This window comes from Globicephala melas, chromosome 9, assembly GCF_963455315.2.
Source record: "Globicephala melas chromosome 9, mGloMel1.2, whole genome shotgun sequence".
Taxonomy (NCBI): Eukaryota; Metazoa; Chordata; class Mammalia; order Artiodactyla; family Delphinidae; genus Globicephala; species Globicephala melas.
In genome coordinates, this window is record NC_083322.1 from 59,718,308 (window position 1) to 59,789,410 (window position 71,103).

Consider the following 71,103-nt stretch of genomic DNA (forward strand, 5'->3'; position numbering starts at 1 on the left):
ATCCTGGTTTGGCCAACGGTTACCTATTACTCGGAAACAATCTTGTAGCTAAAAACATAGTAGTTAGAGACCCACGACTCAGTTAAACACTGTTAAGTTTTAAAATATTGCCGGGTGGGTTTTCTTTTTTTCAAGTTTAAAGTACCAGCTGAAATCTTAAATACAATTCGTCGCTGTATTTGAAAAGCCTTTATATTACTGAAAATTTTCTAAACGCCGGGATCTGACTTTGGAAAAAAAATTAAAGTTAGAATTCAATAAAAGTTATTTAATTGTTAAAACGTAGTGGTGGTCTCACGAGCTTTATAGTTTCTGTCAGGACATTGCTAATGTTTTTATATGTATTCTAGTGGTTTGGATTTTTTAAGGAAGTTTTCATTTTTAAAATGTCATATTTTGGGCATGATCCCTTAAGTTACTATTAATATATGATCTTTTTAATCTAGCAAAGAATCTAAATTTTAAGGAAGGGAAGCACAGGCTTCAGTCTCTCTCTGTTTCATGTCCTTTAAAGGCGCTGTGCACTAACTCTTTTGACTTGTATTTGCCAACTTAGAAACAAAACTTCAAAGGTAGGTTTAGAAAATTAACTTGAAAGAAAGAGGGTGACTTTTATCTATTGAGGGAAAGGAAGGTGTTTAAATCAGCTAAGATCTACAGGGTAATTAAATTACATAGTGTCCTAAAATATATAACACAGGGAGAGGGCTTTAAAACCTATCCCATCTAACAATACATATATGCAAACTAGTAAGAAGTCCATAACGCAGCCAGGATTGCCTGCAAATTATATTCAATTGAAACTCTGCTAAGAGTTTATCCTCCACTGTAGTTTGGAATTGTGTGAAGGCAGGTATGTACGGGATCTATGTATATATAATTCTTATACTTTATATATATTTAGACATACGTTCTTTTAAAATGTTTATGTGGTTAGTCACTTTAAGAGCATCAAAATAAATTGTACGTTGGCTTACACCATCTCCCAGGTATTCCCAAACACTGATGAACAAAAATCTGTATATCGGAAATGAAGAGCTACCCATTTAAAGGAAAGAATGGAAAGGGGAACTCGATTTATTCTCATTTGTTTATCGCTAGACGTTCCCCCCTCTCTGCAAATTCATTTGAATAGCTTTCAAGCCGGAAAATGGAAATGTGTCTCCTGCCCTCTATTTCAGCGGCAGCAGCAGCGTCCTGGCAACAGCGCAATTTTCTATCATCAAGGATAAATGGCATCGAACAGAACATTCTGATAAAAAAAAAAAAAAGAAAGAAAGAAAGAAAGAAAAAAAAAGCTTCAGCCCAAGGAGCCCATGATTGCTGGCCTTCCTGTCTGTCATCCCTTTACAAAATCCTCTCCGCAAACCTGAGCGGCATGCTGTCAGAGCTAATAACGTCTTCTGAAGGGGCTTGCTGGGGGGGGGGGGGGAGGACATAGTCTTCCGTGCACAATGTTCCCATTTATTAAATCGAGTGCTTATTTTTAAATTGCAAATATCTTTGTTTGGTTCACTGCAAATTAAAACCAAGATGTAGGAAGTTACATGATGCAACAATTATTCGTGTCATATCAGAGAATCAAACCCCTCTCTCGCCCTTCTCTTGGTTAAGGTCGGATGAGGGGGAAGGGGGAACCTAGGGGAATCCAGGGCAGGAGGTTTTTTGGTGGAAAAATACAAATCCGTTCGCCCTGCAGGTAAGCTGAGAGTAATTGAAAGCCAAAGGAGCGATACCAGGGAGAATGAGCCGACCGAGACTCCGGGAGCGCGTGTGGGCGCTGTCCTCGCCGCGACGCCGCACGCGGGTCAAGCAGAGCTCCCAGCAGAGAGAGCCACGGAGCTTTCCCGCGGGAGACTTTGAACGTAATGGTGGCTATTTCTCGCCTACTGCGATTTCTTTCCAGAAAAGGCTATTCTGCTCTAAGGAGATGGATCCCTGGGGTCCCAGTGCCCGCATGGGGGGCCCTGGAGAGGTTCGGAGGACACCCTGGAGGAGTTCCCCGAGTTGTATGCTTCTGCAGCGAGGCGGGGGCTCAGAGCCGAAGAGCAGCCCCCACACATACAGGCGGGCTTCCAAATGCTGTCCTTGGTTTTTCTCAGCGGCCTGATGCCTGGGGGTGGACGGTCGGGCTTGACTGGTGACGGGCTCTAGCGCCTACCGAGTTCCAGGGCCATCCACGCTCCTGCGCTTTGGACTGAAACCCCCACGGCCCGGGGGCGGGGGTGGGGGGCTCAAAGCCAGTGCAATGGGGAGCAGCGGTGTTGACCCTCTCGTCCTCTCAGAGCGATCGCTAGGGAAATTTTTACCTCGTTGAGAGGGAGAGATGAGGGAAGGGATCTAAGGGAGAATCTGATATTAATATCCTTTAAAGCAGGTCAAAAGAAAAAGAATAATGGAGAGGTATGTAAAGCACCCCAAAATGCAAAGATCCTAAAAAGTAAGAGCCGTGGACCGGAGTTGGGATCGGCAGAGATAAGGTGGGGGTGAGGGCGGGGCGGCGAGTAATCAGCTTATTTTGTAAGGAGCTCCGCGGATGAGAATGGTGGGAGGAGGGCAATGATGGGGAAACCTTTGCTTAATGAGGAAACCTAATTATTGCGCATCTGGAAGCCTTGGTCCCAACTACGAGCTGAAGGCGGGTACCCCCCAGGGAAGCAGTGCGCATGCCCCAGTCGTCGGATTTGCATGATAAGGTGCACACGTGAGCCAAGTATGGCGGAGGCCGGGGCGGCGTTGGCGGCCAATAGAACGCTGCTCTTACTGCGTCTCCGGGTCACATTGACATCGCGGTCCCCCCACAATAGGCCTTTGAAACCCACTTTAAAAATAAAAGGAGTGTTTTAGTATTGATTCTCGCCTTGGCACGCTGGATTCCTGTGGAAAATAGACATATTTTCTAACTACACATACATTTACTACAAGCAAGGGTTAAAGTAGTCAGAATTTAAGAAGGAGAGAGGAGTCTGTTCAAAGAGCAATGACAGGAAGTCAAGGAATCCTGAGGACTGCTGCCTTTAGAGCCCTGAGATTTGTGTCAATGTTTTATCTCCCGAGCCTGATCTGTCACATGAAAATCACTCCTACCTCATTGACCAAATGAGTCTCAGAAGCAGAAACATTACATGTACAGGCCTGGCTTGAGAAAAAACCCAAACTGACTCTTTCTCCACCCCCATCCCCGGACATCATTGTTACTGGGCAGGCAGAACACCTGTGGCTCCACCCCTCTCCCTTTCCCAGACACCAAAGTGGCCTGTGTGGCAAGATCCATGGGTTAGCACCCACATCTGTGAAATGGGGCTAATTATAGAAGGGCAGAAGGAGCTAGAAACGTAGAGACATGACATGGATCTCCAGACCCGCTGGGCCTCTTCCACCTCCAGGCAAGCTCTGAGGTTGGAAAGGATGAGATTGATTCTCTAGGGCTGCAGAAAGGGTGGGCCAGCTGGGAAATATTACCTATCCTGCCCCGTCTGCACACAGCACTGCTGCCTGCCCTCACTGCAGCACCGTCCTGACAGTTACCAACCACCCTGTACTCTTCCCGCCATATATCGTTGCCAGAATTACTGCCCACAAATGGCCCTTTAACACCCCTTAGAGTGCTTCTGTCTGTGACAGGAAAACTGCTTGTTCATGTCACTGAAATAAAACAGGTGGGGATTATTATTTGCAGCTCCTCGCCCCTTTTGTGTAATTCACAAGCCTCCAATGTAGGATTAGGCTTCAAATGCATTTGGTCAGGTACATACTTTTTAGTGCTCATTTCAAACAATGTGATGCTTAAAACCATCCCAGCAGTGCCTCTGTTTGTCTTAGGTCTTTCTCATCCTCCAGACCCTTCCATTATAACATAGCCTTTTTCTTTCTTTCTTTCTTTTTTTTGGAAGGTGTGAACCAGAGTTCCACCCCAGCCCTCCAAAGTGCAAGCTACTAAAGGGTGACTTCAAGGTCTTATCTGTTAATCTAAGGTCAGTAGTATTTTACCAATAAGTATTAAGTTGACATACTGTTAAACATTTAGCTGCCAACATCCATGTCTATTTGTGAAGGAGATACCCACTGAACCTTCAGAAGTGCTGGTTGGTAGCCTCTGAATAGAGAAAAAGAGGTTATCACAATTGTGTTTTGGGGTTGCCTTTGCAGAAATCAGGCTTTCTCCTAAACTGGCCCAATAAAATCAAAAGAGCCTTCAAGATGAAATAGCCATGTTGTTTAAAATACTTCTTGAACACTGAATTTGGGGTTTTCTTAAACTGACTTATCTTTGTGCTTTAGGAAAATAATGGTGTATTTGAAAGAAAATATAAACCTGAAAAAAAGTCCATCAGCCAATCAGTAATTTTCACCGCCCCCAGTTGAAGCAAAATCCCTGTCTTGGGAGTGGCTGTGATAAGTGAAGGGGGTTTGGGGTAGAATTGAACTAACATAAGTCTCAAATTCATGTCCCAGAACTTTGATGACAACTCGCTGTCATCTTTGAGAAAAGACAAGACTAGCAGATGGGAGTCAGGTGGGAAACACTGAGGTGCAGACAGGACAGTGACCTGGAGCCCAGCCTCCATCACAGCTTCAGCCTCTGGAGCTGCTGTTTCCAGGGATCCTCTCAGCCTTAACCCAGACTGCCCTGCAGTCTCTTTGTCTCCCATCTGTGCTGACCTTAGGGTACTTTCTAGCTCCTGCCTATCCCAGCAGGTGAGGCTGGCCATTAGCTCTTTGTGCCGGCCGGAGTGTTGGAAAACCAGCTGAGCTGGGAGCACGTCCTTCCCATGTGGGGCTGTTCCCCTCTTACTTAAGTTGGGGCTTGTCAAGTTATAGGGAAATGGCAAAGGGGGGTAAAAAGGAAGATTATTGAGGACAACTACAAAAATGCAGTTGATAGTGCGAAGGCTTCTGGAAACCAATGCTACCTCCTCCATGAGAACCCTGAGAGCTATGCCCACAAATCAGCTGGGGCAGAGAAACTTCCTACTCCTTCGTATTTTGGGTCTTCAGGAACCGAGGTAGTTAGAGGGGTGGGGGAGATTCCCTTTCCTCTAGTGCAGGTCAGCCACGGAGCGAGAAGGTGGCTAGGGAGCTCGGGACTCTCAGTCCCACTGAGACTTCTCCAGGCTCCCTGCCTCAACATCTGTCCCTGTCTGCTCTCCTGATTAAACTCCAGTGCCTGGGACCCTCTGACCATGCTGTAGGTGTTACTCTAAGGACATTAAAGGTGCTGCAGGAAGCTTTCTTCTATCTTCCCAAGACTAGGCAGCTAACCCAAGCCAGTCCTCAGGAGAGCAGGGCGATCCCACGTTGCCTCAGCTGGCGTTTTCAAACACCGCGGATTACAGGCTGCATCCTGAATATGAATTAGCCTTCTGCGCTGGTGTGACTTCGCTTTGAAACGCAACTTGTCAAAGTGTGGTTTTAATTAAACGTCTTCCGGCCACGAAAGAGTACATGTTTTGTAAAATATATCCTAGCATGAAATTTACTTCCACGATCTGAAATTAGGTACCTTGTAAATGTTTTCATAAAAAAAGAAATAGGAAGGGTATGTGTGAGAGAATGGAGCCGTTCATACTCGCTGCATTCATTTAAAACGTCCTGCCAGCCGGCCCCGGTGCCGGACAGGTCCCAGGTCGGCCTGCCAGTGGGCCGGGACAGAGGAGAGACAGCGCGCTTAGGACACGCGAGTGACCGAACCCGCCCCGGCAGGCGCGGCCCAGCAGCTTTGGCAGTTGGAGACAATTCAGCAGTCAGGCAAGTTAATCCTGAACTGATTTGTTTCTGATCCATCTGCAGGACGCCGGATACCGCTTTCGGCTGCCGCTGCAGACACCTGCCTCCCTCTCCACCCCCGGCCGCTGTGCCTGTCGCATGAAGTTGGAGAGAAGAGACGGTAGGGTGAAGAATGGCCCTCAGCAGAGTTCCAGACAGCACTTCACATCTCGACAGTTAAAGTTCTCCTCTAAGAATTCCTGGCTAATATTTAGAACATCAGCAATGTTGATCGATAGCTGTCCTAACAGACTGTCCAAAACTGTCCCAAACCAATCTCAAAGCTTCCTTGGACGGAGAAGGATCCCCATGAAGGCTCTTTGTCACCTACCTGGGGGCATCTAACACCCACGTAGCCCTCAGAGAAAAAGGACCCCATTTCCCTGCATGGGTGGGGGGGGGGGAAGAAGTCTGCTCACGTTGCGTCTTTCTATTCCATATAGAATTAAGAGCTGGGCCCTTGTGGGATTCTCTTTTCCTAACTACTCTCTGAGGATCCCGCCAATTCTGCCGGGATTTGCTGGGTTCCAGTAAAACTTGGCGCACGCGGAGTGGGCTGTGATGGGAGGAAAAGGGAGGGGGACGCATCTCCTTTCTTCCAGATAATTGGGACCCGCGAAACGAGGAGGGGGTAGCCCTGTAGGGAGAGTTATTTACCGTCCTCCACCTGAAATAAGCAAGACCAATAACGAGCCGCGCTTTTCTCCCTGTTTACTCCATCCCCATTCAGCGATTGGCAAAACAGACCCTGAAGGCAAAGGCAATAATTGCTCCGCGCTCTCCTGACTAGGGAAGTGTGTAGGCATTCGAAGTGTACTAAAAATAAACGGAGGAGCGAGAAAATGAAAAGGGGACAGAGTGACAATTTGCCGCAATTAAAGCGTCTGCGCATGTTGCCGGAGGAGCAGGGACCCACAGTGGTTTTTGTTTTCCCAGGTCTGATGATGTGACTAACTCGTTAGGGAATTTTCGTCTCAGGTTGTGTGTATACGCGTGTGTGATGCGCCGGCGTATATTCAGCAATCGAGGAGGCCACTGCAAGGGCCGGGTCCGTGGGTCAGCCTGGGACCATTTCTGAGCCCTTGAAAACCCGTTTGTCCTCGGGAAAGAGCCGGGTCCAGCTCCCTCAGCCCTCCCCCTGCCCCGCCAGCCGGTCTCAAGCGAGAGCCTCTCGGCTAGCCTCGGCCGCCACCTCTTCCAGGAACTTTGGGGCACGTTTTCAGCTCTAACTTTGGGGCACGTTTTCAGCTCTAAGGTGTCTAACCTTAAAGGGTAAAAACATAATAATGTTTTTATGTCACGCTTATGTCACCACCACCAGAAATGCAAAGGATAGGGAGTGAGGAGGGAGGGTAAGCGTGGCGGTTAGCCAAATCAAAGCTTGGGAGACATTTTGAAAGCCTGCTTGAAATATTACTCTTAATTTTTGGAAGGCTTTCAAGAAGAGAAAGGGGGTGGGGATGGAGAGGATCACAGCTTTCTCCTGTCTGTCACTGGAGCGTCCAAACAGAGAGGGCTCCAACCTCCCCGCACGCGAGAACACACAGTGGGAAATGGCTTCAAGATACAGTAGGGCTCTCTTTCCCTAAACCCTACCTGAGCCGTAAACTTCGCGAAAAGGGAGGGAAGGGGGAGTCCTGGTGTCAAAAATCTGCATTTCCTCGAACCCGGAGATCTGAAGGGTAATCCCAGGCCCTGCGCCTCTGCCTGGGCCTGGCTCAGGCCGCCCAGCCTCGCGCCCAAACTGGCGCCCCAAGTTGATCAGTCCCCTCCCCCTCCCCTCCCCCCACCCTTTTCTAGGGCCACGGAAGAGGGTGGGGACGACACTGTGCAGCCACCGTCCAAGTCCAGCTTGGGCTGGCTTCAATGAAACCTGGCAAGCCCGGCGAGTCTCGCAGAAATTTTCTTCGACCCTAATTCAATTTTAAAGCGGATTTTTACTATTAAAATCGCTGCCGAGCAGCACATTGAATTAATCTGACTGTACGGTTTTAATTACAGTGAGGCTTTCTCTACAAATCTGTACAAGACAGTGGCTGGCTCTGGGAGGATCTCTGCCTCCTGAATTCCATTATCCGGCCCCACGTTCCCCGCAGACAGCGGCGCGTGGGAGCCAGATGCGGGCGCGGGCGTTCCTGTCGCCTTCTGCTTCTGCCCGCCCTCCGGCTCCTGTCCTCCCCCGTCCCTTCTTTCACCCCAGCCCCGAGGGGAGCCCTGGACGCCCGCCTGTCTGTTGGCTGCCCTGAAATCCCCAATCGCTGTACTCGCTTTTAAACTCTTGGGCCCAAGACCTTTGTGCCTCCAGAGCCTCCTTCTTAAAATGACTCGTTTGTCCAGGGAGGGTGACCGCTTTTGTAACTTTTTAAAGGGTCCTCCAGCTTCGACTTGGCAACGCGATCTAGGTGTTTGAAGGGAAAGCAGGCTAAGGGACAGGGGGCAGAGGGGAGAAAGTGGTAAAGAAAACTAGTGGGAGGGCCACTAGGTTTGGGGTCTAGCAATCCCCCTAGGCCCCCAAGTAAATACAGGTGCAGCAGGCCCGCTGGCAAACAGGGCTGCTTCTATCAGCCTTAGTTCTGTTTGTTCGCTGAACAACTAACACTGTGGGGCAGTGGTCCCTAATGAACACGATGGAAAGAAAACTTGAAGAGAGGTAATCTCAAAATGAAGCAGATTCACACCCATTCTCTCTCCTGTTCACTCTAATTTTTCTTCTCTGTCAAACTCCCTTTCTTTCTACATCCTCTGCTTTTCCACTCTCTCTGTTTCGCCTCCACCCAGAATGTGGGAAGAAAGATGGTGAGCCCAAATAGGAACCCAGATGTGTGTCCAAATGGACACAACTCTCAGTGTGTAGAGAAGCAAAGACTTGGAGCTCTGAGGGAGGGGACTCGCTTGACAGACAGAGAGGGAGAATTTTTGCTCTCTGCACAAAATTAGTGAAACCTACAGAAAAATACTATTTCATTCCCCTGGGTGGGATGGGGAGGGCTTTCTTTCTCCTAGAGTTATATAAAAGGGATTTTATTGTGAACAAAAGAAAAGAGAAAGGGCATAGTTAGGGGAATGAGTTTGTTTTAACAACCCTCACTTCTAAGGGCTCTCAAACTAGTTGCCCTCTAAGGAAAGTGTTGCTAAAACCTAATAAATTACCTTTCCACTTATTGGGATGTTAGAAAATAAAGGGAATAAGAAGTGCCTATGTACAGGCATGAGCATGAAAATCACCAGAGCATTGACATCTCAAGGGTAGTCAGGTACAGAACAACTCTGTAATGAAAAATGGTTTTCATTTCTTTTTCTGTTGTAACTAGAGAACCATCTAAGAATTCACATGATAGCAAGAGGATGTGCTCCATCCCAGGTTTTCTGAAGAGTTGTCCCAAACCTGGCTCTCCTTTAATGTTCAGGCATTTGCTGTGACTTTGTTGTTGTTACTGCTGATGAAGGGATGCAGGAATTAAAACAGAGGATGCTTCGAGGCATTTAGGAAGATGCTTGGCCAGCTATATTAACTCCTTATTATGCCTAAAAATAGTCAGCCATTTCCTGTTGATGCTTGCTCCCTGCCACTCCGGGACTGCATTTATCCTCCAATGGTCAGGGGTCCTGGTTTCCAAAGACTGGCTTGATTAAAGCTGACTTCTAACACCTCTGCCTTCCACCTTCCCCAGCTACATTTCCCAGCAGGGCAAATACGGGGGGCTCAGCTTTGGTTTATCTGACAGATTAAAAAGACAAACAGCACCATTTATCTTGTTCTAATCTAAGTATTCAAACACTGTTGAGTTCTTTTTTTTCCTGGACAGAGAGAAAGAAGAGTATTTGTGTATTATTACAGAGTGGGGTCCTATGCTTGATAAAAGAGAGGAAGAAAGGGAGGGAAGGAGGGAGGCTCAGTATACAGCCTCAACCTCAGAACCGAGGAAAGCAGAAGTATGTGTTTTTCCACTCCCACCCCACCCCAATCCATTCTAGGCCCAGCACATTGGCTCTGTCTGTTAGGAGAGCTTTGGATGATCAGAGCCTGGAAATGGGGTCAGGGAGAGGCAAAAGGTGTTGAATTTGAAAATCTGGTTGGACTCCAGGTTCAAAAAGACCTGGAAGAGGAGCCTCTAAGTTGGAACATTCTTAGTTACTACTCTCCAAATTGGACAGTCTAGAAAAAGTCTGTGAAGCCCTCAGTAGGTACCACTGGCCCTTGTGGGCCCTTGCCATCCATGTTGGGGTTTCTAGCTGTCTGTTCTTGGGCCCAAGACTGGATAGATGAGAGAGGTGTTGTCCCCAGACTTCAGTGAGCCTCTTTCCGAGTGAGGAGTAAACAGGGACCACTTTTTAGTTGCATTTGGGGGAGCCTAGGAGGGGAGGGTGCTAATATGGCATTATAGTTTTGTCACTAGAGAAGACAATGCCGTAATATCAGTGCTTTCTTGAAGAGTCTGATACTTTTGACTACTCCTGAAGATGCCATCACTGGCCTGGGCTAAGAAAGGGACAGAGGCAGCTCTCGTGTTCCCCCCACGCTTTCCCAGGTGTGTGTGTTGGGGGAGGGGGAAAAGGTGCCTGGGTTTCCAGGATATCGAGCACGCTTTTCCTACACACATACACAAACAGCATTTTACGTTGAATGGGGTAAAGACTAGCAGGAATTTCTTTTTTTCCACCAATGCCTCCCGTTGAGAAGGGGGTTCTTAGCATGGCCATGTAAATCAATACCGAGTTATTTCTTTGAATTCAAAGGCTATTTATCCAGGTCTAATTTCTTTAGAATTAACGTGATAACTGAGCCTAACTTAGCAACCAAACCCAGCCAGGCCCTGCCTGGCCTGAATGTATTTCTACAGCCCGAGGAGGCTGCAAACCCTCCACCTCTCCACCGGCACCCAATCTACCCCCTGACCTATGCGCGCTGCAAACACTAGTCCATAGATAGAACGGCTGGGGACTTTCCACCCAAAGAGACTGCTCCTCCCACGGTGGCCCTGGGTGCGTTGACCCACGCACAGGGTCTAGCGTTGGCAATCAGTTGGTATTTCTCTCTAAATAACACTGACGGCCGGAATACAAGCCCCAACACCTCAACGTCTTAAAAAGCAAAAGGCAGTTTAGGCCTCAAACCCTGCCTCTTAAAACTTTTTAGTGAATATGACCCTCACCTACTATAGGCCCTAAAAGAGACTTAGGTCTCCAGATTGCCGGCTTTACTTCTGTTTTGAATGATAAAAACTTCTTAGGCCTCACCTGCCCTCCTCCTCCAACCCCCAGGGCTGGCTCGGGTTCCCCAGCCAGCAAGACAAAGAGGTTGGAGCCAGGACCGGGCTGGCGGCTGGCGACCAGCAGGGCGCAGGGGCCTGGAGCCCCTGAAGTGTGAGTCTTCGCTTCGAAGCCCTGAAGAATCCGGGAGTTCTTGACTCTCAATGATGGGCTGGAGGTGCCGGCTGGACGAGAACAAACCAGGGGCGACTTGCCTTAGCTCATTACCGCCGCCCATGACACTGGGCGAAGGACTTGGCAGCCCAGATGCCAGTTCATTTGGAGAGAAGAGGCCGAGGGCAGCGGGCCCCCTGCCTCAAGCAGCCACTGAGCGCCGAACTCCTCGCACCGAGGTTGGTGGCAGAGGCCACACGTGGCAGCCACTCGCCGCGGGCCACCTTGGCGCACTGTGTGGGACCACACTAGGTCTCTCGCTAGCTATTCCCAGGACTAGCTGGAAAGCTGGACGCTCAAGCCTGCAGTTTGGATTCTACCCTGCAAGCGCGCACAGAGACCTCTATCAAGCTGGGAAGAACCCCTCGCCCTCGTTCGCTCCACTCCCCAACCCCTGGCTGTCTGAGCCCATTCTGGGTCGCTCAGCAGGTCTTTACCTTATGCAAAAACTGCTGCCTCGGTGCAGCTGCATGCTTGCTCCCCTGGAACACAGTCCTGGGATTTTATCCTCTATCTAATGGGGGAGGGATGAGAGCCCTGTAACTACTACTCGGACGATTCCCGCCCTCCGGGCTTCCTTGGGTATTAAGCAAACAAGAAAAAAAGAAAAAAAAAAAAAAAAAAACAACTTTGCAAAGAGAGGCTGCTACGCCCTGGATCTGGTGCTCAGTGCAGGGACCTTCCCGGGCCCGGCCACAACTCGCCCCGCTCGGGGTGAGGCCAGAGTCGGGGAAGTCGACGAGGAAAGCAGTGCACCTGCGAGCAGAAAGAAACACACATGTACGGAGGCGGGGGCGAGGGGGGCCTTCACCGTGTTAACAGCAAGCTGCAGGGGATAAAGCAATAAAACTGCCACGTCTACCTGCTGGCTCTGAGGACATTACAAACAAACTCGGCGCGCAGCCCGGGTGCACCGAGAGCACGCCAGCGGAGGGGGGAACCTTCTCTTTTCCTGACTCTCCCTTCTCCACCCCCACCCCACCCCCAGATACACACCCTACACACATCTCCCCCTTACCCAGCCCACCTTTCATTTTCCTTGAAGCCTTTTTTGTTGTTGTTTTAATTCACTGCCGATTTGTAAACGCATGGATCGGGTTACTGGTTCGCGTGTTAAAGTGCACCTCTTGTTAAAAGGAGAGGAACAAGGCACACCACTTAAAAATGAATTCAGAGTTACTGAACCGGCTCCCGAGGCTCAAAAAGTTAAGCGCGGCAGGCTAGGAAAGGGAGGGGGAGAGGAGAGTAAACGCTGCTGCCCGGGGAACCCTGGAGAAAACCCACGGGCAGCGAGTTTCAGGTCATCTGATAAAATGGAGGAAGGAAGGAAGGAAAGAAAGAAAAAGAAAAAGGCAAACTAGTCTAGCCACGCTTTGAGACCCGGGGCTGGGAGCTGGGAAAATCAATTAGCATAAGCTGCTATCGCTCCGCGTAACTTGTAAATAGAGTCCGAGCTGCCTATCCGCAGTCACCTTTTCTGAAGTTACGGGGGCAAGCGGCACCACTAAATTCTCCATTTCTCGGCTTCCTTGGGTCACACATCCTATGGAGTCCAAGCAAATAGGGTGCAAAGAAGGCCCCCGTAGTTTTCCCAGAGGAGACCCACACTCGTCCCCGCAACCTCTAGACACTTTGGCCCGGAGTTGTTAGATTGTACATTTCTCGGTGTGGCCAAAGGCTCGCGGCTTGGATCTATTCGCAGACTGAAAGCTGGCGCCGAGCCCATGGGGGTCTGCATACCTTGCCCCCCAGTCCTGGTCCATTGGCAGTGCCGAATCCCGGAGCATCCCCGCAGTCCCAGGTCGGGGACCCGGGCGCGGCCCGGCCAGCCCTCCTCGGCTCCAGGTCCCCAGTCCAGCTCTCCTACCTGGTGGCTGGGCCTGAGCGGCACGCTGGGGCTCCTCTGTCTCTGCTCGGCTGCCTCGACCTGAGTGGGTCTGGAGACTAGAGGGAGAAAGGCTAGATCCGCAGCCCTGGGCGGCTCCGAACTTAATGTCTTTCCCCAGTCCATCTTTGAAAGAGAAGTGGTTCTACCACCTGGATGTGCGGATATAAATCCCCTTGCAAATAATAAATGGATTAATAATAACAAGGTATGAAGTTCTTTTTATAGAAAAAAAAGGAGAGAATTGAAACTAAATGCGGCAGTTAGACAACCATTTTGATAAGAGGATAATTGAGGCGACACTGGTGTATAATTAGAGGATAATTTATGCTATATCCACTTTTATTCCACCTCCCAAAATAAACCCAGTCCATAATCATTACAGGCAAATTGTTCTGAATTTTATAGCAGCAATTTGAACAAAGTACTGCAGTTAATCATGGGAGATTTTTGTGTATTCCTGATTAGAACTCTAATTGCCTCCTTCCAGAAAGTAAAAATAACTGTAAAACGACTCTATTTTTATCATTAACAATGTTGACAATAAAATAAAATCAATTGGAATTGTAATCGAGAGACAAATTTAGGACGAAGGCACTTTTACTTGGGTAGTTTATATTGTAATCAAGATTTGCCAGACCACTAACCGCATGTATCATTTGCATATATTTGAAAGCATTACAGTAGCTTCTGTTTTCAATAGGAAAAAATGCATTACTGTCAGTCCTCCAACGATTTGCTTTTAGAACAAGCTGCGCGTTCTGGGGAAAAAAAGATTTCTCCCCCCCTTTTTTTGTTCACTATATAAGAAATAACGACCTGAAACGACAGGAACCTCGCCAGAATAGGGTCTGATTTTTCTTTTTCTTTACTACCCCCCCATGGGGTGGGGCCCAGGTGTGGGGGGCTCTTCTTCCCTCTGTGGTTTCAATAAAGTACGTCTAGAAAAATCCACGGTGACAGGGGGCTCCCACGGGACTGCAGTGGGACTGGGGGCGGGGGGAGGAGGTCAAGGGAGGGGGCCCTGCTTTAAATGCGGAGGACACTGCTTCTGAGCACAGGCAGCCTGCTAGGGTGCAAGGGGACTGAGAGAGAGCAGCCCTCTGCCAGGCTGTTCCAGGGCTGCGGTATAGGGAACTGAGGCTCCGGGTTTGGGGGCTCGAGCTGCGGCGGGAGGCGTCGGCGACAGGCCGGGCGGAGGCACCTCCCTCCCTGGAGGCCCTGTGCGCGGAGCTGAGCGGCCCCCGGCTGCAGCTCGGGGCTGGGATTGGAGTTGCCGAAGGTAGGCGAAGAACTCGGCGAGCCGCGCACACACCAGTGGAAGCCGTGCGCCGGTGACGTCAGGGGGCGACTGACCAATGGGGAGGCGCTGCCCTTTGGAGACAAACCGTTCGACTCGTGGCGTCTGCATCAAGTCTGAAAGCAGACGCGCAACTTTCGCAGAATCCACCTTAAAATCTCTGCCTTAAACTGCACCAGCCCCCAAAAAATCCAAGGGGGGAAAAGAAGGGGGGGAGAGCAGATTCCCCCCTCCCCCTCTCCTCTCCCATCCCTCCCCCTTCCTCCTCCCTTTGAGTTAACAAGGCCCCGCTCACTATATCTCTTTATATTAAATATATATATATATTAGAGAAGAGCGAAGGAGAGGGAGAACCACCTCCGCCCCCTCTCTCTCTTTTTTAAATTTTTATTATCATTATTATTATTTTATTTTTATTTTTATTTTGCAAGGATCCCAAGAGCTAAGGTGGCTGCAGAGGGGAGAGCGGCGCGAGCCAAGTGGGGGAGGGTGGAGGAAACCCGGGAGAAGGCTTTCTCCAGCCCCCAAAGTTTTGATGATGACCATGACTACGATGGCTGACGGCTTGGAAGGCCAGGACTCGTCCAAATCCGCCTTCATGGAGTTCGGGCAACAACAGCAGCAGCAACAGCAGCAGCAGCAGCAGCAGCAGCAGCAACAGCAGCAGCCGCCACCGCCGCCGCCGCCGCCGCCGCCGCCGCCGCCGCCGCACTCGCAGCAGAGCTCCCCGGCCATGGCAGGCGCGCACTACCCTCTGCACTGCCTGCACTCGGCGGCGGCGGCGGCGGCGGCGGCGGCCGGCTCGCACCACCACCACCACCAGCACCACCACCACGGCTCGCCCTACGCATCGGGCGGCGGCAACTCCTACAACCACCGCTCGCTCGCCGCCTACCCCTACATGAGCCACTCGCAGCACAGCCCTTACCTCCAGTCCTACCACAACAGCAGCGCGGCCGCCCAGACGCGAGGGGACGACACAGGTGAGAGGCCGCTGGGGCAGCTCGCTTCTCCCGCCTCCCGGCTGCCCCCTACCCCGCCCGCCCCGTTTACTTCCTCAACGCCGGGGCCTCCGCCGGCCCCCTCCCCCAGGCGTCCCGGCGCGCCCCCGGCCAGGCCTCGTGCGCGCCCGCTCTCCTGGCGCCGGCCTGCCGGCCTCGCCCGGCCGGGCCCCTTCCCGCAGCCGCGGACCCTCGGCTTCCTCGAGGCTGGACCCGTCTCGCTCCCTCGTCTCTGGCGCGCCGCTCGGGCCGCGCCTCCGGCTCGGCGCGGGCTTCGCTCGACCTGTTGGTCCGCACTGCGCTCTCCAGCCCGCTGGGTCCGTGCGCCCTTTGCCTCTCTCCTCCCCTCCGGGTTGTGAACCGCGTTTGGCAGGACTGGGGACATTTCTGGGCCGGAACTGGGGAGCGTGTTTTGCTCTCCAGCCTAATCTGGGCGGCCAGTGGCCTACTTTGCGTGAGGCGCCCAGTGCGCTTCGGTGACCCGGGGAGAAGCTGGCCGTGGCCTCCGGCTCTGGTTAAGCTGGTGACAACTGGGCTCTTTCCCGCAGGCTTTGAGGTGTCTCCCACACCCACCCCTAACTGGGCCCCCTCCCTTGGGTTTTCGATACACTGTTGGCTGCTCCTTTGTTCGTGGAGGTGAAGCCCAGGGCTCAGCACCCTTGGGGGACAAAGTTGCCGCGTGAGGCTCAGCCTGCTCGGGTGCTGGTCTGAGCGGCTCGTTGTGTTTTGTTTAGGGTTTTGGTCCCTCTCAGCAGAATCATTTTTGAACACACCGAGGGATCTTGATGCACCGGGCTTGGAGCTAGTGACATCAAGCCAGCTGGCCGCAAAATCACTAGGGTGGCTCAAGCACACCTTAGGGCACTGTAAAGCCAGGCCGAGGGGCCCCGCTCCGCGGAGAGAGCAGTCGCCCAGCGGCGCCGCGCGCCCCAGAGAGCGGCTGGCGCCGCCTCCGCTGCGGCAGAGCTAGGCTGTTTGCCCTGGGGCCCAGGGCGCTCCCTCTGTACGGCCACCGCGCATTATGAGAGACAGAGTCAGGGTCGGAAAGAGGCTTTTGCAGCCGCTGGGAGCACCCGGGCACTGTGAACCCAGAGAGGTCAGGGTGGCGTGGGGACGCTTCGAGGAAACTCTTATTGGCTTTGGGAAGACTCGGCGCAGGCCAGGCCAAGCTCAGGGAGACTGCAGCAGTAGCCTCACGGGTGACCGCTCCTCTGTATCCTTTGTTTGCAGATCAACAAAAAACCACAGTGATTGAAAACGGGGAAATCAGGTTCAATGGAAAAGGGAAAAAGATTCGAAAACCTCGGACCATTTATTCCAGCCTGCAGCTCCAGGCTTTAAACCATCGCTTTCAGCAGACTCAGTACCTGGCCCTTCCCGAGAGAGCTGAACTGGCAGCTTCCTTAGGACTGACACAAACACAGGTAATTCCCGAGAAGCCCGAGTATTCCTGAAATGCTGACCCCACTTTCAGATTGGGCAGGGAGCACATCAGGAGGAACTCTTGGCCTAGTCAACCAAGGATGGAAGGAGCTTAATGACAAATGCCTTTGCTCCAGTTACGCATTTTCCCGGGACAACACAGTTTGGAATAAATGACCTGGTGTTGAATACTGGATTGGATTTGCACATCCTCCCAACCCTCGACGACCCCACCCCAGCCTAGTGTCCTTTGGCGACCAAACTGATAGTTTAATCGAGTCCTGTTCCAGAGTAGAACAACACAAAAGAGAACAAGCAGGAGAAAGAGAAAAAGATGTTCAGGTCAGGAGACAGAATAAGACCCATGTTTCTTAAGGATCTTTTTGTGGGCCCTGGGACTTAATAAGGATTTCAACTCATTGGCATTGAAAGAATTACGAAGTGAAAGGGGGGTGTGTTAGCCAGACAGGCATAGGTTCCAATAGGATTTAGTAAGGGGACCAAGGCGCAAACTCTTCATCCTAGGATGCGTGAGGTGAGTTTTTCTGAAAATTGCCATAAACTCAGTGGTTAAATCGTCCTGGTTGACTGGTTGATGCAGGCTAAGGTACCTCCCTGGATCACAGAACTTGGGAGCAATGGCAGAGCTGGAGATCAAAGAGAAACGTGCCCAAATTACAGCAGGTGAAGCCTCAGTTAAGTACAGTTGCTGAAGTTCTCCTGTCCTACTAATTTGAAAGACATATGGGGCACTTCAGACTTCACAGGAAGAGGTTTAGGCAGGTGTATTAGGACCCTGGTCATAAAGCCGGGCTGCAATCACCTGTGGTTTTTGTCCTTGTCGATTAACTTAGCTGCATGGGGTGGTAGGCCTCATCTGAAATGGGTGATCTTCAGCAAGGGGACTTCAGGTTTTATGAGACTCTTGCTGGGGAGTGATTCTGTGGTGCCTTAGAACAGATGCTCCTCAAGCTCTTCTTTTCAATTCAGCCTGCTTTCTCTTGCCATGTTGCCACTGGAGCCATGTCTAAAGGGATTCCTGCTACTCAGTAACTTGTATTCCTCTTGGAAAAGCAGACTCCTAGGGCTAAGTAATTTTAAAGGTAAAGGAAGCTGTACCATAGGATGTCCTTTTTCAAATACAGTAGATCTGGGATGTTAGCTTAGATATGCTCCCGTCTTAGATTCCTGGTTCGCATTTAACTTTCCGGAGCCCTTTGACTTTTAGTGACTGCACTGACAATCATGACCACAGTTTGACTGAGCAACATACAAAGTAGGGAACGAGTGAGGCACAGTCCCTAATCCCTGCAGGATTATGTCAGAAGGAAGATGCTCCATGTACAGTCTGTGGCCTATGCAGTATATGCATAGATATAGTCAAGGCATCTGGTTATAAATGGACAGGCTTTCATCTGTTCTTAGTCATTTGCACACAGTACACGCAGAGATGCCAGGCTATTTGAGGAAGTGCATTCAGTTGGCTTTCCGTTTAAAACTACTCCTTTAGACTTTGAACCCAGCTATTTCATTCGCCTTTATTCTTGTTTTATTCTTATTTATGCTGTTGTTTCAAACCTAGGCTTGCATCTAACTGAAGAGTTACAATGACTTTAGGTATCCGGACAAGATACCAAGTAAATGGTGGGGGTGGGGTGGGGTTGGGGAGAGGGGAGCGGCTAGAAAGAGGTGGAGGAAGGCGGGGTCTTGAGGGCTTGGCGTTCGCGGGTTTTTTTTTTTTTTTTTTCTCCCAGCTATAGGCACTGGTTCGATGTTTTTCGGGCCTAATGATGGCTGCTGCGTTTCGTTCCAGGTGAAGATATGGTTTCAGAACAAACGCTCTAAGTTTAAGAAACTGCTGAAGCAGGGCAGTAACCCGCATGAGAGCGACCCTCTCCCAGGCTCAGCGGCCCTGTCGCCGCGCTCGCCGGCGCTGCCTCCGGTGTGGGACGTTTCTGCCTCGGCCAAGGGCGTCAGTATGCCCCCCAACAGCTACATGCCCGGCTATTCGCATTGGTACTCCTCTCCACACCAGGACACGATGCAGAGACCACAGATGATGTGAGTTATCCGAGGGAAATCGATACCCTAGGGAAACGTCTGAACAAGGCAAGGAGGATCCGGGACCTGCTTGCATCTGCCAAACCGAGCCAAGGAGCAGGCTTGGGAGGACTCTTATGTGTGGCCAGACCGTCTGGGTGCTTGCTCCCTCTCTCTCTCCTCTCCCTTCCCCTCAGCCTCTCTCTCTCTCTCTCTCTCTTCCTTTTTTTGCCTCCCTCCTTCCTTCCCACCTTTTTTTTTTTTTTCATTTCCTTTCTTCATCTGCCTTTTCCCTTGAGCAGCCTCAGTAATTGATTTTGCATCTTAGAGAGAGAGGAGGAGAGATAGAGGTACAGAGAGGATGGGGGGGACTGGTTTCTGTGCCAGCACTCCTGAAACCTCTCACTGTAAGGATATTTTCCCATACCCCTTGGGATCCAGGCGCTGAGCCTCTTTTTCTCTTTGGGAGTATCCATCAAAAGGACTTTTTTTAACAGACATTTTCCCCCACCAGAAGAATCTGCGCAAACATGGCAGCGTTTTTACTTGTTTAATGAGCTTAAGACATTACATGATGAAAGAGAAGCATTTCGGACTCCTGCATTTTTATTTACAATCCCAGACTGACGAAAGAAAGAAAGAACGAAAGAAAGAAAAAAAGAGAGAAAGAAAAAAGAAAGAGAGAAAGAAAGAGGGAGGGAGGAAGGAAGGAAGGAAGGAAGGAAAGAAAAAAGAAAACCTCACATAACAGCCCTACTCTAAGGAAAAATCAGCTGTAAGATTAGAACGTTGCCACAGAGGGAACGCTGCATGTTTTATCAAAATGCAATGAGCAAGAATGATGATTTAAACAAAACAAAACAAAACCACTTTTCCCCCACCCCTACCCCCAAACCCTGAACTGGAATCAGGAAAGACAGAGGAAACAACCAAAATCACCATTCTATTGCTTTGACATCTTTACTAGGTGAATTGGTGGCATTCACTAAGCTAATAGGGACATTTATATCAAGAAACATTTCTGTATATATTGTTGAATTTTAGTTGTACATATACTTTGTATGTTTTTGTCTTCTTTCATATATGGAGTAAAAGCCACAAAACGCTGGGAGTGTCCTGTATATTTCTCTCTGTGTGTCTCTATCTCACCACCCCCTCCTCCCTCCCTCCCAGTATATTTTCTATCACTCTTAAAAGAATTCCTATTTCCTAATATGGGAAACCCTATATATAAACATCAAATGCCTGCAAAGATAGCAGTTTGCAGCACTGGCCTTTGTCTTAAGTACTTTAACATTAACCATGGGTGTTTTCTCAGCTTCCTTTATATATTATAGTTTTATTGTAATTTCTACACATTTATCTATTTTAAAAAATCATTAGAATGATCTAACCCCAGGTTAACCTCTAGACATCCAATAGTTTCTAGTGCTGACACTGAGTATTCTCCTTTCCCTTTCCTCAGCCAAAATAATACAGCTGTATTTGTCTTTGTTTGGAAGCAGCTTTTTTTAACAAAAAGAGAGGAAAGAATAAAAGAAAAAAACAGAAAGTAAACGCACAGTTATGACTACTTCATGTTTACAACACTTTGCAAGCTAGCTACATAGGAAAATACACGATCCTGGAAGAAATACATCCTTCCGATCTTGTGGAAAGCACAGAAATAATGAAAATGAAAAGTCCTTTCGTTACACAAGCAGGAAGCCCCATACTGCGAGAATTAATGGCTACAGACCTGGGCATCCTTCAAATTATGAACCTTGAAACCACTGAGCTATTTATCAGAAGTCAATAGAGATACTCAGAGTGCTCCATATAATGACAGCGACATACAGTCGTGCAAAAGGACAGTCACTATAATTAGACACAAAGCAAAGACTACTTACCAATATACCCGTTCCTTTTTTTGTTGAGCAACTTCCACGCTCAGTCAGTCTTCAGAATGGTTTAAAACCGATCAGTCTTGTCATTTTCTAGCATTCGTATTGTTACATTAGGAAAAATGTTTTCTTTTCTTTTTTCCCCCTTCCTACTGTGAAACTTTGGGTTCGTAGCTCCCCAGGATCAATTCTGAACAAAGCCTCCAGCTGCAGTGCCATCCAATTTGAAGCAGACATTGGGGACAATTTAAGGTTTTTATCCACAAGAAGGTTTTTTTCCATTCTCTTAAATGCAGCCATAATTAGAGTAATTTTTCATGTAGCCCGCTGATTACAGCGTTTTTACCGTCAAAGATAATTACCTGTAATTTTCTTCCACTTTTAATACTAAAAAGCCATCTTTATTTAGATTCAGGAACAGGAAAGGCGAAACAAAAGAGGGAAATTATTCTGTTATTCATACACAAATTGCAGAGACGTAGGACCTAAAATTGAAAATTAACCAAAATTATAATGCTGAAAAGAATGGAAGAGGCTGCAGAAGTACAGCTGGTAGTGGGGCTTTGCTGAATTATTCAAATTACGTTAGAGAGAAAGCTACCATACATCGAAACCAACACTAATTTTTCTTGAAAAAAAAAATTCACCAGACACATGCCAAACCACTGTGAGTGCATGGAATTCTGAAACCCAGAAAATGCATTTTAACGCATTGGAGGTGTTATCCTGTTGCTCCTGTCTCGTTCTTTCTACCTCTTAATATGAGTTTAATTAAACAGGAAGTTCTACCAAGGGGTCCTCCCCAGAACTGGCTTTGGAATCGGGCTTCCTCTGGGTCCTCTGAACCTCAAGGGTTAACATTTTCTCTCTTTAGAATGTATTGACCCCATAGTAAAGTGATTCCCCAGAGAAGGGTTGGTAGGAGGGGCATAGGCGAAGGCAGCGCCCAGTCTCGGTGCCTACTACGCCTCCCCACGTTCGAACTTCCCCGGAGTTCGAGTTCTAGAGCCTCGTTCTGACCATATTTTACAAGTAAAAAAAAGAACAGTAGCTGCATGGGCGGTGAGGGTGAAGGGGAAAATTTCTTCTCGGCGCCAATAAGCATCTCATTATCTTTTGACACAATTTCGTCCAAAGGTTCCCGCTGGAGAAAGGCCTTTCTACATTGGGGTGAGGGAACCAAAGATTTCTCAGGCTCCTGCACTTAACATCTCTAGCTGCTTCCAGCATCTACTGGGTCAGGAAATAGCGTCATCTATAGATAGAACTGCACCGCTTCTTGCGAGGGTCTTCCTCGGGTGCATTCCTAAATCAAACTGGTTCCCTGGCTCCGCAGCTCGGCTCTGCGTCTCAGCCAATCGTGCCCCTCCAACCCCAAGGTCGCGGCGTTTGGGCCTCGTGGGCAACAGCTCTACAATCGGCATCCCACCCCTTCCCCCGCCCCCCACCCCCAGCTTGAGGCAAAGGCACCGCAAAGCAGCCCTAAAGGGTTTCAGAGGCCAGTTATTCCGGAAACTTTCTCCCAAATGGAGGAAGGCGTCAAAGGGGCTATAAAGTCGAGAGATTCAGACTACACCTGCCGTTGCCGATGTCCGCATACCCGTGATGCTAAAGGAGCACTTGTCGCGAACTCCGTTTGCTCTCTCAACGCCCCCAAAATTAAAGTCATCGCCACATGTAAAGACCTCAATGGATTCGTCTAGGACTAGCTTTAACAACTTTTCAAATATATTTTAGATTGGACTCTCCAGAAGACTCCCTCCATACCTTACAGAAACCCGGTCCATTTCCCAGTCTCTAGTCACAAGCTGCACCAAATATCAACAGCACAGAAAGCAAGAAAGACAATCGAGCTCTTAAGGATCCCATTCTCACCCAAATCCTTTTACTCACCAGAATGACCACCCTTCTACTGTTAAGGGCGATAAAAGGTCAGAATTCAAAAACATCTCTAAAGCAAAGTTGCAGTCCATAATAAATCACAGCAGCACCACATATAGCTTGGAAAGTGTGAGAAGAGAAATACGAACTGTGTCTTGAAGTACGCAAGAAATAAAAACTTACCCCCAGTGAATATCTCTTAAGCAGTGATCAGGGTCTAGAAATCTATACTGAACAGAAGCAGAGGAGAATATTTTTCTGAGTCTCAGGGCAGAAGCTCTTTCTCTATATTCTTGGTTGAGTGAGCACATCCAGGTGTGAAATTGTTTGCACACCCCAGCACCTCTTATATTGCCAGCAAAATTAGCTGTTATTACTGTCACTGTTTAGTGATGGTTAGCGTGATACAAAAAAAAAAAAAAAACTGCTGTAATCAAGACCTGGCGCATCTTTGCAAATTACAGATAATTGTAAACGTCCAGATTATGATAATAGCATCCTAATCCAGCCTGCAATATAATTACTACAGAGTGTTACATCTGAAACTGTCCAGTAGGGCTAATTCAGCCATTATTTAGACCCTATTTTTGCACGGCAAATGGGTTGCTGAGTTGAAAATGTACGATTGTAATTTCACAGGGCACTCAATGAGTAATGGTATAGGAAGAGGAAAATACAAAAGTGAAATGTGAACAGTAGCGATCAAATCAAACCCTGAAGGACAAAAGACTGATTCATATGGAAAAAGAAGAGCGGGAATTAAGAAAATAGCAGATCAGTGGTCTGAAGCATTACGTGTCCAAATCTTCAATATGTGTAAGGCTGATGTGTTTGCAAGGGCTTCTACATCTGCTGCTGCCTGGAGTCTGAAATAATTTTTCTTTTTCTTTCTTTTTTTTTTTTAACTTGTCTTTCCCCCCCTCCCCTTTCTCTCTCCTAAGGCATTATCTTCACTTAAAAACAAACAAAAAAGTGCCCCTCCCCCAAGCAAAGACCATTTGTCAATTTCACTGTCTCCACCAAGGCAGCCTCAGAATGTGCCTGTCATTTGTTTATGAACATTTTAAAAAATGAATTTGCAATCTCTCTTGTCATCAGAGCAAAACGCCCTGAGTGTTTGTAAGTGTTCCTAAGCTTCATCTCCATTCTCTTTCACTGGGAACAAGTCACTGAGAGTTCTAAAGGATATTAGCAGAAAATGTATTAATTGCTACTAATTAAATAAAACCGGCTGGGAAGCTGTCTCCTCCACTCGGCTTCGCCGGCTGTTGCCTTTAATGCTATCACTAACTTTTATTAATTAACACTCCCGTTCTCATGTAAACCAGTCCAGCTGATTCTTTTGCTACAAGTCACTGATGTACTTCTTTCTGTATTCCAGAAAGTCTGGTATTTTTGTTAAAGAACTGTCCCTGCCCCAGATATGGTTGTAAAAGAGCAAGGTCAGTCTCCTTAAACTATGGAGGGACTGAGGAGAGAGGGAGTTGGAGAATTACAGCAAGTGAGTCTGGAGAGAGGCTGGGGCGCTGTGCTGGTTCCAGAGTGAAAGCAAACCTTGGGTTCCAGCTGCTACCTCCTGAGGATGAGGAAGATGAACCCCAGCCAGGATGAAACTTCTGGAGTCCAGTTCTGGTTCCTGGTGGGGAGGTCCTGGTCGGGGACACCTAAAGCCCACAGATTCCCAGGAGTTCAATTTTCCCACCATGAGCACAGAGAATTTCCTGCGCATCTTTTTCAGCCTGTAGGACAGTGTGTGAGGATTCTCCCTCCTCCCACCACTTCACAGACCCTGGAGCTGCCCAGCCAGGGCCACCCTGCAGGGTGGCAAGCAGGCTTACTAGCTCCTGTGAATTTAAGGGCAATAATGAAATGTCCCCTGTTTAGTGACCCCTGTTTATAGATGAAAGTTGAGTCCATATCCTGCCTCTTCCCCCGCCCTCTTCTCCCATCTTGCAAATGACAAACGGCAGAAATAGTCCTTGAATGACAACAAGCTTCCAGTGGCTTCTTGTCGCCTTTCCAAGGAAAAAAAATGCTTTAAAATAAATCATAGCTTGGGTACTGTCTACCGCCCTTCACCTCCACCTACTTCTTAAAAAAAAAGTACACTAGACTGTGCATGGTGGAGATTTGACAGAGAATCCTCACTGAAACTTGTGTGTGTGTGTGTGTGTGTGTGTGTGTGTGTAGAATGATGTTATGAAGCCATTTTTTCCCCTTCCTGTGGCGAAAGGTCGTAATGTGTGGTATTTCACGGTTTTATATAAATTTTGGTTTAGGATGTGGAACAGACTCAATAATACGTGCGTTTTTGGCAAAGAGACTCCTTCGGATCCCCATAAATCAGAAGTAAATACGGAGTCCCAGCGAACAAAAGAGCAGAAACAATGGCTGCAAATCAGGACTCTCTTCTCTTTTAAAGAGAGATTCATGTAAATTCCCTCGGTTCCTATCTTTACGGTTAGAGCTCGACCTATAAAACAGGTTATTACATTACAGCCGGCAGCCCTGGATGATTGAAAGGGAAGTCTTCCCCCGCCCCTCCGCAGTCGATACGCTTGTGTGTATACTTTCTGCCCTGTACCACAGGGGAACCTAAAGCTTGTCAGATGCAAAAGAAAACGCGGATGCGGCGGGGGTGGGGCGGGGGTGGGGGGACGGGGCTGCGTAGAAAAATATGTAGCCAATCCCATATGTGCTACCACTATTTGGGCTGTTTTCGAGGCCCAGAGTTCGCTGGGACCATGGAAAAACCAAGTACAGTGTGCAGCACTCGCAGGCAACCTGGGAGCGCGAGCCGCAGCGCCCCCTCCCCAACCTCCCGGGAGGCGGGAACCTCCGCCCAGCCGCTGTGGGAGGGGGTGCTTAAGGGCGGAGGAGAGGGGTGACCGCAGGCGGATCCGCCGGTGTGGCGCGCTTCCCAGAGGTGCCGGAGGGCGTCTGTCCTCAGGGCGTGCCTCCGGGGAGGGCTCGAGAGCTCGGGGTTGGCGGGATCCCAGCGGCCGGCGGGAGGCGCGCGATCCGAGGGGTTGCGGGACGGGGCGGGGAGGGGGTGACGGTTGGGGAGCCCTAAAGGTCCCGCTCTTCGAATAAAAGGAGGCGCTGGGGGGCGTGAGAGGGGCAAGGGGCAGCGTTCCAGGAGGCATCTCTCGCGCTTAGGGCTGGGGAGCTCTGGAGGCCGAGTGGTGTCAAGGTCGGAGTAAGCTTCAGAGCGCGCTGGGAGGAGCCGAGCACCGCCTGGCCTTGGCGCGCTATGGGCGACTCCCAGGACGGCGCGGCCGGGACGGCGCGAGCCGTGGGGCGTCCGGTGGGATCAAAGAAGCCAAAGGAGGCCAGCCGGCGCGTCTGGGATTGTGGGATAAGGGGCGGGAGAGAGAGGATTGGCATGGGCGGGGAGATCCCGGCCTAGCCTGTGCCTGTGTCATCGGGAGGGTGTGCGTGCGTGTGTCGGTGTGCGGGTCAACACGCTCCTGCCCGAGGCCGAGACCTGGGTGGATCCGAGTGTGGGTGGACAGGCTCCCGGGTGGGTGCCCCAACCGGAGGGAGAGAGAGGGAGCGAGATCAAGGGCAACGAGGTCTGCGGGTTCCTCTGTGTGTGTGTCTCAGGCCCTGTGGCTCAGCACTGGAGCCGCCTGGCACCCACAGGAATGCGGCTTCTCTCGGCTCCCCAGGCCGCCCCCTGTTCCACAAGGAGGTGGCCGCCAGGAAAAAGGGCGGGGGAGTAAGAGCAGAAATCCGCCTAGCCCAACGCGAGCCTCAAACAAAGGCCAATTTATCTGCTCTTTTACACGATGGCCCAGGAGGCGGACAGGGCACCAAAGAATCATACTGGCCCTGGCTGCCAGTATGCCCTCGGCCTCCTGGGCTTTGTGAGGTGGTTTGAAGGTGGGGATAGGAGCTTGGGAGTATGGGGGGCGCGGTGAAGAAGCCCACGGAAAAGAAAATTAAATCTCGGGGTGAGCTTGACATCTCGGGAGCACTAGACTGAGAGCTTGGCAAGTGGGGACCGGAAGGGGCAGGCAGAGGTCACGAGAGTGGGGTCGGGCAGACAGGGACTATGCTGGGGAGTGGTACATGTTTATATTAGATATAGGAATAAACAATGGTGAGAAGGAGGGAGGGTGGAAGCCAGGGCAAGGGAGAGGAACATCACACGGATATTTTTAGCCTTTGCTGAAGATCTGTTATTTTTACATCCTTGGGCCCAGGACTGCAGGGAGTTAAATTCCCCAGGGAGAATCCCCGCGGTGCCAGGGAAAACCCGCTGCAGACTGGTTTGCCAGAATATTTTCGTCCACGGCTCCCGGACCAAGTTAAAAAAAAAAAAAACCGCAAGAGAGAAGAGGCCATTGCGAGTGGAAGAAGTGAGGTTAGCACAAGGGAAGGAATCCTGAAACCTAGTCTGTCCGCGCGGCGTCATGCGTGCCCGCGTCGCAACGAGGCTCTGGTGTCCTTAACAACAAGCAGTGTCAAGGCTGGGGGTGGCGGGGTGGTCGTTAAAGAAGAGCTTCCCTCTTCTTTCCGGGAAGAGTCCGAACTCGCGCTTCCCTCCGCTTGACCGCGCCGGCCGATCGGGGGTGGTAGTGAAGGGATCCCCTTTTCAAAGCAGGAGAGAGGAGGGGAGGTGATGGGGACGGTTGGAAAAATATCTGCCCTCTCCACGTGTAGAAAGATGAAGAGTGTGCTCCAAGCACATTCTTGCCACTCAGGCCCCCAGTGGGTGCGCCCCCTCCAGCCTTCGCGAACACGCACCCGTGGGCGGCGAGGGGGGCCAGCGCAGAGGGAAGCTGGCGCTCGGAAACCGCGGCGGGGTGGGGGGGGGAGCGTTTCTCTCAGCCGGATTCACCAGACGTAAAGCGCTGGCTCTCGGTGCAATGGAAACTCCCGCACGCCTTACAAGCCAAGAATGGAAAGCAGGAAATGGATCCCTCTACCTTTCCCCCTCATCCTCCTGTTCTCTGCCAGCGCAGAAAACAAAGTGGGCTCCGCACGGCTTTCCCCCAAGCGCGTCGCCATCCGGACGTTCTTCAGAGAAAGGAGGGCTGGAGGGGAACGAAGGGGTGGGGTGGGGGCGAGAAGCTTCGAGAAGAGAAGCGCTTTGGGGGTGGGGGAGGAGGAGGGGTCCACAGCCTTGGCCGCGGCCCATGCGCCGCCCCGGAGCCAGGCAGGGTGCCTCTCAAGACCGGCAAACCATCAAATCCCCTCAAGGTCTTTCTAAATTGGCAGGCTAGAAAGGAAAGGGGAAGAGAAGGAAGGAGACGAGGAGAGGAAAGGAGAATGAGAGAGAAAGAGAAGGAGAGAGAGCACACAGGTAAATTCCCCTCAGGGCACACAGCGTGCCTTTTCAGGTCTAGTCTCCCAATCCTGGAAGAACCTTCTCAGAAGTCCTCAGATGACAGGATGTAAATTTTTACGTTCTAATCTTCCCCCCACGCCCCCACCCCCGCCCAAGAAAACTATTTTGTCAAATTTATTGCTGCTGACTTCCTAGCTGTTAAATATATCTCACGCATCTTGTAATTTCCAACAAACGATTTCCCTTGGTATCCCAAGGAAACAGTCAGGCGAACTAAAGGACAGTCAAAAAGACACCCACAGTTCAGGCCTGGGAGTACAGCTCTAGACCCGGGCTGTAGCTCTGGTCACACTGTTGATGTCTGTATGCAGAGGTGCAGGGAGAAGGACGCGACAGAGGCCAGGGTTGCTGCAAGTCCTTCCTCTCTGCCCCAGAGAAGCCTTCACAAAAGAGAAATCCCTGCAAACAGATGCAGTTTCCCATCGTTTGGAACCTGCTATGCCACTGTCTTATGTAAAAGCAAAGCAGAGAGAGCTCCTTCCTGAAAAAACCAGAGCGGTAAAGAGGATGAAGGAAGTAATTTATGTTTGGAATATTGTCTCACATGATATGAAATCAACACGGGGCCACAATACTTTCCTTCCTTTCCTCCACCTCATAATTCCCTCTCTTGGCAGAACGAATGCATCCCCCCTACACACACATGCCCTGCTTGGCCTACTGATTTAGGTCCATCATTGTTTTCAAGTCCTGTGATCCTTTCCTCTTGTGAAAGAGCTCAGATACATTTATAATCATACACTGAGTTCAAGGCACTACCATTTGCCACACTGCAAACATTTCAGGTTTTTAAAAAAATGTAATAGAAGGGGAAATTTCTTTTTCTTTTTTTTCATTTTCTTATCTCTGGAAGCTCCCTTTGAAGGGAGTGTAATTTGTCTAATTGCTCTGGCAATACACAGAGGCTGATGGGGAGGGGGGCAGTCTCCACCATAATTGCTTTGAGCTTAGAATTCAGAGTGGTTATTGAGGGATTTCTGCTGCTTTCTTACACACAGGGAGGGCTGTATTTAGATTCCAGCATTACTTTCTACCTGAAACAATTTGGGGTTAAACTTAAAATTATCTAAACGTTTTTGTGGTTAGGCCAAAAAAACACCTAAATGTATATTATGTGGCAGTACTCTAAACAGGCCACATATGTATATAGACATATAAAGTACAGCATCCAACGTATACACATCTACAGTTCTGCATCTACACAGCCCCCAGTTTTTGTCTTGCCTTTTACCTTGTTGGATCTCTGCAGAGTTTGTCTTCCTTTAATTGCCTGCACAAAATGTCACTAGCCCATTATAAGTGGGGCAAATGGAGTATATTTTAGAAGCATTTTGCTTTCATGGTCGAAATAATTTTATTTATCCAGAATATACAGTTTAATTCTTCTATCTACACTTATTTACATGGTTAAAATAACATTGAAAAAAGTCTTTTGAAAATTTGAGGTCATAGATTTCAAGGCACTATTGATAGTGTCCACAGTTGCGCAAAAAAAGTTCGTCTGTAAAAAAAGGGGGGACGGGGTCCTTTGAAATGCAATAACTTACATGCAAAAAAAGCTTTACACATGAATCTTTTTTGTTTCTGTTTTCCAAACTTCCCCATATGAATTCCTTTTTTTTTTTAAATGATTTTCTAAAACAGCAAAAACACAGTAGTCCCAAAAAAGACAGCAAGAGAAAGCGGCCGGTCTAATAGAGTGTCCCGGAGGCCAGCGCCAGCGGGTGCTGTAAGGAGCCGGGTGGCGGCAGGTGGGAATTGATTGAGCTGGCCGCGCTCGGGTACCAGGAAGCCGAGTTCTCCAGGTAGCTGGACGCGGGGGACTGGTTGGAGGTCGGAGGGTGGGCATGAGGGTGGTGGCTGAGCGAGCGGGACGAGCCCTGGGGCTCCCACACCGCCGGAGACTGAGGCGAGTTACACGCCATAGGGTCGCTGGAGCTGGGGCTGTGCTCCGGGGGCATCTCCCCGTTTTTCATGATCTTCTTGATCTTGGATCTTTTGTTCTGAAACCAGATTTTCACCTGGGTGGGGGAACAAAGGCACACGTTACCGGGACACTCAGAGGCTGCCCGCGCGCCTCCCCCAGGGTGGCAACTGGAGGCGATTTCGGCCGCCAGAAGGCCAGGCCCTGGCGTCTCCCCGCAGCTCTCGGCCCACGGTCAAGGGGCTGGGCCGGGGGCAAAGCCTGCATCTCGGGCCCCAGAGGGCGCCCTGTTGGCTGCTGCTGGGGCAGGACCCCCAGGCTTTTGTCTTTTGTTGGGGCCGGGGGAGGGGGCGCGAGTGTCCGCGGCCGCGAGCGCTCACGGGTAGGCCTCCGCGGAGCGCCTGCAAAGCGGCGCCACGAACGTCTCCAGAACAACCGCCAGGGCCCGGTGAGCTAGGGGCGCGGGACTGGCTACGCGCGCGCGCGCGAGAGTGTGGCGGACAAGGAGCGGTCTCCCCGTTTCCCGACCGACCCCTTTCACTCCCTCCTCGGCTCCGATGACATTCTTTATTCTTCCAAAGACCCCCGTGGGTGGGGTGGGAGTGAAGGGAACGGGACGATCCAGGGCAGATTTCCCCGTACAACCGCGCCCTCCCACCTCGGAAGGTCAGGCTGCTGCAGCCTAAAGCTCCGCAGGCGCAGGGCGTGACCCGTCAGCTCTTCCGGCTGCAGGCGACGTTCCCGGCTTGCGCGCGGCCTAAGACCACCGAGAGCCCGCCGGGCCCCGCTCATCCCGAGAGGCTCTGCATTGTGCAGAGAACCAGACAGTTTCTCAAAGCTTCGAGAGTGTCCTAGAAACAACCCTCCCCTTGTTTCCAGCCTAGGAAACCGGCCCCTCAACGCCCGAGGCTCGAAGGGGTGGGGCTTGCATCTCGGGATGAACGCGGTCTCCATCCTATCCCTACCGTCGCACGGCGGCGACACCCGGCCTGACTCCTAGAGGGAAGGGCGCGGGGTCAGTGTCTTTCTCTCTGTGAGTTTCTCGCGGGCCCTATTGAATCGGCTCCAGCCCGCCGGGACCGAACCCCGCGGCCAAGCCAGGCTTGCAGCCCAGGCGGGGCTCTGGCCCAGCCGCGGCCGGATTTACCTGTGTTTGCGTCAGTCCCAGGGAGGCGGCCAGCTCGGCGCGTTCGGGCAGGGCGAGGTACTGAGTCTTCTGAAACCTTCTCTGTAACGCGGCCAGCTGAAAGCTGGAATAAATAGTCCTGGGTTTACGAACTTTCTTTGGTTTGCCGTTCACCATCCTCACCTCGGGCTCGGCCACTTCTTTCTCTAAATAATCAAAACAGACCCGGTTAGAGTTGTCGGCAGACAATGGCCCTTTTGCAGAACTTGCAAATACAGTCCTTGAATTTATTACCACGCAGCCTTCACTCTCTTTTCACCACCTTTGCTTCACGAGACCCCTCTCTCCCCATCGTGGAAAATCCAGGTAGCCTGATTAATTCCCTACTCTGTTTATTCAGGTTCTCCTGGGTTTGTGCAAGGCGCCTTGTACAGCAAAACTCCTTTCTCGGCGTCCGGGATTTAGCCCTTGCAGCGGTTCCTGCTTCACCCGGATTCGTTTTCAAGCCCACCCTGTGTTCACCGACGTTTCTTGGGTGAGTCTGGCCAGCCGCTCCCGGGGATTCAAGGGGGAGGCCCCGGGCCGCGGCCCCCCTTATGTCAGCGTCTGTTCGGGCGCCCGCAGAGGCCAGACGCTTGGGCAGGGAAGACGCTAACCGAGGTCTCCAAAGTTCAAAGACCCACAAGCAAACTATGCTCCTTCAATTCAGCAGCAAGCCGTCCGAGCCGCCGCAGACAGAGGGCCGATTATGCAGCCCCCATAATCTCCCTGCAGATCTGCGAGGGCACAGATGTGTCTGGTTTCTTTTACAAATAGACTTAATAAGTTCTTGGCCAAAAGAAAAAAAATCTTTCATTTATGTACGAAGTTCAGAGACACTGAAAGGAACGAAGACACGCCTCCCCCCTCCACCCGCCCCCCCCCCGCAGTCTTTTAAGGTTTATCAGGAGTTATAGTTCCAATACAATTTGAAAAGGAATCCGCGGTGGGGTGTTTTCGTAGGAAAGGGGCGGCAGGTCAGGACGAATTTAGCAGAATTGTGAGTATAGACTTGGGAGAAAAAAGGCTCTCGGAACGCGTGTTTTACAAACGTGCCCTGGGGCCACAAGTCCCCTTTCACAAAAGTACCATCTTATCAAAAGTGCCCATCTCTGCAAGGGGCGGAGAACCTCTCCTCGGGGTGTGTGTGTGTGTGTGTGTGTGTGTGTGTGTGTGTGTGTGTGTGTGTGTGGCGAGCTCCTAGGAGAGGAAGGGTGGAGGATGAGAGCTGTGGTCTCGATTCTGCCAGAGCAGGGGGATGCTAATATTAGCAGGATTATTAATGTGCTGGTGGGAAGAGATCAAACCTGACCAGCAAAACCTCTCCTAGGAGACCTCATACCTCTCTTACTGCCCAAGCTCACTAACCCTCTTAAACTCTCCAACTAAGTTTCAAGGCAGATGCAAAAGGATATGGGAAGGAGAAACAAATTGTAGGCATCTAAGGGAGAAGGAAAAAAGTATTGCTCCAATATCGTGACCCTTCAGCAACCCTCCTCCGCCTTCAAATGGCTTTTTGTTTTGGGAAATGCCTTGGAGAAACCGCAAGGCTCTCGGCGCGCTCTTCCTCTGGCGGACTACAGCTCTCCGGCCCCCACCCCGCCCCGCGCGCTCCGGGTACCCGCACCACGCTGGTTCGCGGCTGCTCTCACACTAATCCCCGCAGAGTCTTTGAGGCAGCCTTCCACTCCCACTCCTCGAGCACGCTTACCCTAACATCCAGCAAATAACCTTCCGTTCATTACGTAAACGCCGCTCAGGCTGGTTGATTCTTTCCTCTCTCTACCCCTACCCTCTTTCCAGCTTCGCCGGCTTCCGAACGGGCAAGCTGGGAATCCAGCGGCTGAGGGGTCGCCCGAGGGTACCAGAGAGGAGAGACGCTGGTCCGAACTCCCCCGCGGGCTTCCTCTACTAAGAATCTCTAGAATGCTGGCTCGGGAACCTCTCGTGGTTGCAGAGTCCCGGCCCCCACTCCCTTCCGCCGGGTGAGCCCGCGCTGCAGTGGACGGCGCGGCCCCGGATCTCCCACCGCATCTCGCTCCTCCCTGATCCTGGCTCCCCCTGTGTCGGTCCCCACCCCCAGCCCCCGTACCTGGCTGGCTGGTGGCGCTCGGGACGCGGTTGTAGGCGCCGCCGTACTGGTGGTAGGGGCTGGCGTAGCTGTAGTCGGCGTAAGCTTTGGCGGGGTAGCTGCCGGCGGCGCCGTTCACGCCGTGGTACTGGTACTGGTAGGGGTTGAGCGCTTTGCCGTAGGAAGCCGAGGTAGGAGAGCAGTAGCCATGCGGGGCTCCCCCCGTGGGGCTGTAGTAGTCGGAATCGGTAGCCGACGACTCGGGCAAAGTTGGCGATTCCTGAGACGGATGGTGCATGGCTGCGGACGTCTGGAACGGGGCTTGGAAGTCGCCGGATCGGATGCTGGGGACCCTTCTGTCAAACACTCCTGTCATCGCTCGCTGGCGGCGGCGGTTGTCCTTGCTGCTCTGCGGCGGCGGCTGCCCGAGTTGGCCGTGGGGCTGCTCTGGTCTAAGCAGACATGGCTGTGGGAGCGAGGGAGGAGGAGGAAGAGGAGGAGGAGGAGGAGGAGAGGCGGCGGCGGCGGCGAGGAGGAGGCTGGGAGTCTTGGAGGCTCTGTCTCCGGCAGGCTGACTGCTGGCTGAGGCGCAGCACAGCCTTGGTTAAATCCTTAATTGCGCGCTTACGCACAGCGGGGTGGATCGGGTTCCATTGGCCAGGGCCTCAGGAGCAGCAGCAACACCCTAACTCGTCCAACTAGTTTTAGCACAACAAAGCATTGCTTAAAAAAAAGAGGGAGAAAAAATGAAGGGGGGGGGGAGTGTGTGTGTGTGTGTGTGTGTGTGTGTGTGTGTTGTTGCTTGCTGGGGGAAGGGGGGGTCCTCAGGCAATCTGTTTTCAGTGAATACTAAAGACAACGCAGAAGCGCCAACACCCTGCTCTGTACTGTCTGGAGACAATGTGTTCCAATCAGCAGCCTCAGAAAATGCACATGTTTTGGGGATGAGGTCGACCACGGTCTTTCCATGCTCTGCACCTCCCAGCCAGCCTCGACCTGCATCAGGGGCGAATGTGGATTGAACACTAATATTGAAATGGGCAATCAAAGCGGGGTGGGGAGCAGGGATGTGGGATAAAGGTGAGAAGAAACTGATGAGAACAATATTTTTAGTGGGGTACTGGGAGCCAAGCTGTAATTTACATGTGTTGAAAATTTGTGATTTGGGAAAAGACAGACAAATTTGCAGCAAGAACTTCCTTTGCCCGAAATGAGTTATTTCTCAGACAAGGGCGAGACAAGGATGCTCAAGAATGCACTCTTAATGGCAGAGAGAGTTCCTGCAAGCCCAAATCCCTACAACGACTTAAAAAATCGCTGTCTTAAGCACAAATAGCTTAATGACTCCCAAATTGCTGGTCCCCAAGAGGAGCGGGCAGCCCCACACTTTGTTTGATATTCTAGTCTATTTGGATGCTGTTGGAATAGAGGATCAGTAATTCTGTGTTCAGTGGTCAAAGATTCCTGCAAAAGTGAATGGTCTACTTATGACTTGTCCTCACGGGACTAATGGCAAGCCCAAGAACACTGGGAAGTAGACAGATAAAAGTTCTTTGGGGAAGTTGGGTGAAGCCCATGGATTTCCCTCTTCCAGCTCCATGGAGGTGGCACTGAGGGCCTGCTTTTCCATTTCCCAGGGTCCGGATTCCTGTACCCTCAATCCCTTTATTTCTTGCAGTGAAAGCATCTTAGCTCATATGCAAAGGGAGAAAAGGCTCAGGAATCAAACACTTGGTATTTGGGATCCAGAGTTTGCCTTTCACAAAGTGTCACTCTTGCTCTAGTGGTGATCTAGCTGGGAGTTTAGAAATTTAACATTAGTCAGTTTACCGCTACCCACTTCCTCTCCCCTCAAATAGGACACTCCAGGAGCTGGATCCTGATTTGGGCCCTCCCAGCACCTTCCCCCAGGGGTTCTAAGACCCGGAACCTGGGAGCTCCACCCGACATCCAGGGTGGAACAGTCTGGCTTTTCATCACCGCCTCATCCCTTCCCTGCCCCACCCCCGACCCAACCAAAGAAGAAAACGTCTACATTAGTTGTGTCTAGTCTTAGTTTAGCCTCACTTTGGCTGTGGAGCTATTTTGGCCCAAAACAGCCTAGCAGGAGAGCCGAGGGGTGGGGGCGGGTCCGGAACTCGGAGCAGGAGGCCAGCCTCGCTCCGAAACTCCAAAGCCGAGCAGCCACATGTGCACCAACTCCCTGCCTCTGGGCGCCGTAAAACCACAGCTATTGTCGCAGAGCCCTCCAGGGGCAACTTCAGCTCCGGCGCAAACAGGGAAGGGAAGGTGTGTGTCACAGGGTCCACAGCGCCCCTCCTCCCACACCCACCCAAGTCCCTGTTTGTGGCCTGTGCCGCCCCAGACTCCTCTGAGATAGAAGCTCAGTTAAACAGAGCCAAGGCTGTCCGCCCATCCTCACCCCATGCTATGGAGGTCGGCACGGCCGTTCGCCCGCTAGGTTCTGGCTGAGAAGGACCACAGGGCTTCGGGGAAACACTACAGACCGCAGCAGGCTTGCAGCCCTGGCCTCTGCTCCGGAGTTCCCAACACCCATCGAGTCACCTTACACGCATCCTGCCATTTAATTACACGAATCGCTTCCCCAAAGCAATGCCAGGGATGGTTCAAAGCGCCTCCCGGTTCGGGGAGCAGGCGGCCTTCCGCAGCACCCCACCGTATCCCCGCAGCCCCACCCTGGCACTCTCTACTTTTTATAGATTTAAAAGTTATTACGTGGCGGGAAATGAGGTCAATACCGTTATGCTAAATCGGGTGTTCGTAGCAATGTCCTTAGACCTTGCTGAGAAGGCAGATTCCAATCTGGATAGATTGGAAGCTGCAGAATTTGGACAAAATTTAGAAGTTCAAAATCCGGTTGAAAACACAGTGTTACAAAGTTAAATTATTCTAGACCTTGATAAATTTCACTTTTCCTCCGACCAAAAAAAAAAAAAAAGACATTCTTTCCCATGTTTTACACAAGACAAAAAGGAGTGGGGTGAAGAGGAAGGATTTAACTTCTTTTTCTCCGTTCCTAAAGTGGTGGCCCTCACGCCAGACTCCGAGCCACTTGTGCAAAGGCTTCTGCTGGGTGAGGCCTCCACACCTGGATGTGTCTCTGAAGGTCCAGAGCATCGACTTTCTTGCTTTGTCCTGCTTCTTTTCTAGGTTGACCCCACTTCCCCCTACCCTTCTTTTCCTTAAAGGAAGCGGGAGCGAGAGGGAGCGCTAAGTTAAAAGGAGCGCGAGTCTGATCACGATATGGTCCCATTTCCTTTTACGTTAGAGTCATTGTGGCTTTGTGCGCGGCTGGCACCGGGCCTGGCCGGCGCTTCGGACCCACACTCTGGGTGCACACGTGTTGGGTATCCCGGCTGTCAGGGTAGCAACTTCTGCTGGTACTGTGGTGCTTGTGATACCAAGGCTCAGAACTTTGTTTTAAGACCAGCGGGCCGGACGCTGTTACTTCTTTCAAAACCCACTGACAGGCCCAGCCGCGGAGAAACAGCCCCACGGCTTCAAACTTCTCCAGAAGTGCTCTCCTCACGGCGACACGTAGGAAGAATGTGAGTAATTTCATCTCCTAGTAGCCGAATTTTGCAAAGGGCGGGAGGCGGTGGAGGGGAAACGGGCCGTAAGAGTAGTGCAAGTCTTTACCACGAGCGCCACCCAGTGTCCGCGAGGAGCAGCGTGCAAATGGCAAACGCTTCCCAGGCTCACAGTCCCTGGCTGGACAACGCCCGTTTGTCCTGGGGTTCGAGTCGGCTACCACATGGCTTTCCTTCTCTCCGCTTCCAGCAGATCTTTCTCTCCACTCCCACGCCCTTTCTTTACGTTACTCCGTATACATTCATACTCTTCCTCTCCCTCTCCCCCCTCCAACCGGATCACTTTTTTTCTGGGTTTTAGCACGAAATCCAGCGATTTGGGGGAGTACCATGCTCTGGGATGACTGGAATCAATCGAGGGTGACCCTTGTTTCCTAGACAGTTCTGAAGAAGCAGGCTCTCCTCTAACTGGATGAGGCGCTGGAGAGACTGAGGGTGATTCACTACTCCCGGGAACTGGAAAGATGGTGCCACTCTGAGTTTGCAGGGAGAGTGCTTTGGAAAGGCGTGGCAGGGGAAGTGGGGGGGGGATCATTTTAATAGCTGCTAACTCAGTTTTTTCCCTCTGACCTATCTGGAAATCTAGTTACTCATAGGTGTGCCGAAAGTAGAGCATCCTTTCCTTTGGGCTTGAAGCGCAGACAAATTACTGCACCTGAAAATATTTAGTTTATAAATTATGATCTTTTTAATATGGACGCTACTATTTTATTTAATTAAAAATTGTACTCATCAATTGGATGCACGAAATTCACTTAGATAAAGGACCTTCATAACATGACACTAGCATATATGCAAACTTGATGTAAACAAGTCTTCTTTATTTTAGAATTTTTTAAATCCGTGGACTACCTGTCTTAAAAGTCCTTTCCTTGGTTTGAGGTTTATTTTAGTTTTCACTTGCAATGCTTTGTCTATTATTTTGTTTATCTGTCCAGCGAAAACTGCTCTGAGCAGTTCACTGTTATTATGTCTTTTTTTTTCTTTTTTTTTTTTTTTTGCGGTAGGCGCGCCTCTCACTGTTGTGGCCTCTCCCATTGCGGAGCACAGGCTCCGGACGCGCAGGCTCAGCGGCCACGGCTCACGGGCCCAGCCGCTCCGCGGCATGTGGGATCTTCCCGGACCGGGGCACGAACCCGTGTCCCCTGCATTGGCAGGCGGACTCTCAACCACTGGGCCACTAGGGAAGCCCTATTATGTCTTTATTGATCACGATTCATCTAGAGTACTTTTCATCCTAGAAATCTCGAACACAAACACAGCTGGTTACATCATATGTTTTGTGGAGATAGATCTGAGTAAGTATTTTATTTACAATGGAGCTTCATTTTTCTTTGAGCTAGGGCATGAAGATCATTTAATAACTTAAGGTAAGAGCCCTGAAATCTTCAGTTTGATGTTTGTCTATAAAAGACACATTTCCGGGCTTCCCTGGTGGCACAGTGGTTGAGAGTCCGCCTGCCGATGAAGGGGACACGGGTTCGTGCCCCGGTCCGGGAAGATCCCACATGCCGCGGAGCGGCTGGGCCCGTGAGCCATGGCCGCTGAGCCTGCGCGTCCGGAGCCTGTGCTCCGCAATGGGAGAGGCCACAACAGTGAGATGCCCGCCTACCGCAAAAAAAAAAAAAAAAAAAGAAGATAAAAGACACATTTCCATGAATTGCGATGAGATGAAAAAACAGGAGTGATGATTGCAAAAGTGGTGAAGTCTTTAAAAAAATATCACAAGTTGTTGTCATTGGTTTTGGCAACTCAGCTGAATGGCTTTTGTGTCTCTTGATAGAGAGCCAGGCATACTGGCTTGGAACTGACATTCAGAGGTGGTTCATCTTCCGAGTTAGCAAAACTGTTTAATTCCCCACCGAGGTTTAAAGTTCTTCCCGTGCACTTGTGAGGCTGAACTAACTAGGCCCAAGCCAAAATGCTTTGGAGCCCATATGAATTGACAGTGAGGTCACCCAGGGAGGGAGGTGAGGGAATGGGGGTGTGGGGAGGTGACGGAAAGGATAAGTAAAAAGAAAGATTCCTCCCATGCTGAAATTAATTACTGTACCCCCCTGCCCTCAAGAAAAATGTGTTTGGAGTTAAAGAGCATCTCCAACAAAGTAATCTCAGAGGATTCACTAGCAGGCAATTATATAAATATTCTGAATAAATTAAAAATCCCCAGAGGGGGAAACTATTTTCCGCTTAATTCCAAGCTAATAGGACTTTTCAGTCTATTTCCAAATGATAGTGCAGATCATAGACTTTGGCAGATTTTGTTTTTATAATTAAGACATTAAAATGTGTTTATTCATTTAACTTAAACATAACTGCTTAGGAAAAGGCCTTAAGTATCCACTCAAATCTATTCTCTATGAGACAAATTTAATATACCACAGCTGAAAACACTTCAAGTTCATCTAAGTAGGAAGTAAATGGGATTATATCATTATAAGTCTTTGCAAACTGAAATTGAGTCATATTCTTCCTCCTAAACTCAGATTTCATCTTCTTGAAAAGAAGGTTTGGCTGTGACACTATTTACAAAACCTTTATTCTTCTTAAAGATACATAAATTCCAATTAAAAAGTACCCCTTGTGGAGTTAAAAGAAAAGTAATTGGCAGACAGGAATTCAGAGCAATGATCCAATTTTGGCAAGGAGATAGCAAGAGTGAAGCTTAAGTCATTTTTAATAACATTCTAATTCCAAGATCAGTTTAGAATTTTAAAGTTCATTGATCCTAAGCCACTGTGTTTTTATGATCTGACAACACTGTATGCAAAGGTGTAAAAAATCACTCCTAAAGTCAAATCCGTTCAGATTATCCAATCACTGTGAGCTGGGTTAAAACTTGGCCCACAAATATATGCACTCAGATGGGTAATACAGTTTTATAGATATTTTTGCACCCTGCCTTAATTATATCATTTTAATAGATTAAAACAAACAGCAAGAAAATACCAAACCTTTTTGTACAGCTGTGTTTACTACCTTATACCTTTTGTAAAGAGAAAGATTCTTAAATAGGCAACCCCAGCCTGAGATAAGAGGTTTCCCTGCTGTGTTACACAGCATAATCAGTGGAAGGCACAGTGCCCACCTGGACTTGCATCCCTCTGTGCTCCTGCAGAAGAGAATAAAGGCAACGGGAAGGAAAAGTCAATAGCTTTCCAAGTGAAGTGTAGCTGACACAGCAGTGGAGTCCATTTTTTAAAAAATTGTGGACAGAAAAGATACCTTACCCTTCTTGTACCCAGAATCTTAGTAATAGTCAACTTATATAGACCAAGAGCAGTTAAGCAGAATTTTTCTTTTGCAACACCAAGTCTTAGTTTTATTTCTCTTTCTCAACACAGCAGACTCTTAGATGGTGCATTTAGCAAAGTATTGTAAACATATACATTCATGTAATTTATTGCTGCATCCTGGGTTACAACTTTGCGTATGTGACTGCAGGTTCCCAGTGGTTTGAGTGCATTTTCTCAGTTTTACCCCTGAATGTGTATGCATTTTAATTGGTTACTTCGGAAATCGCGGAACACTTTGGCTGCTACTGCAACTTTTCAACAGCCCTCATTTTGCAATCAACATACTATGTGTCTGCATGCACTATTGTTAGTTTTCTTTCCTTTTTTTTTTTAAAAAATATTTATTTATTTGCACTATAGTTAGTTTAAAATTGGGTTGGAGGAGTGGGTGAAATGGGTGAAGGAGATCGGAAGGTAAAACATTCCAGTTATAAAATAAATATCATGGGGATGTAATGTACAGCATGGTGACTATAGTTAATAGTATTATATTGCATATTTGAAAGTTGCTTAAGTGCTCTCATAACAAGGAAAAAAATGTAACTGTGTATGGTAATCAATGTTCACTAGACTGACTGTGGTGATCATTTTGCAGTATATACAAATATCAAATCATTATCTTGTATACCTGAAACTAATATAAGTATCAATTATATCTCAATAGAAAAAATAAAATGGGGTCTAGGGATATCTGGAATTTTACTTACAAGTTCCAGGAATGCTTGGAACTGTAGAGGGAAAAGATACTTCTTTTTTATGAAACTCTGGACTTCAGCTAGCCACAGAATTATAAACAGATATTGCATTAAATCCTCTCCTAGGAAAAAAAGAAGTGAAGATGGAAATCAACAAATTAAATAAACAAATAACGGACACAGGCTAGAGTAGCTGTATTCATACATGAAGAAATTCAGAATATACTGTGGATGCACTATTCTTTCCCTACACTTTTCCCTTGCCTCTTTGTTATTTGAGTCTCTCGCTGCTTCAGGGGTGTGCTGTCATAGCTTTTTCACACTTGCTGTTTAAGAGTTTCAGACACTTTCAGGGTCATGTTATAGAGTAACTGTGCTAGGTCACTGGTAGTTAACTTACATAGTAAACTTGGAGAGGATAAGGAGAATTTTTTAGCATTGAGAAAAAGAGATGAACCAAAGAGCTCATCTTTGCTACAGTGATAACATTTTTAATAGAATTATTCCTGAAACCAGTGAGTTAGGTGTAAAACTGGTGATTTTAGTTAATTTAGTAATTAAAATCACCTGATAATTTCCCCTTAACTTACAAGCACAGTGGAAAAGATTGGAAGAGAAGTAGAAGGATGGAGAACAGCAGGATAGAAACAGCCAGGCATTAATGACCACTCTTCTGTCTCTGAATTAGAATAGTCATTGGGGTGGCATTTAGGAAAAGCGTGTGTCCACCCAAGGATTGTTTTTTGGGGAGCACTTCCCAGAGAGTTTGCAATAAATGGGGTAGAAGGTGCTGATGACAGTTCTGTCCTTTGTGACTTTCTTTTCCTGGGTCATTAACATTCAACGTGACCCTAAATATCACAGTTTAGGAAAACATTCTCTAAGTTTTCCCAATATGTTACTGGGTTCCTTTCCTCTTCATAGTCTTATGGTGAACATTTGGCATGTCTTGTGCAAATTTTATAGGCCTTTAAATGGTTTTTCCCAAAGGGATTTCATATATGATTCACTTCTCCTTTCACAGTAGCCTTGAGAAGTAGCTATGTCAGGCTGTTAGGGCTGGTCTTCAACTTAGATATTTGCCTTTCCTTTAACTTGGACTTGCTCATATTCCATATTGGCACTCTTACCCAACCCTTTATTGGCAGATTTGAGCCATGATGTGGTGGCACTGGCTGCCAGCCGCTACTGTTGGGACTGAAGCACCTGGCCTTTGAGGGCTGGTATAAGCGGTGCCAAGTGAATGTCCCTTCCCTGCCTGGCCTCATCCCTCTTTCCCTCTTACTGCCAACCTTGCAGTGTTCCCCTTTTCCTTGTGCTAAACATTGCGCTTGCCCAAGCCCCTGCCCCTGTAGGTCAGTGGGCACATGAGGAAGGGAGATGCCTGGCTCAGCTCTCCCCTGCCCATGGAAGACAAGCTGCACTCCAGGTGGGTGGGCCAGAGGGAGGTAGCGCTGGCAGGAACTCTGGTTAGGAACTTTATATTTGTTTAGCTCTTTAGAAATGCATATCCACTTTCAAATACATCTATTTTGAATAAAAGGTACTCCTTGAATACCTATTTGACAGATTAGTAAACTGAAGCCCAAAGAGTCTACTTTTATAATAATAATACCTTGAATTTGCTTAGAGTTTTAAGCTTAAAAAAAATCTCAGCGGGTTTTATAATTTAATATTTACCTCCACAATATTCTTGAGAGGTAAGTAGGGCACTGAGAAATCTGACTTCCTAACTTCCTATTTTCACTACATAAACCTCTGCTGTTACCTAAGGTTAGTCAAAAATTCTCATGGTTAAAATGCTATCTGTATACACACACCAAAAAAAGTTGGTCATAAACAAATTTGGTACTTTTTTTTTTTTTTTTTTTTTTTTTTGCGGTACGCGGGCCTCTCACTGTTGTAGCCTCTCCCGTTGCGGAGCACAGGCTCCGGACGCGCAGGCTCAGCGGCCATGGCTCACGGGCCCAGCCGCTCTGTGGCATGTGGGACCCTCCCGGACCGGGGCACGAACCCGTGTCCCCTGCATCGGCAGGCGGACTCTCAACCACTGCGCCACCAGGGAAGCCCTGGTACTCTTTTACTATGTAAAATAACAACATTCATTAGGCATTTACTGTGTGCTAATTGCTTTACATATATTTTTTCATTTCTTTAAAAAAATTTTTTTATTTTTGGCTGAGTCGGGTCTTAGTTGTGGCATGTGGGATCTTCGTTGAGGCATGCAGGATATTTCATTGTGGTGCGTGGTGTCTTCGTTGCAGCGCTCAGGCTTCTCTCTAGTTGTGGTGTGCGGGTTTTCTCTCTCTAGTTGTGGCGCGCAAGCTCCAGGGCGCATGGGCTCTGTAGTTGTGGCATGCAGGTAGTTTGCAGCACACAGGCTCTCCAGTTGAGGCCCGTGAGCTCAGTAGTTGTGGCGCGTGGGCTTAGTTGCCCCACGGCATGTGGGATCTTAGTCCTCTGACCAGGGATTGAACCCGAGTCCCTTGCACTGTAAGGCAGATTCTTTATCACTGGACCACCAGGGAAGTCCCTTCATTTAAAACAGCCTGTAAGGAGGTGCCTTCATTATCCCATTTGCATGGAGGAATGTGAGACAGAGAGGTTAAGAATCTTAATTATGCTCCTGTGGCTGGTAAGTTTATTGCATGGGGGAATCTTGCAAAACTTTCCAAAAATTTCCCAAACTGGAAATCCTCTAACCTGTGGAAAATGAAAGCAAAGAATTGTGGCTTTAGTTACCAGGACCGCCAGGGAAGTCCCTGTAAAGGTTTGTTTACATCAACAATTTCCTTTCCTTAAATGAACCTCACTTTTCTTTAGGATACAATTGCTGGTTATTAACCTAGGAAGTTGAATTGAGGTATGATGTAAATTGGGGTTTGGGAGTCCTCAGCATTGGAACCAGGAAAATTCAGGGGAAGTTGCTCTAATAGAAAGCTTAATTTCATAACTGATGTTAAATGGCAATGAACAATTGGTCCCTGGAACTAATGACAGTCTACATAAAACTGAGCTGGAGATCTCATTCTACCATTTGCCTCCTTTCCTTTCTTTCTTCTCCTCCCCCCTTCACATTCACCTATGTCTCACACATCTATCTATAGACTATTCTAACAAATTTTCAGTTTCTTATCAAAGTTATGTGTAAGTTGACCATATCATTCAAACCGGGACACTTTTGAAAATGAAAAGGAGGTGGTAATAATTACCCTAGGACAAAAGGAGTAAGCTGGAATTATCCTGGCCAAATCTTGATTTTAGGGTATACTTCTGACATTCCCCAAAGTCTTTCAGGAGGCCACCTTGGGAAGTCCTGTTCAGTAGCGTGACATCATGGAAATTTTCATGGTAGGGAGAGCAGAGGTTTCCTAGATGCCTTGGGGTTGAGTTACTGGGCCTGTATCCAGGAGTTTAGGGATGGTCAGGACCACCACCTGTGATTGTGTAGGTTGTGCGCTGCACAAGGGTGCAATGATGAAGGGAGAATGGGAACTAAAATCCAGCCTGTACCATACTTTCCCAGCCATATATCCAGGCGAGGGGCTGTATCTGCCCCAAGAAAGGTGCATCTGTCTCTAGCTCACACAGACGCCACATAGACTGGGAGAATCTCTGAGTACAACAAAGTTCAATCTTTTGTCTAATTTTTCCTAAGTGTTGACTCTATATCCCTTATTTCATTTTGATTATTATCTTTTTAACAGTCTTGGCAGAAATTGCGCCTCTATATTTAAAAAATCATTTAATCTGAGTCTCCCACATAATAGAAAACTTCAGGGAACTGAAACCCGAGACTCCCAAATGCACAAAACTATACGGAGAGACTTTGTTTTCTTTTAAGCTTGAACCTTCCTAAAGCTTTTCAAAATCTGGTGTATAGAGAGGATAAATGCTTATGCCTAAACTGACCTTGTGTTAAAGGGCTGTATTTCTTTTCTTCTGTGAGGTGTGACGTATACAACAAAGATGTCTCTCTTACTGCCAAGGTTTCTTCAAAGAGTGAAACTTGGAGGACTATTACCTTTCACAAAACTTTGAAAAATGTACTCCTTGCCCTTGTAAAAGAAATGACTGTCTGGTGCAATTAATGTTGGACCATAGACCCAAAGAACAATGAATGTTTCAAACACAAATTGCTCTTGAGAATCATAGTCCTATTCTTGGCTTGAAGACGTTCACGTAGGAAATTAACAGAGAATTTTAATAAAAACTCTTTGGATAAAGGAAATTAGATGAGGAATGCCAGTTTGTCTTTTAAGTTGCTTGAGCACATCTGTCATAACAGACATTGCTCCAGATTGTAGAACCCTTTCCTTCTAACATCTCTTAATGTTAGTAGAACTTACAATGCCATAATTTCCTTTTATTTTTGACAGTGTTATACTATCTTTATAGACTTACGCTGACAGCATTTCATCTTGACATCATTAGATCATCTCATCTGACTTTTGCATGGTGCACATCATTACATTACGGTGATGGCGCTATACAATTACCAGTGAGATGAATAAGGTATTAACATGATTACTGGAAAAAAAAGTTAGCACATACAGATATAGCATTCTGCATTTGAAAGCATATTATAGCTATTCATTAGTCTGCCCAGTGCTCCTGGGATTCTGCGAATCTTACTATTCTTTTTGTACCAAGTAGGATAATGAAAGGGAGACAAGATTACAGGACCAGGCACTGGCTGAACTTTTCTTAACTTCTTTGACTTTTTTAAACCTAAAAAAGTTGGATGTAAAAATTTACAGTAACTAATCACTGTCTTTAAAGGCCAGACGTGAGAAAATTTCATTTAGAAATTCTACTTTTCCTCTTTTCCATTTACATGATTATCATGACAATTAATGAGAATCAATTCCAGGTGTTGTGAATGTTGGTTGATATGTAATCTGGAATTATTTAAAGCCTCCATATTAACAAAATAGAATAGATTTGGTCTGAGAAAAATCCCTTAATTTTTTAATTGAAATATAGTTAATTTACAGTGTCGTGTTAATTTCTGCTGTACAGCAAAGTGATTCAGTTATACATATATACACATTCTTTTTTCTATTCTTTTCCATTATTATGGTTTCTCACAGGGTACTGAGTACAGTTCGCTGTGCTATGAAGTAGGACCTTGTTGTTTATCCATTCTCTATATAATAGTTTGCATCTGCTAGTCCCAAACTCTCAATCATTCCCTCCCCCTTGGCAACCACAAATCTGTTCTTTATGTCTGTGAGTCTGTTTCTGTTTTGTAGATTTTGTTCATTTGTGTCGTATTTTAGATTCCACATATAAGTGATATATGGTATTTGTCTTTGTCTTTCTGACTTAGTATGATAATCTCTAGGTCCATCCATGTTGCTGCAAATGACATTATTTCATTCTTTTTATGGCTGAATAGTATTCCACTGTATATACATACCACATCCTCTTTATCCATTTATCTGTCGATGGACATTTAGGTTGTTTCCATGTCTTGGCTATTGTGAATACTGCTGCAATGAACATAGGGCTGTATGTATCCTTTAGAATTATAATTTTGTCTGGATCTCAGGGGTGGGATTGCTAGATCATATGGCAACTCTATTTTTCGTTTTTTGAGGAAACACCATACTGTTTTCCACAGTGACTGCACCAACTTACATTCCTACCAACAGTGTAGGAGAGTTCCCTTTTCTCCACACCCTCTCCAGCACTTGTTATTTGTAGACTTTTTAATGATGACCATTCTGACCAGTGTGAGGTGGTACCTCATTGTAGTTTTGATTTGCATTTTTCTAATAATTAGTGATGTTGAGTATCTTTTCATGTGCCTGTTGGCCATCTGTATGTCTTGTTTGGAGAAATGCCTATTTAGGTCTTCTGTGGACTTTTCTATTGGGTTGTTTGTTTTTTTGTTGTTGAGTTGTATGAGCTGTTTGTATGTTTTGGAAATTAAGCCCTTGTTGGTCGCATCATTTGTAAATATTTTCTCCCATTCTGTTGGTTTTCTTTTCATTTTGTTTACGGCTCCCTTTGCTGTACAAAAGCTTGTAAGTTTAATTAGGTCCCATTTGTTTATTTTTGCTTTTATTTCTATTGCTTTGGGAGCCTGACCTAAGGAAGCTTTGATATGATTTATGTTTGGCAAAAAATAGAGAAGGTTTTGCCTATGTTCTCTTCTAGGAGTTTTATGGTTTCATGTCTTATGTTTAAATATTTAAGTCATTTTGAGTTTATTTTTGTGCATGGTGTGAAGGTGTGTTCTAACTTTACTGATTTACATGAGCTGTCCAACTTTCCCAACACCACTTGCTGAACAGACTGCCTTTTCTCCATTGTATATTCTTGCCTCCTTTGTCATATAGTAATAGACCATAGGTGTGTGGGTTTATTTCTGGACTGTCTATTCTGTTCCAATGATCCACATGTCTGTTTTTATGCCAATAACATGTTGTTTTGATTACTGTAGCTTTGTGGTACTGTCTGAAGTCTGGGAGGGTTATGCCTCCAACTTTGTTCTTTTTCCTTAGGCCTTAATTTTAAATCACTAATCAGGAAATCATGTGGTCAAAGGCTGATATAGAAACAACTTTAGAGCCATAGAAATTTGGATCGTTGAAAAGCCTCAATATTTCCATCATATGTTTTCTAAAATATCTCACCAGGGTAATGCCTTACCAGACTTGGGAGACTCAGTATTATCTGGGTAGGCGAGGATAGGCTGATTGTGTTTTCCTAAATCCCACGATTTACCATGATATCCAATTTTAAGGTGATAAAATAAATTGGTTGTATGAATTCGTCAAAAGTTTTATAAACTTTCTGAGCCCCAGTTTTGTAATTTGATTAATTACAAAGGAAATATTTATTGTAAAGATTATCACGTTGGTAAAATGAGATGACAGATGTAAATCTCTTGGCTCAGAGCCTGGGCATAGTAGACACTTGATAAAGAGGAACAATTACTATAACTTAAGAGAGCTTGACTGGCCTGGGAACTAGGGCAGAAACTTTGGTGGCTTGGGAGCGGGACTTCTCAGGGGACATTTCTTCACTCTTGGCCCCTCTTCTGCTAGGTTTATACTGCTAGGATAGGCAATATTCCAGAATCTCAGGGATTATTATTTTACTTGGCCACTCTCTGCAATGATTCAGCAGTGAAAGGGAGCAGCTTCAGTGGATGAGCCTGTGTAGATGGAGCAGAATCAGTTTGTCTAACTTTGACTAACTAATATTATTTTACCAAATCCTTCCCCACCCTCCTGTACAAGGAAGAAACCAAATGAGAAGAATACAAATTTTCACTTTAAACGAATAAAGTCATAACTCCTCGAATTATACAGATGTCCATATATATTGACTTATTTACCATCACATCAATTTTGTGACAAACTAATATTTTTAATCAAATGAGATTTTTTTTAAGTGAGTGAGGTTTTTTTTTTTAAATTAATTAATTTATTTATTTTTGGCTGTGTTGGGTCTTTGTTTCTGTGCGAGGGCTCTGTCTAGTTGCTTGCGGCGAGCGGGGGCCACTCTTCATTGCAGTGCGTGGGCCTCTCACTGTCACGGCCTCTCTTGTTGCGGAGCACAGGCTCCAGACGGGCAGGCTCAGTAGTTGTGGCTCACAGGTCCAGTTGCTCTGTGGCATGTGGGATTTTCCCAGACCAGGGCTCGAACCCATGTCCCCTGCATTGGCAGGCAGATTCTCAACCACTGCGCCACGAGGGAAGCCCCTCAAATGAGCTTTTGAGGTCAGGAATACTGCATCTTTTATATCTTATGCACAACTTCCAGTCTTTCCTTATACTTTTGGAATTTACTCTTTCCTTTTCACTCCCAGCCTACCTTATCCTAGGTCCTCCTTGTCTCAAGCACTGCTATTGCAATAACCTCCAATTTCAGTCTCTCTGTGTTCCACTCCACCAGCCTCACCCTCAATCTGCCTCACCAGTGATAGCTATTCCCTGCGAGATCAAGCCCAAACTCCATACCGTGGCATGAAAGGCTTCCACAATCTGGCTCTGACCCCATCAATCCAGTATATTTCCATCTCCTTGAGCTCCCCAAACAATCCCATTTCTTCAGTCAAGCAGTTTTCCTCCTTGTTTCCTGATCATAGCATATATTTTTCCACCATCTTTGACTATCCTGATCCCAGCTGGGGTTCAGTGTAGAAAGCAGAAGTCATTCGCGATGTTTGAGGCAGCGAGGGATTTCATACAGGCAGTTGGGTACTTACTAAAGTGTCAGAAGGGCTGGAGGAAGAGTCTAGGCTGGGCCTCCAAGGACGACCCCTGGAGCATCATAGAGGCTGCTAACAGACAGATTTAATTCAAGAAATGCTGCAACAATCCAGGGATCAGAAACTACTGCTGTCACTGCTGTTGCAGTTGCCTCTTAACCAAAGAAGCTGAGGAAAAAACACCAGAATGTGGGGGAAAAAACCAAAAATTCATTTCCATAACGTGTAGCTAACATAAAGAGCCCAAAGGGGTATGAAAATGGCCTTTCCTTCATGTCTGCTTTCTACATGGGAAAAAAAAAATGCATGTCTTTGCAGCCTGAATCCTCGCTGAAAAGAAGTCTTCCTATACATGAGGGAAACTAGAAAAATGGTGAATGGAGTTTGAGAAAGCTAGTCCATGGTTTTAACACCAGTCCTTGCTGCCTTGCTTACCTCTCCTAGACGCGTGATGTATGATATGTATAACGTAACACCAAGGTCTGCCTTCTTCCTTCTCCACCAAAATTTACTTATTTCAAGGCTCAGTTCAAATGTCTCCTCCTCCAGAAAATAGCAAGCAATGTCAATGATAGATCTTTATACTTCCTAGTCATCCTGAACCACATTGCAGAGATGGTAAATATGTGCTTCACATAGCCACACCCTGCCTCCTTATACCCTGACAGTCATCTCACTTGAATAGCAAGATGAAAGCACAAAATTGACTCGGCCTGGAATTGGCCTCAGAATCCTTCTTATCACAGTACTCAAGTCAGCCTCAGTCAGCTGATAGGTGATAAAGGCATGGCCCCTGCCCTCAGGTGGGTCTTCCCTTACTCTTAAATCATCCATCTCTCTGACTTCCCCACCCACGGACACTGTCAGTGTCCTGTTTCTGAGATAGCTCTTTCAGTGCTGAGATTTTTCAGCACAGGAGCCTATGAATGCACATGAGCCTAGATTCTGCTTCTCTTTTTCAAACCTCTCTTCCAAAGTCCAGTTATATATCTTCAAGTGGACATTTCAATTGATTCCATAATTACCTCCAACTCAGGCAGATGGACCTTATCATCATGCTTCTGATTTTCCTCTTTCTTCGAGGAGTCCAAAATTCTCCCAGTCACAAAGGTGGAAAACTTTGCAATCGACCTTGATGACCCTTTCTCTTTTCTTTCTGTAACAGGGATGATATTTGGGATGGGGAGGTTGTTAAACTGATTTTTTTATCCTTGGCAATCCCTAATTCCTAGTTGAGCCACAGATCTCACACCCATGTCTGGCCAATGTGCACCTTAGAGTTTTCTCCATAGTCTCAGGAATATTTAGCTTCTACCTGTGTTGGGTAGGCTGTGAAATTCTGCCCTAGGGTAGAAGAGAGATATGACATAGAAGAGTTTAAACTGAGAGAAAGAGGAAAGCTTTTTTAAACAGTTGAGTAAGAGTCTGTTGTATATACACCACATTTTCTTTATCCATTTATTCATCCATGGACATTTATGTTGTTTCCACATCTTGACTCCGAGTCTTTTCTACCCCATTGCCATGATGTCACATGAGCTTTACTAACAATGGGATGTCATCCTGGGGAGGAACAGGGAGAGAGAGAATCTAAAGGAGCAGCTTTCAAAAAGAGATTGAATTATTGCAAAGTGACTTTACAACAGGGAGACTAAGACACTTGAAGTTTTCTTGACCTCAGAGTCATACTTAGGGCAGTGGGGTCTAATGAGAAAGATAAGCTTGGTTATAGGAAATGAAGAAACACATTTTTTTCTTTCATATACATTGTATATTTGAAGCCCTGGTTCTTTACTCCTTCTGTGGAAAGATTTCTTGCAAAAATGGCTCAAATTTTCCATCCCTCTCTGCTCTATTCCCTTTGTAACATGAAGTTGCAGCTCCTCCCATCAAGAAGCGGAATCTACTTTTTGAATCTGGGCTGGATTTGTGACTTTCTTTGTCCAAAACATGGTAGAAATCATGACATGCCAGTTTCAAGCATAGGCCTCAAGAGGCCTTTCATTGCTTCTCCTTGCTCTCCCAGACCTCTACTATCACCATGAAAATAAACCCTGGCTAGCTTGCTGGAGAAGAAAACCACATGAAGACTCAAGTCAGCTCAGAAGATGTCATCTTAGATCAGCCAGCCTCCAGCTGATACAACAGATGATTCATGAGTGAGCCCAGCTGAGATCAGAAGGGCTTGGCCCAGCCGAGCAGAATACTCCAGACAACTCATAGAGTCACAAGAAATAATACACAATCATTTTAAGCCACTAAATTTTGGGATGGTTTGTTACGCAGCAGTAGCTAACAGATACACCTATAGAAGTACTACTACCCACTGCATCTTTTTTTTCTGTCACTGTGTCACAATAACCACCATATCTTCTTACCTTTTAGTGCTTTCCCTCTCTAACACATCTTGCAACTCTAAGCCAGGTCAAGCCTTCTGCATGTCTTTCTTTTCCTTTGAGTCCTGGGAATCAAAATAACAGTGACATTTGACACCAAGTCACTCCCTGATTTTGTTTCCAAGGATACTATTTCCTCCTCTTGCTGTGACCTTCAGTACTTCTTGGCCCTCCTCAGTCACTGTGGTAGCTCCCAGAAGAGCTTCCCCAGTTGGGGCCAGGGATGCAGCTTGCTGGTCTGGCATGTTCTGTGTGCTCTGCTTTGTACCACCCTGCCCAGTCCTGTCTCTGAAGGGAAGTTTTCCTGACGGAGTTTGTATGTACCCTTGATTAGAGGGTCTTTTCAGTGACTACAGCTCAACCTGGAGTAATATGGCCTCCCATGGCTATAGCATTGTACCCTAAGACCTTTGAAAGGATACCTGAACTTCTAGTCTCTCAGCTAAAGTATCAAGGAAGTTGGAACAAGAAGAAAGGGCTGGATACAATGGAACATTATTCAGCCTTAAAAAAGAATGAAATTCTGACACATGCTGCAACATGCGTGAAACTTGAAGGTGTTATTCTGAATGAAATAAGCCAGACACAAAAGGGCACTTATACGAGGTACCTAGGAAAGTCAAACACACAGAGACAAAATGTAGAACAGTGATTGGCAGGGGTGGGGAGAGGAAGGCCATGGGAAGTTATTATTTAATGGGAGTAGAGTTTTGGTGTGGGATGGTGAGTTCTGGAGGTGGAGAGTTGTGATGGTTGCACAACAGTGTGAGTGTACTTAATGACACTGAACCGTACATTTAAAAAGAGTTAAAACAGGGCTTCCCTGGTGGCGCAGTGGTTGAGAGTCCGCCTGCCCATGCAGGGGACACGGGTTCGTGCCCCGGTCCGGGAAGATCCCACATGCCGCGGAGCAGCTGGGCCTGTGAGCCATGGCCGCTGAGCCTGCGCGTCCGGAGCCTGTGCTCCGCAATGGGAGAGGCCACAACAGTGAGAGGCCTGCGTACCAAAAAGAGTTAAAACAATAAATTTTATGTTACGTTTGTTTTACTAAGTAAAAAAAAATAAAATTATAAGAAACACACAGTGAGGTACCACATCACATGCACCAAGATTGCTATCATAAAAAAGTTTTTTAATGGAAAAAAATGAAGACTTTCCCAATGAGACCTTCGAACTGGCCAAGACTTGGCTCAGGCCTCTAAACTCTCTCCTAGATCCCTTGAGACTTTGTTTTCCTTCTGGGCTTGAGAGTCTTACTCTGTGTTCTGATGCAAGGCCTCAGCCCAGAGCCGCTTTCTTGTTTGGGTACTTTCCCATCTCTTCTCCACTGAGTCAACCCCCCTCATCTCTTAGGTCCAGTTCATATCCCATTTGCTGTATGAAACCCTCCCTGATCACCACCCTAATCTTTCTGTCCTTTGAGCTATCCTTGACCTTATTGTTTGTGTAATTAGCCCTTTTCATAAACTGTTTCACATTATTAAAATCTTTTAAATAGTATCCACATCAGCATCTATTTATCCTGGGCTAGATCCTCACTACCCAACTCATCTAGACGTACTTTTAAAAAAGGAATCAAATTTTGTATCTCTTTTGTTCTTTTATAATAACTGATAAAGTGGGCCACGTATAATGTTGCTCAATAATTGTTGGTCAGTCATTTGATTCTGTGTTGTCCCTGCTCACATAATCTTGATGGAGCTTTTCTGAGAAAAATGCCTGAATCCAGTGTTTCTCAACATTTTTCATTATTGCACAGTCCTCCCTGCAGGAACGTCTACAGGCATCTTTTGCTGATCTCCTTTACCATGAAGTTTTAATGCCACAGATGAACAGTATATTTCTTTATGGAATATCTGTATATCCACACATAAAAAGAGCAAGATTTTTTTCTCCCTTCAAGAACCAATTTTCTTCCGCTTGGGGGAGATATCACTCCCACTGAGAATGTGTGTCTCAGCCAAAAGAGGAGAGGAACTTTTAATGTTCGGCAAGAAGGCTGTGGTGGAGACGTTTGGGTGGTTATTCAGGCATTTCAGACTCCTCCAAGCACAGCATCATGGAGACGTTCCTCTACTCCAGCTGCTGACTGCCTAAAAAGCCCAGCTCTTGCTTTCCTCTGTGGTTATTGCCTTGGTTCTAGTTGCCTACATTCACAGGTGAGGACAGAGCCTGAAAATATACTTTCTAAAGTGTACTGATTTCTCGAAATCTCATAGTTGTCCAGTTATTCACTTATGGGAGCGGTGGGGGGAATAAGCTGCTGTAGTTGACACACGGGAATGTACAATGTTGCCTCTTCTCCTAAGGTGCGTGGGGGTAGGGGGTGGCATTAGGGAGAAAGGATGGAGCACAATAGACAGGATGAAAGGCTGCTGCTAGCACCTGGAAGGCCTTGTTGGAGTTAGAGCACGGAGCTCCTTCCTTTAGGTCCCACGGCCCTGGCCAGTGCTCAGCCTACTCATGCCTGAGCACTCTTGTCTGGGTGTCTTTAGGGAGGCCACCAACCACACAACCTCAAACAGTAACACCTGAAGGGATAAGCAGATGTAAATGTAGAAATTAATATATGTAAAATATATTTAAATGCTTTGAACCGGTTTATGAGATGAGCCTTGCACAGCTACAAGCTCCTTCTGCCCTCTTATTGACTGTGCAGGGTTTGGGCTTGGGAAAGCCAAACCAAACTTTTGATTTCACATGCCTTCTCTTTGCTCGGATGTGGTGTGCAACTGGCACAGGTCCCACGTTGGAGTGTGGGAGCATCCGGACGGAGAGCATTTCCAAAGAGAACTCTACACAAGTCATCATGCAGAACACAGATCTCCTGGGACGTTTTGCCCAGAGTTGTAACTGAATTTTTTCCCCTATAATCTGGGCTTTCCATCTGAACTATTAAATTTTAGTTCAGATTAAAGCATCCCACCAACTCTACTGCCGATAACAAATTGTTAATTTGTAAACACGTTTTAATATAACTAAACACAAAGTTTTTTTTTTTTTCTAGTTACTAGTGATCAAAAAGTTTTTCTGTTTCTTTAAGCTTAAACCTGGGATTTCCACCAACTGTCTGATTTTCTATTGTTACCACATTTTGACTTCAAATAACCATTTACATTACAAATATTATTGCATCATATAAATTAGGGAAAATTTGCATGGCTTCTGATAGAATAGAGGAATACTAGTAGTTTCTTTTAGTTGCTCTGAAGTAGCATACAATGAATTAACAAACTCCCCAAAGAAGTAATAACATGATTCCAAATATGTAAACTTTCTTTGTGGCTAAACATTTTACCTTATAAAATATAGATTCCACAATATCAGTTTTTTCAGATTGCTTAAGCTTTCTAGCTGCTCAAGGAATTTGTCAGCCTGACTCTGTCCCTTGTGATGAGCTAGGTTAGATGGAAAGAAAAGAAAGTTTTCTTTGGAGGGGATGAAGGGAATAGAAAGAACATCTTCCTCTTGTATATTGCCATGCCCTCAGAAAGCTGGCTGCTTGCACACTGCGGGACCAGCACATCATGTCTGGGATGTAGAAGGCCTTTGCCCTCAGAATCTCCTGAATTCTCTGCATTGCCCTGAAACTGGAATGTCTGGTGTGCTGAAATCACAGTGCGAGATGAACTGGAACACGGTGTGAGATGAATCTCTCAGATTTTGTGCTCTTAGGAGTCCAGCTGAGGAAGTGACCAAGTAGTTCCCCACAGATGCAGATGACTGCAAAAAAAAGGTAATTTGTCCTACAAGGCATGGAGGACCTGGCCGCATATGCCTCCCAAAATTCCTGAAAAAGAATGAGGTTTGGGGCTTCCCTGGTGGCGCAGTGGTTGAGAGTCTGCCTGCCGATGCAGGGGACACGGGTTCGTGCCCCGGTCCGGGAAGATTCCACATGCAGTGGAGCGGCTAGGCCCGTGAGCCATGGCCGCTGAGCTGTGCGTCCGGAGCCTGTGCTCCGCAACGGGAGAGGCCACAACAGTGAGAGGCCCGCGTACTGCAAAAAAAAAAAAAAAAAAAAAGAGGTTTGGACACATCAAAAATTAAAAAACAAAACTTTCTGATTAAAAAATCTATACCCATTCTCATGAATTTGAAGAACAATTATGCATCTATAATCCCTTCATTCAATGAAATGGTATTTTGTGATATCCCCTTCTTTAGCTCCTTTATGAAATTACAATCAGAGACGGAACAGGAGCTGGAATCACATGATTCTGTTACCCTGAAAAAAACAGGAGATGCAGAAGAACTCAGATGCTTAAGATGGCAGGCTTGTGAATCCTTGCTTCCACGTTCGTGTGTGGCTGGCTTCCCACCACCTTAATTTAAATAGTATCTTTGAGGAGTAGGAAAAAAACTCAAAGAATCTGGGTTAAATACAATTTGGTTACCATAGGGGATGGTCATTAAATATTTCATAAGGTATTTTATGTAGTATCTATTTACAAAAAAGACATACAATGCTACTTAAGAGCCTTTATTAGGCACACAAAATGTTGTTATAAGATGCTATGTTCAGAACATAAGCTATAGCCTAAACATCTCGAATAACTAAAATATCCAAAATATCTTTAATGGCTCAGTAATGAGAACTGTGTAAACACATGAGAGAGTGTGCTTTGAGCTTCCAAATTGCCCACTGTATTAAAAGTCACATTATGAAACAGTGAAACAGAATTCAGGGATTCTGATGTAGCAATAGACCTGTGACACATGTAACTAAATGGAACGCTCAAAGTCAGATATCAAGTGATCAAAAAATTTTAAAAACCACTTGAAAAAGAACTAACCCACTAAGTCAATATGGCTGCATATACTGCTTAAGAAACGACATCCCAATCCTAAGCACAGCACTGCAGTATGCTCAGTGCTAAGGAAGAAAGCTGAATTAAAAATAAGAATGCAACATTTTGCAGCCAGCCTATTTTAGAAATTATAATATACCCTCAGACAGGTAGCCTGAATTTGCCTCCTGGGCAGAGACTGGATGTGGGGGAGATCTGGGTTATGGAGCATTTTGGCTGCAAGTATTATGGATTTAAAATTTTTCTCTTGCGTTGAAAGCTATTTAAAACGCACTGTTCTTCTAATTCTAACCCTGAGGTAGGCTAGCAACAGTGACATCTAGTGGTCACCTCTCTCCCTCGCGCTCGCGCTCGCGCTCTCTCTCTCTCTCTCTGCCTTCTTTCTCTTTCCTTGACTCTCTCCACCAAAGAAACAATGTTATCAGAGTTAAGCATTTCAAGTTGAATCTCTCTATTAATATCCACACTTAAATGGTCTTTCTGGGTCTCCAACACGTGCTTCAAATACATGTGTTGATGGATTACGACTGAAATGTTTGACTATTTCTTCGACTTGTAATGAAAGTCACCTAGCTGTATAGTAAAGGGAGAATAATTGAGCTCAAGTATTTAAAAGGACAAGTTTGACAGCCCAAAGCACATGGTGATGGATTGAATGCTCGCAGGTGCTCCATTTGCTTCAGCACTGCCCCTGCCCGCTTCATCCCATCCACACAGAAGGCTGCCACTAGACTAATCGTCCTGCAGAGTAACTCTCCTCAGTCCTTCAGTTGCCCACCACACTGAACTCAAACGTGCCTACCTAGCTTTTAACCACCCATAAGAATAATCCACTTTACCTATTTCTCACAGTTCCTCAACTCTTTTCTCTATTTCAGTCAAATCAGTTTCCTCACTGTCCTCTGGACCCATCGTATTAATTTCTCCTTTCCTGCCTTTGTTCTTCTCTCTCCCTTTCTATTCTGTGGCCTATCTTTCAAGGCTCAGTGTAAGCTCATCTCCTCTATGAAGCCATATCTTCTTTATTCTTTAAATCTACATTGATCTCTCTGTTCTCTGAATTCCTATTTTATTTATACTTAGTACCACACTGTTTAGCATTAAACTGCTTTTCTAGTATTTCATGCTTCTTTATCTGGTTTTATTTGCTAGAGTTCAAATCCTGCAAAAGCAATGGTTGATGTCTTATATGTATTTTTGTATTTTCCTTAGGTTTTTTGTTGAATTGGGGGGTAGGGGGTGCCAAATTACTTTATTTGAAGGCATGGTACAAGTGGAAGAACTTAGGCAGATGTTTTGGTACAATCTGTTTTTTAATGGTGTAAAATAAGGAAAACATATCCTCTTCTAAACCATTCCTTAAACTTTCCTCATGTTTCAGTGGAAAAGTTCTATCTCCTTTTGTCCAACCAGCTGAAGGACTATAGTTTTTGATGCTGAGTTGTTACACGAGTCAGTAAAATAAGCCTTAGATCAACTTGAGTTGTGAAAGTTTATTCTCAGGAGATTCTCAGGGAAACGTAAGCATGAAATAAATTCTCGTAGAAGCATGTGATCCTACACAGACAGAGTAGAATGACATAGAATAGTGTGGAAATCTTTCTCAGTATTTGAAGAGCTCTATTTATTTTCCTTTAGGAAGGTCATCCGCTCTAAAAATGTTATCCTCTATCTCCAACTCAAGTTCTGTTCGCTGTTGTTTGACATCTCACTGCTTTTCAAATACTGTCGTATACTATCATGTGGCCTACCTAAAGAACACTTGAATGTCAAATTAAAATCCCTCATTTCTATTATTTTTTAAATAAAAGGAACTTCGTACCAGAATTTGGATAAGTAATATTTGAGATTCTATTACACATGCTGTAAGCATTGACCAGGTTAATAACATATTGGGTAAGATTCAACGCAAGGATTTAATTCTCTTCTGGGCACCACATTTTAAAAGAGAGAGACAAATTGGAGAGGGTTCAGAGGGGAAGAACAAAAATGATCAAGTTTGGAAAATCAGCCCTGTGAGGAAAGGTGAAGAGAATCAAGCTGGTTCTGCCTAGAGAAGAGAGGCCTGAAAAGGGCTATAATAACTCTCCAAAATACATAAAAGGATGTTTTCAGGAGGAAAGGGACCAATTATCCTCATTAGTCAACAAGGACGGGACCAGGAGTAATGGGACTTAGGCTAGAGCAAAGGAAGAAAAAAAAGGATTAAATATTCTGAAAACCTTCATTTCAAGGCTAGGCCTAATGCTTTTTCTGAGTTAGGGATAAAGATATCAGTCCTGCTGTGATGATTGGGGAAATATTAGAAAATTACCAGAGAAAACCCTGACAACTCAGTAATTCTAAGGAAAAAAACAAGCAGGGAATTTTTATGTTACTTTTAATGTTTAAATAATGTCTACCACACCAGCCCAATGAGGGGGTTATTTTCACCCAAAGTCATAAAAACACATATTAGTCACACACAAAGATGCACAGAGACATAGATCACAAAAGAAAAAGATACTTAATTACCCATTCCTATAGCATCTTGGCTCATTCTTTCACAGAACGAACACAGAAAAATAGGTTTATCTTAAAGTAATATACTGTCAATGTGCTTTGTTCCTGGGTTAAATATAATAATAATATTAGGTGACGGTAGGACTGCTAGACATTTAAGTACAGATAAGTCAAGCATGAAAGCAATGACCATAGATTGAAAGAAAATATAATAGGTCTGAAAATAATCAACATTTGTCTGTATGTGATTTGTTTTTATTGCTTGCCATTTACTCACTATTTTCTTAACCTCTTACTTCACTGAGGAAGTCAGTGTTATCTAGCTTCAGTGCTGTATGTTCATTTTATTCCACTTATATCTACATACATTTCCTTTCTGTACAACACTGATTCTAAATCTGCTTTTTTCCATCCTTTCCTTCTTTCAACTCATATATTATATCTGCTGTTTGACCAGAAACTGGGATAGTGCTTTTACCCAGTTTCATTGAATCAATCACCCAATTGTGTATTCAATGAACATTTATTGAGTAACTCCTATATCCTGGGCACCATGCTAAACACCCTGGCTATACCCAAGGACAAGACATATTTTTTCCCTGCCTTCGTGGAGCATACAATCTAGACATAAACACACGCATACAATGTGTGATGGGGTGTTGGGAAGGGGAGGTTAGGAGTGCTGTGGGAGCACATAACAGGAGAACCCAGGTTAGCCCAGGGAAAACTGCCTTCCAAAGGAGGTGAGATCGGAAAAACAAATAGAACTTAGGAGGTAAATGTGAGGGGAAGGTGACGAGGCCAGTCTTCTAGGTAAAGGGACTAGCGTGTGCAAAACTTCAGAAAGGAGAGAGAGAATTCGCAGTTCACATAAATTGTAAATTTTTGTATTTTATAAAACCACCGCAGCAGGTCTTTTTAAAGAGTGGGATTGGGCTTCTACACAACTTCTAACCATTTGTAGGAGTTGCCCCATAGATACATATAGACTTCCAAAAAAGAGATATCTACCTCTACAGAAAAAAACAAAACAACTCATATTTATATTTACCCCACAAGGGTTATCTTTTTAGAAACTTTTTATGATTATAAGTGTAGAGCTATTAGTATTATGAATTCATCACCTAGTTTCAACGATAATCAACATATGTCCAATCTGTTTCATCCATGTACATCACTCCCCCCACCACGCTACAGTTGTTTTGAAGTAAATCAATGGCTTTGTTTTTTGGTATGAAATGTTTTGTCTACCTGTTCTGGAGTGGAGGTTAAGAGATTATTCTGCATAGAAAATGTTAGAATTATTGAGTTTCCTCTAGCAGCTGGGGAGAGAGGGTCTAAGGTGCCCTCTTAGGCCTGAAAGGGGAGGAAATTGGAAAAAGATGTATGCATCAAGGAGAGATAGATCCCCCCAAGTATGGTGGAAAGTGGAGCCCAGGGAGAAAAACTGACATTGAGAAATTCCTTAGGACTGAGATGGGTAAGAATAAATAAGATTTAGAAAATTCTATTTAATGTTATTTACTATTTGATTTGAAATATGTCTCCATTTCCCTCAAATTCTAGTAAAAGTGGGAATATCTGTGAAACTTTGTGTTAATGTTTGGGAAATGAAGATGGCTAACAGTGCAGAAGCACTTGAAGATGAGCAGAAAGGGAGGGCGAGCAAGATGATGAATGTAGATCAAAAAGTTAGCCAGAGCACGGCTTCCCTGGTAGTGCAGTGGTTAATAATCCACCTGCCAATGCAGGGGACGCGGGTTCGAGCCCTGGTCCAGGAAGATCCCACATGCCGCGGAGCAACTAAGCCCATGCACCACAACTACTGAGCCTGCGCTCTAGAGCCCGCGAGCCACAACTACTGAAGCCCACGTGCCACAACTACTGAAGCCCGCACGCCTAGAGCCCATGGTCCGCAACAAAGAGATGCCACTGCAATGAGAAGCCCGCGCACCACAACGAAGGGTAGCCCCTGCTCGCCGCAACTAGAGAAAGCCCGCGCGCAGCAACGAAGACCCAACACAGCCAGAAAAAAAAAAAAAAAAAAAAAAAATTAACCAGAGTAGATACTTGGGCCCAGAGATGGTGATGATAACTGCTGTAAAGGAATCCCAAGACACTTTGGGATGTGTGCTAGATACTGTAGACATTGGGTAAAAATTTAAGCCACTCGATTTGGATATTACTAGAAAGGGATATTAAAGTAGGATGGAAGCCTTGGCGATTTTTTTTTTTTTTCCAAATCAGGATTAACTTAAAAATTTTTTTCAATTGAAGTATAGTTGATGTGTAATATTATATGTTATAGGTGCACAATATAGTGATTCACAACTTTTGAAGTTTATACTCCATTTATGGTTATTATAAAATGGCTATATTCCCTGTGTTGTATAATATATCCTTGTAGCTTATTTTATACATAATAGTTTGTACATCTTAATCCCCTACCCCTATATTTCCCCTCCCCACTTCCCTCTCCCCACTGGTAACCATTAGTTTGTTCTTTATGTGACTTGGGGATATTTGGATTATCTATATTTTTCATTTCTCAGATGCCAATGATTGATGAACTGTTATTTTATTTTATTTATTTATTTATTTATTATTTTTTTTTTTGCGGTACACGGGCCTCTCACTGTTGTGGCCTCTCCCGTTGCGGAGCACAGGCTCCGGACGCGCAGGCTCAGCGGCCACGGCTCACGGGCCCAGCCGCTCCGCGGCATGTGGGATCTTCCCGGACCAGGGCACGAACCCGTGTCCCCTGCATCGGCAGGCGGACTCTCAACCACTGCGCCACCAGGGAAGCCCTGAACCGTTATTTTAATAATAAGTTTGAGGGATTGAAAAAACACTTCCACATTAAAATAAGGGAAGAAATATGTCTTGAACATATTTGTAAATGTTTTAACAAATGGGATATTTTTTTAAAATTTAATTTTATTTATTTATTTTATACAGCAGGTTCTTATTAGTTATCTATTTTATACATATTAGTGTATATATGTCAGTCCCAATCTCCCAGTTCATCACACCACCACCCCCCACCCAGCTTTCCCCCCTTGGTGTCTTTTTTTTTTTTTTTTTTTTGCGGTACATGGGTCTCTCACTGTTGTGGGCTCTCCGGTTACAGAGCACAGGCTCCGGATGCGCAGGCTCAGCGGCCGTGGCTCACGGGCCCAGCCGCTCCACGGCATGTGGGATCTTCCCAGACCAGGGCACAAACCCGTGTCCCCTGCATCGGCAGGCGGACTCTCAACCACTGCGCCACCAGGGAAGCCCCTGCATGTGTCTTTTTGAATTATGGTTTTCTCTGGGTATATGCCCAGTAGTGGGATTGCTGGGTCATATGGTAGTTCTATTTTTAGTTTTTTAAGGAACCTCCATACTTCTCTCCATAGTGGCTGTACCAAATTATATTCCCACCAACAATGCAAGAGGGTTCCCTTTTCTCTGCACCTTCTCCAGCATTTGCTGTTTGTAGATTTTCTGATGATGCACATTCTAACAGGTGTGAGGTGATACCTCACTGTAGTTTTGATTTGCTTTTCTCTAATAATTAGTGTTGTTGAGAAGCTTTTCATGTGGTTCTTGGCCATCTGTATGTCTTCTTTGGAGAAATGTCTATTTAGGTCTTCTGCCCATTTTTGGATTGGGTTGTTTGTTTTTTTGATATTGAGCTGCATGAGCTGCTTGTATATTTTGGAGATTAGTCCTCTGTCAGTTGCTTCGTTTGCAAATATTTTCTACCATTCTGAGGGTTGTCTTTTCATCTTGTCTATGGTTTCCTTTGCTGTGCAAAAGCTTTTAAGTGTCATTAGGTCCCATTTGTTTATTTTTGTTTTTATTTCCATTACTCTAGGAGTGGGTCAGAAAAGATCCTGCTGTGATTTATGTCAGAGTGTTCTTCCTATGTTTTCCTCTAAGAATTTTATAGTGTCAGGTCTTACATTTAGGTCTTTAATCCATTTTGAGTTTATTTTTGTGCATGGTGTTAGGGAGTGTTCTAATTTCATTCTTTTACATGTAGCTGTCCAGTTTTCCCCGCACCACTTATTGAAGAGGCTGTCTTTTCTCCATTGTATATTCTTGTCTCCTTTATCAAAGATAAGGTGACCATATGTGTGTGGGTTTATCTCTGGGCTTTCTGTCCTGTTCCATTGATCTGTATTTCTGTTTTTGTTCCAGTACCATATTGTCTTGATTATTGTAGCTTTGTAGTAGAGTCTGAAGTCAGGGAGCCTGATTCCTCCAGCTCAGTTTTTTTCCCTCAAGATTGCTCTGGTTACTTGGGGGTCTTTTGTGTCTCCATACAAAGTTTAAGATTTTTTGTTCTAGTTCTATAAAAATTGCCATTGGTAATTTGATAGGCATTGCATTGAATCTGTAGATTGCTTTGGGTAGTATAGTATCATTTTCACAAAATTGATTCTTCCAATCCAAGAACATGGTATCTCTCTCCATCTGTTTGTATCATCTTTGATTTCTTTCATCAGTGTCTTATAGTTTTCTGAGTACAGGTCTTTTACCTCCTTAGGTAGGTTTTTTCTTAGGTATTTTATTCTTTTTGTTGCAATGGTGAATGAGATTGTTTCCTTAATTTTTCTTTCTGATCTTTCTTTGTTAGTGTATAAGAATGCAAGAGATTTCTGTGCATTAATTTTTTATCCTGCAACTTCACCAAATTCATTGATTAGCTCCAGTAGTTTTCTGGTGACATCTTTAGGATTCTCTATGTATAGTATCATGTCATCCACTAACAGTGACAGTCTTACTTCTTCTTTTCCAATTTGTATTCCTTTTATTTCTTTTTCTTCTCTGATTGCCATGGCTTGGACTTCCAAAACAATGTTGAACAATAGTGGCGAGAATGGACATCCTTGTCTTGTTCCTGATCTTAGAGGAAATGCTTTCAGTTTTTCACCATTGAGAATGATGTTTGCTGTGGGTTTGTCATATATGGCCTTTATTATGTTGAGGTAGTTACCCTCTATGCCGACTTTCTGAAGAATTTTTATCAAAAATGGTGTTGAATTTTGTCAAAAACTTTTTCCACATCTATTGAGATGTTCATATGGTTTTTATTCTTCAATTTGTTAATGTGGTGTATCACATTGATTGATTTGCGTATATTGAAGAATCTTTGCATCCCTGGGATAAATCCCACTTGATCATTGGTGGATGACCCTTTTAATGTGTCGTTGCATTCTGTTTGCTAGTATTTTGTTGAGTATTTTTGCATCTATATTCTTCAGTGGTATTGCTCTGTAATTATCTTTTCTTGTAGTATCTTTGTCTGCTTTTGGTATCAGGGTGATGGTGGCCTCGCAGAATGAGTTTGGGAGTGTTCCTTCCTCTGCAGTTTTTTGGAAGAGTTTGAGAAGGATGGGTGTTAGCTCTTCTCAAAATGTTTGTTAGAATTAACCTGAGAAGCCATCTGGTCCTGACTTTTGTTTGTTGGAAGATTTTAAATCACAATTTCAATTACATTACATGTGATTGGTCTGTTCATATTTTCTATTTCTTCCTGGTTCAGTCTTGGAAGGTTATATCTTTCTAAGAATTTGTCCATTCCTTCCAGGTTGTCCATTTTATTGGCATAGAGTTGCTTGTAGTTGTCTTTTAGGATGCTTTGTATTTCTGTGGTGTCCGTTGTAACTTCTCCTTTTTCATTTCTAATTTTATTGATTTGAGTCCTCTCCCTCTTTTTCTTGATGAATCTGGCTAAAGGTTTATCAATTTTGTTTATCTTCTCAAAGAACCAGCTTTTAGGTTTATTGATCTTTGCTCTTGTTTTCTTTGTTTCTATTTCATTTATTTCTGCTCAGATCTTTATGATTTCTTTCCTTCTCCTAACTTTGGGTTTTGTTTGTTCTTCTTTCTCTAGTTCCCTAAAATGGGATCTTATATACACAATGTTCTGAAACTTTGAGTATTCTTTGGAAAATAACAATATTTTCTTTTTTTAAAAAAAAATTTTATTGAATGTAGCTGTTTTTCAATGTTGTATTCTTTTCTGGTGTACAGCAAAGTGATTCAGTTATACACACATATATATTATTTTTTATATTCTTTTGCATTATGGTTTATTACAGGATATTGAATATAGTTCTCTGTGCTATACAGTTGGAACTTGTTGTTTATCTGTTTTATATATAGTAGTTTGTATTTGCTAATCCTCAAACTCCTAATTTATCCCTCTGCCACCCCCTTTCCCATTTGGTAACCATAAGTTTGTTTGTGAGTCTCTTTCTGTTTTGTGAATAAGTTCATTTGTATCATATTTTAGATTCCACATACAAGTGATATCATATGGTATTCATCTTTCTCTTTCTTACTTCACTTAGTATGATAATCTCCAGGTCCATCCATGTTGCTGCAAATGGCATTGTTTCATTCTTTTTTATGGCTGAGTAGTATTTCATTGTGTATATATGCCACATCTTCTTTATCCATTCATCTGGTGATGGACAATTAGGTTGTTTCCATGTCTTGGCTATTGTAAATAGTGCTGCTATGAAAATTGGGGTGCATGTATCTTTTCAGATTCCAGTTTTGTCCATATATATGCCCAAGAGTGGGATCACTGGATCACATGGCAACTCTATTTTTAGTTTTTATGAGGAACCTCCATAGTGTTTTCCGTAGTGGCTGCACCAACTTACATTAGCACCAACAGTGTAGGAGGGTTCCCTTTTCTCCATACCCTCTGCATCATTTGTTATTTATAGACTTTTTAATGATGGCCATTCTGACTGGTATGAGGTGATACCTCATTATAGTTTTGATCTGCATTTCTCTAATAATTCGCGATGAGCATCTTTTCATGTGCCTATTGGCCATCTGTATGTCTTTGGAGAAATGTCTATTTACATCTCTGCCCATTTTTTGATTAGTTTGTTTTTTTGATATTGAATCGTATGAGCAGTCATATATTTTGGAAATTAAGCCCTTGTTGGTCGCATTGTTTGCAAATATTTTCTTCCATTCTGTAGGTTGTATTTTTGTTTTGTTTATGGCTCCCTTTGCTGTGCAAAAGCTTATAAGTTTGATTTGGTCCCATTTGTTTATTTTTGGATTTATTTCTATTGCCTTGGGAGACTGACCTAAGAAAACATTGGTACAATTTATGTCAGAGAACATTTTGCTTATGTCCTCTACTAGGAGTCATAAAATCATGTCATGTCATTTTATGGAGTCAGGTCATTTTATGGAGTTATGTCTTATGTGTAAGTCTTTAGGCCGTTTTGAGTTTATTTTTGTTTATGGTGTGAGGAAGTGTTCTATCTTCATTGATTTGCATGCAGCTGTCCAGCTTTCCCAACACCATTTGCTGAAGCGACTGTCTTTTCTCCTGAATATTCTTGCCTCCTTTGAATGACTGTATTTTTGTTCTTTGGGGAAAAACTTGATTTTCAGACAGAAAAAATAGCACTAGATTTTTTTTTTTTTTTTTGCGGTATGCGGGCCTCTCACTGTTGTGGCCTCTCCCGTTGTGGAGCACGGACTCCGGACGCACAGGCTCAGCGGCCATGGCTCACGGGCCCAGCCGCTCTGCGGCATGTGGGATCTTCCCGGACCGGGACATGAACCCATGTCCCCTGCATCAGCAGGCGGACTCTCAACCACTGCGCCACCAGGGAGACCCACACTAGATGTTTTGATGGTCAAAAAGATAGTGAGACTACCTAACTCTAACAGAGGATTTACAAAAATATTTTGTCCTGTTCACAAAATGTATAAAACCTGAAGGTGTCTACTTTAAATAATATTCTTTTGGATGTATGCATTTGCTGTTTACTTTTCAAAGTCTCATTATTTTATGGTTAACTTTGATATTACAAATAAACTGGAATTAACATATATACATCACTATGTATAAAATCGATAACTGGGGGATTCCCTGGTGACGCAGTGGTTGAGAGTCCGCCTGTCGATGCAGGGGACACGGGTTCGTGCCCTGGTCTGGGAAGATCCCACATGCCGCGGAGCGGCTGGGCCCATGAGCCATGGCTGCTGAGCCTGCGCGTCCGGAGCCCATGCTCCGCAACGGGAGAGGCCACAACGGTGAGAGGCCCGTGTACAGCAAAAAAAAAAAAAAAAAAAAAAAAAAAAAAAACCGATAACTAATGAGAGCCTACTGTATAGCACAGGGAATTCTACTCAGTGCTCTGTGTTGACCTAAATGGGAAGGAAATCTAAAAAACAGGGGACGTATGTATACATATAACTGATTCACTTTGCTGTACGGCAGAAATGTACACAACATTGTAAAGCAACTATACTCCAATAAAAATTTAAAAAAAAACACGAATAAGCTGGAAAATAAAGTACTTACTTGAAAGTCTCCAGTGAAGCCAGAGGAATTTTGTCGCTAAGAAAATCATGAAAGGAGCGTTGATTGGGTAGCAGCTGAGCTGGACATGGCCACTGCTGTATTAACCCCAGTCTCTCCTGCTCCTCTTCATCTGAAGGTCCTCTGGTGACCTGGCAGAAGGCATTCAGACCCTCAGATATGGGAAGAGTTGTAAAAAGAAATCTTAGCACACTGGAACTACTGGGGAGTAGCCAAGAATCCTCAGTTGTAGATGCTCTTAACAGAAGTGAGAAATGTGTATTTGAGCTGCCTCACTCTGTACTAATAGCAAGTTCAATGGCTACTCAAAGGGCGTGTGTGTATGTTGTGTGTGTGTGTTTAGTGAAAAAAACTTTGAATATTCTTAACACCATCTTCTATTTAAAAAGATACTGAAGAAAAGGGTGACCAGAACCACGTGTTACAGATTTTCTCCTAATTATATTATTTTTATAATTTTCTTCATTGTGAAATTAAGTTTACAGTACTATGTAGGCATTATTTAGGTAAATTAATTTAGTATTTAAATTAAAAAGGTGTGACAGCTGTCCTAAGTACAGTTCTTTGGTTGCAAGTAACGAAAACCAACTCTGGCTAATTTAAACAAAAAAGGAAATTAGTAGAAGGATACTGTTGCCAGAACTCAAAGTGCCTGGTCTCTAAGAGGATGGGAATTAGAATAGCTCCAGGAGTAGAGGTAACAGGAATCAGAGGACAGTTCTTAAGGTCGCTGCCATCAGAATGAATGAACTTGAATTTATCTTAGTTCTTGTTACTTGCTCGAGATTCAGTTTCTAGGAAGAGAGCCTCAGATTGGCCTAATCTTGATCACATGCTCATTTCCTTGATTTCAGTCCTCTCAAGGGCATAGCCAGTGAATGAGACTTGGTCTCCCAAAGAGGAACAGTCAGTAGATGCTGAGTGGGCAAAAACAGCAGATGTGCGCTTCTCAAAAGCATCTTCACTTGCAAAAATATGAAGTGCCACGTAAGTAGCATTTCCGTTGTACTATGCACAGTGATTCTTGAGCTTGAAATTTTGATTAAGATTCATGCCTATGAAACTATGATTGTCATGGCTTTTTTTTTTTACCCATCAGTACTTACTTCTAGACTCTAATTAATATGGTCCAGAGTGCAGACCCTCAAACACAGAGATGCTTCTGTATCAAACGTTATTCTTATATAAATGCAAGTCACATGCCTACCTTGAAAACCAGAAAAAAGTAAACAGTTTTCTAGAGTCACATGCTAAAGTCTTTTCAAAGATAAATCACAATTTTAGTCAAATTACATGGGGTTGGGAGACAGAACCATAAGCTTTTCAGGACTTGGAGTCAACCCTTAGCAAGAAAGGAGGCAGAAATATGAGTTGGGAGAGTGCTGAAGCAGTCTTGATATGAGATCGTCATTTAAAAAAAAAAATTTATTTATTTTTACCTGCGTTGGGTCTTCGTTGCTGCGTGCGACCTTTCTCTGGCTGCGGCGAGCGGGGGCTCCTCTTTGTTGCATTGCGCGAGCTTCTCATTGCGGTGGCTTCTCTTGTTGTGGAGCATGGGCTCTAGGCGCGTGGGCTTCAGTAGCTGTGGCATGAAGCCTCAGTAGTTGTGGCTTGTGGGCTGTAGAGTGCAGACTCAGTAGTTGTGGCGCATGGGCTTAGTTGCTCCGCGGCATGTGGGATCTTCCTGGACCAGGGCTCGAACCCGTGTCCCCTGCATTGGCAGGTGGATTCTTAACCACTGTGCCACCAGGGAAGTCCCCAAGTCATTTTAAATTAGGGTTATGATGATGGAGATGAAGACAAATATGTAGATTCAAGAGATATATTGGAAGTGGGATTTATAGGATTCTACATTGTAAATAATTTTAGAAGTGAGAATCTGAAATGCCTGTAATAATACTATGAAGTATTTGCTTTTAACATCCTCTTACCTGGTACTGTAAAATGTCCCTCTGAGTATGAGTAACGTTATTATTACTACAACTCTGCAAATACAAAAAGAAGACCTGCATATATTTAGAGCTTTATACAAGATGAAAATGGAATCCTGTCACCTTCTTTTATATTGTCAACTTGTTTTATATTGTGTTATAGCACATGTGATATCTGTTTTTTCTGCATTTTTCTTAACTATAGGTTTTCAAGGCACTTCCAGTTACCTTGCTACCTTTAAAATCAGGACATGTTCATCCATCTGTCTAAAAGCCCCCATTTTTTTTATGTTGTTCATTTTGGAGTGGAAGACAACTGTATATACATTTTCAATGAGGAAACGGACAGCATATCACAGAAATCAGGACCTTTTCAAAAACCTGCTTGGAAATTCTACTCCTTTTATATCTGTTTTGTCATATTTTGTTCGTTCTGACAGTAGTTAAGATGATGACAATTTTCATGAAAAATGTTTGTTAGGGAAGAAACCCATCATGATTTCTTTTTACCACATCTACTATGTGGAGACTCTACAATTGCAAAAAGACAGATGGCAAAAACCATGTCTGCTCTACTGAAAACATGAGGTTTCTTAGCATTTGTTTAATTAAATACGGCTGCTTCCACAGCTTCTGAGCTGATGTTTTGAAGAAACAAACTCTCTTTAAAGAAAAACTTATTCATTTCATTTTATTTGCACAGTTGATGCCAAGTTTTCCAACCAACTTTCTTTACAGAGCTGTAATAATATCCAGGAGAACTCAGGGAAATATGTGAAAAACGGGTTGACTATGGAGTGTTTAGAGTAGGGATTTGGGTTCAGCTCTGGGTGCTCACAAGTTCGTATTTAGCACTTGCTGGTGGCATTTACAGTTTCTAGCCATTGGGACACACACCCCGAAAAATCCGGTTGCTGAGGTTGTGATGCTTGTTGGAAGGATTTAGTGGGTTAGGCTAAAGGAGACGGGGTTTTGGTTTCTGGCTCTGTTAGTGATGTCTGTGTGACTTCAGACAAGTTACTTAGCTTCTTTGTGTACCCCTCTCCCACTTTTCCCCCCAGCAATGAAAGGGGAAGTGAAAAATAGAGGGGAAGAATATGATACTAACATACATTTCAGGGCCAACATAAGTAAATCTGAGTTGATGCTTCGTGATACATTGTCTCTTTGTGATCCAAAGAGAAAAGAGTGTGATTAAGAAGTCATGTTATGTAACATGGTCCTTTTATTTACACTTTCAGAGGACTCTTTTATTATATACTTCCCTGCATTGTTGAACTTCAAGATTTCAAAATTCATTTCAATCAGCTTCTCTTGGTTTATATCTATCTGAACCCCGTAAGCTGAAAGTGTATCTCTTTTTAAGAGATACTTTTCCATTATTATTTTTTGCAAAGGTTTTTATTGTTCTATTTCATTCCTGACAAATTTCACCCAGAGGAAAAGATAATAATGACTGATGTGTCAAAGGAAGTTTGTTTGGGCGTGCATTAAGGATACAACTTGATGTTTTCATAAAATACTGTGTGCAATAGATCTAGTCCAGTGCTTGCTTTTAGCAGATGCCTAGTAGCAGATGCCTAGTTCTAAAAGAGAGCGTAGTTTTTGTCTGTGGGCAGTGAAGTACTTGGTAATTGATCATCTGCAAGTATATTTTGCCTTTTACAAATGATTACTTTCTGATTATTTGTTCCTCAATTCCCTTTAGCCTGGGAGCATTTACCCCAGTTGAAGGCATGGAAATACATTTAAGCCATATGCCATGATGTCTAAAGTTGGGGACTGTGTAGTTTTCCTTAGTCCGGCTCAGGGCTGTGATGTTTGTTGCTCCCAGTTCAACTGGGTTGACTCCATCCCCTGGCATTATGGTTGGCACATGGCCCAGGCCTCACTGATGAAGGTGCCACTCTATCCCTTACACATGGTGACTGATTCAGTGGTGTGTGTGTGTGTGTGTGTGTGTGTGTGTGTGTGTTATCCTATCCAGGCAGTGACAGTCAGTTTGGGAAACAGAGGCTCTTTTTCCTGGCACTGCTATGCTAGTAGGATGTAAGCCTAAAGCTGATATTGCACATCTTTGCCATCATAGTCTATTCATTTTTGTAAAAAGACATAAGTTTGTAGGGTGGAAATTTCTGTAATTTTTTTCATGCCCAGGACTAATTT

General features: G+C 45.7%; 2 protein-coding genes across 2 annotated transcripts; one reads left to right on the forward strand and one right to left on the reverse strand.

Moving 5' to 3' along the window:
* Window positions 1-14,669: 14,669 nt before the first annotated feature.
* On the forward strand, window positions 14,670-19,919 carry DLX6 (distal-less homeobox 6). Its single transcript, XM_030857232.2, has 3 exons — window positions 14,670-15,358; window positions 16,607-16,800; window positions 18,612-19,919. Exons 1-3 carry the CDS (start codon window positions 14,911-14,913, stop codon window positions 18,861-18,863), a joined length of 894 nt encoding a protein of 297 aa, XP_030713092.1. The 5' UTR covers window positions 14,670-14,910; the 3' UTR covers window positions 18,864-19,919.
* A 9,408-nt stretch (window positions 19,920-29,327) lies between these two features.
* On the reverse strand, window positions 29,328-33,579 carry DLX5 (distal-less homeobox 5). Its single transcript, XM_030857231.2, has 3 exons — window positions 33,140-33,579; window positions 31,030-31,214; window positions 29,328-29,979 (listed from the first exon to the last, which is right to left on the reverse strand). Exons 1-3 carry the CDS (start codon window positions 33,492-33,494, stop codon window positions 29,650-29,652), a joined length of 870 nt encoding a protein of 289 aa, XP_030713091.1. The 5' UTR covers window positions 33,495-33,579; the 3' UTR covers window positions 29,328-29,649.
* Window positions 33,580-71,103: the final 37,524 nt, after the last annotated feature.

Coding starts and splice junctions, on each gene's coding strand:
- DLX5 (XM_030857231.2), bottom strand. CDS start 33,494: ATGACAGGAGTGTTTGACAGAAGGGTCCCCAGCATCCGATCCGGCGAC. Junction 31,215..33,139: donor GAGCGCCACCAGCCAGCCAG/GTACGGGGGCTG, acceptor TTGATTATTTAG/AGAAAGAAGTGGCCGAGCCC. Junction 29,980..31,029: donor TGGGACTGACGCAAACACAG/GTAAATCCGGCC, acceptor TCCCCCACCCAG/GTGAAAATCTGGTTTCAGAA.
- DLX6 (XM_030857232.2), top strand. CDS start 14,911: ATGATGACCATGACTACGATGGCTGACGGCTTGGAAGGCCAGGACTCG. Junction 15,359..16,606: donor GACGCGAGGGGACGACACAG/GTGAGAGGCCGC, acceptor CTTTGTTTGCAG/ATCAACAAAAAACCACAGTG. Junction 16,801..18,611: donor TAGGACTGACACAAACACAG/GTAATTCCCGAG, acceptor GTTTCGTTCCAG/GTGAAGATATGGTTTCAGAA.